The 72,089-nt window shown below is 42.2% G+C and overlaps 3 protein-coding genes, 2 long non-coding RNA genes and 1 pseudogene across 9 annotated transcripts in view; all 6 read left to right on the top strand.

Moving 5' to 3' along the window:
• LOC311369859 (uncharacterized protein) overlaps positions 1 to 8,706 on the top strand; it is a 15,098-nt gene extending 6,392 nt beyond the window's left edge. For all 4 annotated transcript variants that reach the window (XM_084488079.1, XM_084488077.1, XM_084488080.1 and 1 more), the window contains exons 8-13: positions 119 to 289; positions 1,153 to 1,326; positions 3,780 to 3,953; positions 6,684 to 6,857; positions 7,018 to 7,064; positions 7,249 to 8,706. In XM_084488079.1, the coding sequence (XP_084344205.1) occupies positions 119 to 289; positions 1,153 to 1,326; positions 3,780 to 3,953; positions 6,684 to 6,857; positions 7,018 to 7,064; positions 7,249 to 7,802 (1,294 nt within the window). In that variant the 3' untranslated portion in view covers positions 7,803 to 8,706. The remainder of the gene's footprint in view (positions 1 to 118; positions 290 to 1,152; positions 1,327 to 3,779; positions 3,954 to 6,683; positions 6,858 to 7,017; positions 7,065 to 7,248) is intronic.
• A 6,269-nt stretch (positions 8,707 to 14,975) lies between these two features.
• On the top strand, positions 14,976 to 33,841 carry LOC311369868 (uncharacterized protein). Its single transcript, XM_084488088.1, has 10 exons — positions 14,976 to 15,037; positions 15,228 to 15,491; positions 19,093 to 19,179; positions 19,461 to 19,502; positions 20,061 to 20,289; positions 20,610 to 20,681; positions 22,934 to 22,969; positions 23,121 to 23,144; positions 23,694 to 24,037; positions 32,991 to 33,841. Exons 1-6 carry the CDS (start codon positions 14,983 to 14,985, stop codon positions 20,671 to 20,673), a joined length of 741 nt encoding a protein of 246 aa, XP_084344214.1. The 5' UTR covers positions 14,976 to 14,982; the 3' UTR covers positions 20,674 to 20,681; positions 22,934 to 22,969; positions 23,121 to 23,144; positions 23,694 to 24,037; positions 32,991 to 33,841.
• Positions 33,842 to 39,516: 5,675 nt separating this feature from the next.
• Positions 39,517 to 44,248, top strand: LOC311369723 (annotated as a pseudogene). Its single transcript has 6 exons — positions 39,517 to 39,606; positions 40,340 to 40,385; positions 41,038 to 41,358; positions 41,977 to 42,273; positions 43,777 to 43,813; positions 44,087 to 44,248. The product of its transcript is annotated as an uncharacterized misc_RNA (transcript).
• Positions 44,249 to 50,261: 6,013 nt separating this feature from the next.
• On the top strand, positions 50,262 to 50,815 carry LOC311369869. Its single transcript, XR_014640211.1, has 3 exons — positions 50,262 to 50,438; positions 50,524 to 50,597; positions 50,680 to 50,815. It is a non-coding gene; the product is annotated as an uncharacterized lncRNA (long non-coding RNA).
• A 2,493-nt stretch (positions 50,816 to 53,308) lies between these two features.
• LOC311369721 (uncharacterized protein) lies at positions 53,309 to 71,059 on the top strand (the record flags this gene model as incomplete). The annotated part of the gene is made up of 8 exons (XM_084487936.1): positions 53,309 to 53,411; positions 54,653 to 54,964; positions 56,893 to 57,156; positions 63,848 to 64,159; positions 65,657 to 65,920; positions 68,056 to 68,319; positions 70,627 to 70,722; positions 71,055 to 71,059. 8 exons carry the CDS (start codon positions 53,309 to 53,311, stop codon positions 71,057 to 71,059), a joined length of 1,620 nt encoding a protein of 539 aa, XP_084344062.1.
• Positions 71,060 to 71,926: 867 nt separating this feature from the next.
• The window catches only part of LOC311369870, a 1,517-nt gene continuing 1,354 nt past the window's right edge, over positions 71,927 to 72,089 (top strand). Inside the window, exon 1 of the long non-coding RNA XR_014640212.1 lies at positions 71,927 to 72,016. This is a non-coding gene — a long non-coding RNA (uncharacterized lncRNA). The remainder of the gene's footprint in view (positions 72,017 to 72,089) is intronic.

The following is a 72,089-nucleotide window of genomic DNA, read 5'->3' as shown; positions in this document are numbered from 1 at the left end:
TGGCTAATTTGGCCCCCTATGTCCCAATCTGGATAAACTTCGAAGCAGTTAATATTGACCCATGTCCCTCGCACTGGATTAAATCAAATTGAATAATTCCTGTTTATTTTCTGTGAAGGCTGAATGTCTGTAAGCTGTCAGAGAAATGCTGTGAAGCTGTGGCCTCAGTTCTCAGCTCAAACTGTAGACTGAGAGAGCTGGACCTGAGTACCAATGATCTGCAGGATTCAGGAGTGAAGCTGCTCTCTGCTGGACTGGGGAGTCAACACTGTACACTGGAAACTCTCAGGTCAGTGTTACAACACAAGGTTGGGTGCTGCAAGCAGTGCCCAACTATTGTTACACTCTACATTCACACTCTAGATATTATAATCGTTATTATACTTATTCTTATTCCGCCCCTTTTTGGTCTTCTGCTACTTCTGCATACTTTCAGCTACAGAAACAATTACACTATCAAAATGTTCAGCACTGTAACGACACTATGACTTCTATTCAACTTTTTTCAACTCTTTCAACCTTTTAAACTATAAAGCTTTTTCTGCTTTTTTTTTTTCAATGGAACTTATGTGGGCAAATACTGTGCTTCAGAGAAGGGTCTTCTGAGGCTGCTGCCAGTGTTTAAAGACTCCAGAATATCTCTCTAGGTGTACTTATAAAATGTATTACAATACACACAATATAATATACAAAATACTAAAATATAAAAGTTATAATAATATACAAAACATCTCTGTAGATGGGCTAATAACATGTATTACAATGCCCAAAACATACTCTACATAATACTAGAATATAAACGTTATAATAATATACAAAACATCTCTGTAGATGGGCTAATAATATGTATTACAATAAACACAACACAATATACATAATACTTTGATATAAAAGTTATAATAATGTACAAATCATCTCTGTAGGTGCACTAATAACATGAAACGTCCCTTCAATAAATATAAACATAAACACTAAATATAATTATTGTGACCAAAATCTTCAACAAGGCTCGGAAAATCTATTGCTAAAGCTAACAAGCTAGTCACTTGTTTTGGGGGAGTGGCTTGAGAGGACTGAAAGGAGGGGTGATATATTATCCCAGAAAAGATTTTGACATGATTACTTTCATATTCCTGTTTATTTTGTGTGAAGGCTGAATGACTGTAAGCTGTCTGAGAGATGCTGTCAAGCTCTGGCCTCAGTCCTCAGCTCCAACTCCTCTAGTCTGAGAGAGTTGGACCTGAGTACCAATGAACTTCAGGATTCAGGAGTGAAGCTGCTCTCTGCTGGACTGGGGAGTCCACACTGTACACTGGAAACCCTCAGGTCAGTTTTACTAAATTTGCAAAGAGTTACATCACAAGTTTTTATATCAGAAGACATTTAAAACCTCTTAACTATCTCCTCCTTGACGTGATCAATTATGTCAAAATATTTCAGCTTATAATTCTTATTTACTTACTTATAACTTATACCTGTGGTGATCACATTCATGATGGTGGTATCATTGGAAATGTTACACCTTGTTGATAAGTTGGATATATTACTTCAATTTGGTTGCACCTTTTCAATTATTAATATAAACATAAACACTAATATAATAAAAGTGCCCCCCAACCTACCATTCCCCGTACACGGGATGCTGATTGACATATTTATAAATCGATTAAATTTCACAGGTCTAAATAAACTTATTATATCCTCTTCATAGGAATACCTCAACATACTGTATCTATATTCATGTTGCCATGACAGTATAAAGTATATGTTATATTCTTTCAGTTTGTGGAAGATGGGAGGTGTATGTTGGGTAACATTCTTATTAACATTCATAATACGAAAAGTAGTACATTTTCAATGCTCAGAAAATATTTCAACATGGTTACTAACATATTCCTTTATTTTGTGTGAAGGCTGAATGGCTGTCATCTCTCAGAGAGATGCTGTCAAGCTCTGGCCTCAGTCCTCAGCTCCAACTCCTCACATCTGAGAGAGCTGGACCTGAGTACCAATGACCTACAGGATACAGGAGTGATGCTGCTCTCTGCTGGACTGGGGAGTCCACACTGTACATTGGAGACACTCAGGTCAGTTTTACTCATTGTACATACAGTGAGGTTCCATAACACAAGGTTCCATTTCGGACGATATTTAAAACCTCTTAATTACAACCCCCTTGTTTGGGAATGTCCTCCAAAATTACGTCTAAATATATCATCTTATAACTCAGCGGTTCTCAAAGTGTGGGGCGCGCCCCACTGGTGGGGAACAGAGACGTGACAGGTGGGGCGCGACAAACGGGAGGAAATTTCACTGAAAACTCCACATTTCTTATGGTAGGAGTGAAGGCTTGACAGTAGGGCTGGGCGATATGGACCAAAAGTCATATCTCGTATTTTCAAGCAGAATGTCGCTATAAGATATATACATGCTATAAAATAAGTGCTGTCGCCGCGCTCCATCTCGTCATTCTACATCGGGGGCGCCGCGTCGCTGTGCTCGTTAACCTGCCTGTAGGCCAGGGTAGCTAAACATTTAAAAATTAGTCAGTCAAAAACAGTCGGAGCAAGATGTGGCAAATACATGTTTTGCGCTGAAGGGGATTTTAAAAAGTGGCGCGAGCGGAAGAGCGGGGGCCGGAGGGGGAGCGTGTGTGAGCCAGAGGCAGAGCGGGACGGAGAGAGAGGTGAGCAGAGCAGAGTCCTGCACGCCTCTCATGTTGCAAACCCGCACCCGTCCTTATACCCGCACAACTTAAAACCACATCCGACCTGAATATCAGATCCAGCACCGGAGAAGTCTCGGAGCGCTGGACGCACTGAGCAGGGACGGCGAGGATAAATCTGTCAATCTGAGCGATATTGGGGAGACCAGTGCTCTCCCCACCGCGATCACACACCGACAGAGTCGTCTTTAGGTGTTGTAACCGAGCAGCAGCTTCGTCCCGATGCTGAGCCTCGTCACTGGAATCCTCCCCGTCCCATAGTGTGTCCGCTGACACTCCAGCTCTCTTCTCAGCCGGGGGGGGCGCTGCTCGCATATTTTGTAGATGTGTCACTAATAATGATTTTTTTTAAATTTGAAATAGGCCTACATTTGAACATTTTAAGCTTGCAGCTTTGCAGCCACTCATGCAGGTATAGGTCTCATGAGTTCAATTGCTCACCTGTCTTGCCAAATGCATTGCTCGTCTTTTTTTATTTTTTTTTAACAGATTGCAAAGTGGCACTTTTATTTTCTCTTTTTCTGAACTTGATACAAGTCATGACACAGCTGCACTTTTATTTTCTCTTGTTGTTGAACTTGCTGTTATTTGACGTTATTGAGTTAGAATTTAGATACAACATGATGTAACTTGATGTTACTTCAATAAATGTGGAGATGTTAAGCTTGGCGTATTTTGTTAGCGTTGTGTTGGGGCGATGGGGGCAGGTGGGGCTTGAACATCCCCCCTTGTCCAAAGTGGGGGATGACCGAAAAAGTTTGAGAACCACTGTTATAACTCAACTCACTACCTGTGATGACTACATTCATGACACTGGTATGATTGGAAATGTGAGACCTTGTGGTTCATGTGGATATTCTAGTACAATTGTTCTTACTTTCTTCTGTTAGATCTCCCCTTTAACAAAATTATTTTAATGGTGCCCCCGATGTAAAAAAAACCACTCATATCCATAAAAGGTTGTTTATCATGGTGGCACAGGTGCTTCCACCCACTCAAACAACAGTTCACACTGTTACATATTTCTGCATATTTCTGTTTATTTTGTGTGAAGGCTGAATGGCTGTCATCTGTCAGAGAGATGCTGTGAAGCTCTGGCCTCAGTCCTCAGCTCCAACTCCTCTAGTCTGATAGAGCTGGACCTGAGTACCAATGACCTGCATGATTCAGGAGTGATGCTGCTCTCTGCTGGACTGGGGAGTCCACACTGTACATTGGAGACACTCAGGTCAGTTTATAATAATGTCAATGTCTTTGTTTAGCCAACTAAACAACTTAAAAATTTAAAGATGTAATTTATGAACAATAATACTTAGGATTAGGATTTAACATTAGTTTGGGATCCAATCGATTTCTATTAGTATTTTTCCCCCTGTTGACTAATCATTGCCTGGTTTTAAACATTGTTGGAACCAAACAGAATTCACATCTCCTAACACTTACAGAGTCAGTATTTAAGTTGTTATTATTGAGAAAGGAGCATTTGTAAAGCAGAGGATCTGCTCTGATGATGTCATCTGTATTGTACAGTACAGCGTAATGTACCATTATGTAATGTATACTGTACAGCAGACCTGGGCATCATACGGCCAGCTGGCCATATGATTGAATTTATAAATGATATGATGATATAAAAAACTTTTTATATATAAACTTTTATATATCTTTTTGTTTGAACTTGCTGGCCACTCCGAATTAATTCTGTATAATATTATTATTTATTACATAATATAATTGGGGGGGGACACGTCCCCCCCAATTATATTATGGTGGAAAAAAGTCATTTCGACTCCCCCACATTTGCCATCAAAGATATTAGTGCATGACTGGTCCACTAGTCCAGCGTTCTTTCCATCGCTTCACAATCAAATCCGTTCCACTTTATCAGTAGGGGGAATACCCATATAAATACACAAAAAACACACAACGCAGCATCACGCACGCATTCAAAACACACCACAAAGCCGACCGAAGCAAGCTGTTGTTGAGAGTCGGATCAACGACAGCGACACGAGATGGACATAAGGACTTTTTTTTTCGAAGAAGAGGAAAGTAAAGTAAAGTAAATTTGCCCAAGTTTTCCATTGCGTGGCCAAACAGCTAAATTGCGTTCTTCCATGGCCAAACACAGCCAGTTTTTCTGATAAGAATGTTAGCACCCTCATGAGACATTCTCTGGCATTAGCAATATTCAAAGTCACAAAGATCAAATATTCGTGCCTAATAGCCTACTTTGTTGTATAAAAAACCTAGCCTATATATCATCAAGACATGTAAACGTTTTCAATGGCTGTTAAAATATATACATATATAATAATAAAATAAAATTAAAATAAATAAATTAATTAAAAAAAAAATATATATATATATATAAATAACATAATAGTAGTCAGTAATTGCAGACCATGCCAGCTCCAAGGAAAATCAATGAAAGAGGGAGATCATTTTAAATCTAAAAACATGGTAAAATGCACCAGAATGTGGGAAATTGCATCTACTTCTTTCAATTTTTTATATTTTCACCCCCGTGAAAATATGTCCCCCCCACTCTCAAAAAGCTTGCCCAGCGTACTCGGTTGCTAAGCGACGTCAACGTCTTTGGCTGACTATTTCTCTGCTGATCAACACTACGAATGCTGGTAACAAATAAATTGTAAAAAGACACACCGTGTGAAGTTTTTTTTTCATTTTGGCAAGTAGCCGTGTAATAAGTGGGATAATGTATAGAACGTCGCCGGTCATTATTGGGAAATAAGCCCCTTCAGGGCGAAGCAAGACACCTCCGCTTTGTGTCGGTGTCCTGTTCGCCCTGTCGGGGCTTATTTCCTGATAATGAGCTGCATTCTATACATTATCCCTTACATATTATTACATTTTATTTATTTATTTGTAAAACTTTTATTATGAAAACTGCTGGTGCACACGTGAACGTGATGAGGACCATGTAGATGTTTAGCAAGTGTCATTCAACTTTCTCATTGATGAAATATAACAACATAAGTACAGATACAGATCCATTCTCAGTGATGAGCACCTCAGCTGTACCCCCGATTTCAGTGCACCTGTTCGAGCCCTTCAGAGATTTAGCTCCTCGTTGTTCAGTGTTCAGTGCACTTGGTATAGATACAGATAAAAAAATATATATAGTAATTTGTAACCAAACTGTACAATTTGTAATTATGTTGTGCACTTGGTGAATTAAATGATTTTATTCACATTAATTTGGAGTGAATTTTAATTACAAATACAAATGCAGCAAAATATTTTATTTTTTCTACAATCCAATCTAATGGTTAAGACATTACAGAATTTCCTCGGCCCTCTTTGTCCCAGCTTTCATGCACCTCACAGACATTACCGAATGTTTAAAAAAAGGCCCTTGGTAGTGAACTTGTATTGGTCCAAGTTGATCAATGGAGCTTCAAACATTTGTTGTGACACAGGTATTTTGATGCAATTACAATTCCCAAATGTAATACAATTTTATTCCGTTTTGTTTATTAATAATAATAATAATAATAATAATAATAACTTGGATGTTTATAGCGCCTAACTATAGTCGCTTAACAAAAAAGGGGAGAGGGGAAGGGGGGGTTAGGGGTCAAAGGACTAAGTGAAGAGGAATGTTTTGAGGTGTTTTTTAAACATGTGCAGGGATGTGGATGTGGAGTGGTAGGCTGTTCCATAGTGTGGGAGAACTGGCAGAGAATGCCCTGTCTCCAAAGGTCCACAATCTAGTGCGGGGGATGGCCAGCATGGCCTGCGGTCCTTGTCAGAGGACCGCAGAGAGCGTGACTGCGTGTAGGGATGGAGGAGATCTGTGAGGTATTGCGGTGAGATTCCATGGTGAGATTTGTAGGTGAGCCGGAGTATTTGTTTAATACAAACTGTTCTCCAGATATAATAAATAGTGTGTGTGTGTGTGTGCGTGTGCGTGCGTGCGTGCGTGCGTGTCTAGGTTGTCTGGCTGCCTGGTCACACAGGAGGGCTGTGCAGCTCTGGCCTCAGCTCTGATCTCCAACCCCTCCCATCTGAGAGAGCTGGACCTGAGTTACAATCACTCAGGAGACTCAGGAGTTACGCTGCTCTCTGCTGGACTGGAGGATCCACGCTGGAGACTGGACACTCTCAGGTATAGAGAATACAGCTCACCATTCAGGGACAATGGCTCCTTCAAGGATTCAACCCCCTGCTAGATGAAGTGGTTTCAAAAAGAAAGGAATGAGACAGCAGATTATGAATGTTTCCATGTTTAAAAACAACATGCTGCTCTAACTTTGTTTACCCCCCAGTGTGGAGCACGATGGAGTGGGGAGGCTGAAACCAGCTCTAAAAAAGTGTAAGTGTCTGTATAGTTTGTAATCTGTTGATTAATCCTCAAACAACTAGAGATACTACAACTAACTGTTGATAAAAAGTCTATCTGTTGATGAATCCTCCACAAACTAGAGATACTAGTACAGTGCACCAGAACATAATGTGAAAACATACAGCTGCTTAATAATTTCTTGTTCTCCCGTCAGATGCCTGTGTACTCACACTGGACCCAAACACAGCCTACAAACATCTCTTTCTGTCTGAGGACAACAGGAAGGTGACGCTGGTTAGAAAGATGCAGTCATATCCTGATCACCCACTGAGATTTGACTCCCAGAACCATGTGTTGTGTAGAGAGGGTCTGACTGGCCGCTGTTACTGGGAAGCAGAGAGGGAAGGAGATGTTTATATTGGAATGGCATACAAAGGAATCACAAGGAAAGGATGGAATACTGAAGGCTGGCTTGGCGAGGACAACAAGTCTTGGAGTCTTTATTGTTATGATGGTGGTTACACTGCCCGGTACAACGGTAGTACAACAGACATACGTCTCCCCCCCGCTGGCTCTAACAGGGTAGGAGTGTATCTGAACCGGCCTGCTGGCACTCTGTCCTTCTACAGAGTGTCCCCAGATGGAGGAGGGTCCTCAGACACACTGACACACATCCACACCTTCCAGTCCGCATTCACCTATGAGGTCCTCTACCCTGCGTTTGGGTTATGGGGATTTGGTTCCTCAATGTCTCTGTGTCAGATATAGCCACACACACATACACATGTGCGCGCACACACACACACACACACACACACACACACACACACACACACACACACACACACACACACACACACACACACACACACACACACACACACACACACACACACAAACCCTAACCCTGGTGAGATTCAAGGGGGGACTGCCCGGTTGAGTTCGGGGGTGTTTTCGTATTCTGATAAAGCGTTTGTTGTGGAGATGACCAGTTGTTATCTAAATGCAGATCTGGAATATCCGCATCTGGACCCACGGATGTGTCTACATGTTTTGCATTGTGTTGTTCTAATAGCAGTTCTCAGGAGTCAACTTGGAGAGTGTAAATACAGATTTAAATACACACACTCAACGATACTCCAATCGCTTCTGAACAGTCTCGCATGGTGAACCGTGAAAGGAGGTGACTTCTAAGATCTTCCATAGGGTTAACCTAAGCACGTTTCACAGAGACGTATTTTCAAATAAAAATGTATTTTTAATTTTGATATGATTATTTGTATTGTACTTTACTACAATATTTTGGATAGAGTACTCCATTATGACAACATTTTCAAACTTAAGGCCTCTGATAGCCATTTCTATTTTGATAAGCTTGTATAACCTGATTGAAAGCTGATTTAATTATATATTCATAAATGCAAGTACTCTAGTTGCTGATTATGTTTCTGTTGAATGATTTTAAACTGAATATCGATTCCTTGTGTTCTGTTGGGAGCACGGCAACAGAACGTGTTCAGTTATTAAAGATTTGTGTGCACCTGTTTATTTTTTATGATTTGTAATGTCTGCTACTTATATTTTTATCATTCTGTTTTGTGTGTACACGCAAGGTACAATATATTCAGTTGTATTTGTTAATAAAGCATAATGATAATAAACAACTGAGTGGATCCAACAACATTTTCTTGTGTTTTCATCCACTGAATCTTCCCTTTGGTTCAGTTGGAATCCTCCAAGCTGAGCAGATGTCTTCTCCAACCTCACAGGGTGTCCCCTGTGAGGTTGGATGCGTGATCAGTCCCTCAGTCCCTGGTGGCTTTAAACCTTGGGGGACCATGAGCTCAGTCCACTGGAGACATTTCCTCCAACAAACAACAGTGGAGTCTCCATTCACCTCTTTGTCAGTTTGTGGAGGGAGGATTATACTAGTGTCAGGCGGCATCTTTCAACGCGAGGCATGCTGATTAGACCGGATATACTATTTGGTTTAAAACAACCACTATAACGTAATATGGTGATGTTTAATAACGGAGTTGGTGCGACTGTCGCAGCGTTGGCTACTGGTGGTGCGTAATGGTCATTGTTGCGCTGTGTCACGTGATTCAAAAGCTGATGCGAATTCAGTTACATTCAGCGCGGCATGGTTTGACCCGGCGACGCCAAAAGTGTCAATGGTGAAGGGGAGCAGAACAGCACAGTCTCACTTTCAGCGCTCACAGCTCACAGCATTCAATTAGTAGGACGTATGTGTTTGCGTTACCATAACTATCAAAACATTAACATGGACATGGACCATGGAGCACATCTAATGGTGAGCAGATTGCTGATGTTAAAGCTGATTACCAAATGTGTTTCAAAATGTCTCTTTGATATTGGGCACAATTTATTATATTATTATATACTTGACCAAATGTGTTAATCATTTAGATACTTCACTTTTGTAATGTATTTGTCTAAGATCTTCCATAGGGTTAGCCTAGCAGGTTTCACAAAGATTTATTTTCAAAGCAAATGTATTTTACGTATTGATATAATTATTTGTATTGTACTTTACAATATTTTGGATAGAGTACTTCATAACAACAAGATTTTCAAATGTTGACTCTGATATCAGTTTCTAGTTTGATAAGCTTGCATAACCTGATTCAAACCAGGAGTGGGAAAAGCTAATTATGTTCATGTTGTGAATGAATTTAAACGGCCAGTGACGGCTAGCGAATACGGTTTAAAGTAGCTTGAAGTTGATATCATGTTCAGGTATGAAAGCTATGAGGGGCAGAAACCCCCACCTAAACACTCATTGGCCACTTCTTGCTCCTTTTATTTTGACATTTCTGTCATTTAACAGATGCGTTTATCCCGATTTACAATAAGTAACTGAAAGAAGCAAGAAGCAATGTTTAATTTTGACTCAACCAATAAAAAAAACATCACATTATGTCTTTCATTCATACTAGACATTCTTGTGAGTGTGTGAGTTGTTGATTCAAGCAGCCTCATATGAAGCAGCCTCACTCCTGATACTCAATGGATGCTGGGCGCTGCAGGCTGCAGGATGCGGTGAGGCTGCATGCATGTGGTCGGTGCAATCAAAAATGAAGCCAAACAGGTTGAACCAGCTGTCACTTGGGTTTCTGATTCTTTGATTTTTTTTGTCATGGGTCGTAACCATGGGGATGACACAACGTTTGTCAAAGGTTTTGCATTGTGCTGACCCCTCGTTGGTATTTATAAAATGAAGCCAGGCCGACTTTGTCACCAGGAGGCAGCACCTGCTCAGGCAGTAAGCCCGATTCCAACGCTGCAGTAAACCCGTTTCATACACCATCAGCTGGTGTCCTGTGTCTGAGCAGCCCAGTAAAGCCACCTAGGTGTCGGTGGTACGGTCAGCCCGCTATACCATCATCTAGAATACACATGTGCCGTGTGCTGATACAATGTACAGACCACCTACTTGTCTTCCGTCCAGCATTGTGTTTAGATCACATTTGCACGTTTAATATTCAGTGTTGTGACACGGTGGACTTAAGGGATCAAGAAGGAACCATGAAAGGCATGATGAGAGGGACAGCAGAAAAAGGATTAAAAAAGACATGGTTATTAACGAGAGATAATTAAAGAATCGTGCTGCCAAGTCTAAGCAACGACAGCATGAAAGACTTCGATCAGCAGACAACAAGTGCAAATAAAACAAACAGCGTATGAAAGTTTAAAACAGTCCACAAACAAACAGGTAAAAAGTTCTGCAACAAAATTGTGATTGATTATAATTATTTATCTGGATAATGATGTGTCAAAGTACATATTTTCTTCTGAAGATGTTATCACCATTGTTGATCAATTGATAATTGGTGAGGTGAGGAGGAAGAAGAACTATTTCCTGAACATAGGGTAGCCTATAGTTTGTAGCTGGATCTTTATAGGGAACAAGAGTCCCTTTTACTCCTGTGAAGTTAAAATAGGTGGAAATTAAAATGATCATTTGAATGTCCGAGATATCATCTTTCTAACGTAGATCTCTATCTCTATCTCTCTCTCTCTCTCTCTCTCTCTCTCTCTCTCGCTCGCTCGCTCGCTCGCACGCACGCACGCACGCACGCACGCACGCACGCACGCACACACACACACACACACACACACACACACACACACACACACACACACACACACACACACACACACACACACACACACACACACACACACACACACACACACACTATTCAACAACCTTCAGACATTTGTGTACATTGTTTGCATGTGTGTCCTCGTATAACTCATGTATTTGATTTTTTTTAATGAATGAATCAGCTGAGGATGTAACAATGACAAGGCTTGGTTGTTACCCAGACCACATGAGAAGAGCCACCGCACACGCAAGAACAAGGAAGTGTGTCGTCATTCAGTCTTTCGCATCCAGGACTCCATCGAACAGGTACTGTACGTGTGTGAATACTTTGTCTTGATACATCCTCTCCTGGGTGAGTTTATTCCACCATTTCTTTACTTTATAGTCAGGTGTTAAGTGTAAGACTCTCTTTTCATACAGTTCACACTTTCTGCTTTACACACAGTGAGTTTCAAGTTAGAGTTTGTCGCCGACATTGAGCTAGGCTAGGTAGGCGTACTGCCCCATGTGGAGCACCGTGGGGGAACACAATGGGATGTTGGAGCCACGGCGGCCTTCAAGTAATTAGTATAAAAGTTTTTTTGTAATTGAAGTCTGTAAAACAGAAGCAGCTTGATGCTTTGTTTTTTGATCGTTACGAGGCAACCGTCAACAGTCATCATCGGTGGTTCTGGCCCTCTCCATTCATCGGACTGGAGAATGGAAAATAACGCAAACGGTGTCAAGGTCAAAGTCAAAGTCAGCTTTATAGCTTCATTACTTCACATGTAGACATACAAAGCAATCAGGAAGACGTTTCCCACTATCCCACGGTGAACAGCGGTGTGGATACAGTGCGGGCCACTGTATCCACACCGCTGTGCACGCAAAACACACAAAGTGTGTGTGTGTGTGTGCAGTACCATAACTATCAAAACATTGACACTAGACTACGGAGAACATCTAATAGTGAGCAGAATGGCAATGTAGAAGCTATATGGCCAAATGTGTTTCAAAACATGCTTTTGAAAGTTGATTTAGCTACCTGAACAGATTTGTTATTGCTATGTTTAAGAATTAAGATTAACTTTTTTAATGTATGTCTTTCCCAGATGAAGATGCTATTCATACTGCTGGGATTTACCCTCTTTGTCAAAGGTAAGAAAATATTTCAGTTGTAAGAGTTCTAATAACTGTAATAATTTGAGCTGTTACTCTAATGGCCTTACATCATAATTGAATAAGAATTGCCAGAATCGTTGCAAATTCTGGCAAATTTACTCCAAACATAAATTGCCTACTCCACTTTGTATGCAGCCATACCAAAAGGTTTGATGTGTGAAAGCGCGATCGCGTTCGTCAACAATCGCGTTCGAACCCCCCCCACCCCCGTCGACAACCGTGTTCGTACCCCCCCCCCCCGTCGACAATCACGTTCGTCCCCCCCCCCGTCAACAATTCAATATGGACCCCCCTATAAAGCCTCGGCCACCCTCGTGCCACCCCTTGAAAAAAAGTCTGGCTCCGCCACTGGACACATCTAATGCCTTGTACGAGGGCAACATTTACCATACCCTTCAGCCTGTAGGTCCACATTCCGCAGATGCATTAAGATTAACTGAGGTGCAGGTACAAGACATCAGGCAATCCTTCATACCTTCATACCAAAGTTGACACAACATAACATAGCATACCGGTCATACCCTTACAAAGGTTGGCCAAGGTCCATCTCAATGTCTGTGTCAATTTTCTTTTATAGTCGCAGGCAGTGTTGGTTTTCTTGGCAAAAATGAATGACAATATATATAAAAACGCTGACTATAGCAAGCGTTGCCAAATGAGCAGCCAATACACATACTAGTTGTTTGGTAACACATGTTCATGTTGTGGGGTTCTTCTTTTCGTCTACCTAATGAGGAACCACCTGTAGTTCCTCATTCTGCAACAACAAGACATCAGGCAATCTTTCAAACCAAAAGCTGACACCACAATATAAAAGACGTCTGTCTCAAAGTCTGTGTGAATTTTCCAAAATGAACCTCCCCTTTGGTAGAAACTCTTTTATTTATTATATAAAAACGCTGACTATAGCAAGCGTTGCCAAATGAGCAGCCAATACACATACTAGTTGTTTGGTAACACATGTTCATGTTGTGGGGTTCTGTGTTGCAATAATGTGATGCGGAGGCTATAGAGAGATACAGTTTGGATTCATTAGTTTCAGACTTGAGGTTCTCTCTAAATAAGTTGCAACCTTTCTCTTTCAGGTTTTACTGGCCTTACTCTTTATGGAGAGATCGGAGGGACGGTCGTCTTTCAATGCGACTCAACTAAGAATGAAATAAAGTCTATTTACTTTCAAGGAGGCACAGCTTTTGAAAAGCTTATAATTGGATATCGTGCTCAGAAGGAAGACATCAAAAACCGACCTGACACCGACTTGAACCATATGGATAAGACGGTAACCTTTCGGAATCTGAACGTCTCAGACGAAGGGAAATATAAATGCATCATTAGACACGATGGGGTCAGCGGTGGACATACTAAAGACACTGAAACAACTCTCTTCATAATTGGTAGGCCTCCGTTCACTCATTCCCACTCTGAACAAGAACATTGGTAACATAAATATATAATTCCTATTCCATTCTACCACTCTAATCAGTTTATTGGTAAATGGTAGGTATTGTATATTTTATGTCTAAAGCATGTAACTTTCTCAAGTGTTTCTATAAACCATAAAGGTTATTTTCAGGGACTTGGAGGAATTTCAGATTTGACCTCTGTAACTAGGCAGAGGGCAAACACATGCGACATGCCACAGGCTGCCAATTTCAATTTGTTTCACTTTTCTCCAGGCATTCTCTAGGCATATAAATCAATTATGTTCATTTTATTTTTTTATATTTATTTTTATGCTTTTATTACAAATATATCACACAGAACTGCTGTAAACTATTTTTCTAAGTCAAACATGAACAAATAGGGGATGAGGATATCCTTTACGTGCAGGTTGAGTACCTCACACCAGAATAAATAGAATCATGGTACTTTTCTAACTCTCATTCTATTTCATTTTAGTTTTAAGAAAAACATGTTTTAGTCACCATGTCATCGAGAAGTACACTACCGTCAAACCTGAAATGTAACACAAAGCCTCTGATTGGTGGAGCTCGCTGTTCCCATGGAAACGTCTACCGCAACCGCGAAAGTCATGTCGTGGGTAACTGCCGCCACTGAACTCGATCGTTTACCACAGAGAAACCATGATTTCCCTCTGAGACATGATTTGTTTTTTTTTAGAGATGATGAAAAGTCCAAAGGGGTGAAAATCACTACAAGTCACTAGTCACTCAGGGCCAGTATGAAGGAGAAGACATACAGGGTTGAGGTGAATTTTGCAGGCTGGCTGCAGCCCCCCCCCCCCCCCCCCCCGCTACTGCTAGTCATGCTACTGCAGAGGTTTGGTGCTATTCTGAGCAATATTAGTGGTTAAAAAATACTGATTTGTAGGCGTTTGGTGCACGGCCCCTAGCCAATGCACTATTAGCCATTTGGGCTGTAAAGATACAGGTTCAACAAAAAAAATGTCTCGATGGCTTATTTTATCTGTTGTCATGCAGAAATAGACCCTGGGTTAAATTTTCGCTGGACTTACACTTTAAGGAAACATGAAATAGCCGAAAGAAATTGGCAAAACGAATGGCCTGGGGCATTAGGGTAATAAAACAAATCAGCCCATATCTTACGGCGGGATTGCATTGGCAGTGTTGGGATATTCGGACGAAAGCTAACCTAATATTTACCATCAGTTTGCATATATACATAGGCAACTATATGAAAAGTGACAGGGCTCTAGACTGCAGACAGACAGACACAGATTTACGCACTGGCAAGAAAACGACCACCTACGCAATACATTATTTTTTAGAATTGAAATGAAAATGTTGGGGGCACAAATGCTACTAGTGGGAAATGTTGTAGTGAGCCCTGAAAGTTTTTTTTAAAGGTCTGGGGGGTGTAGAGATAAACAGCAAAGGGAAGACCTAATTTCTGTTCTTGTGTTCTTTTCACCTGACCAGGGCCCCCTCCGACGCCCAGTATAACGACCCAGCCGCCGCTGTGTGACGTCAGTTGTGCTCTGAAGTGTACCGCTGAAACCAAGGATCTGGGACCGGTCTCCTACGAATGGAAGAAAGACGAAGGAGAGTGGACCGTGGGTGATCAGCTGAAGAATATGAACAGTTCTGATACCCCTGAGAAGTTCTTCTGCAGGCTGATCACCCGTGTGAGGACCAGCAACACCAGCATGCCCATGGACAATCCACTCTATAAACCAGTACCAGGTATGTCAACACTGAAGGGTGGTATAAAGGTAATTGTGTTGCAAAGGCTTTAATTTGTAGAATAGGATTTGGGAAGTGGTAGGTTTACTCTCAATTAGTATTTTGAAATGTAGGATTGCATAAGAAATACACACACACACACACACACACACACACACACACACACACACACACACACACACACACACACACACACACACACACACACACACACACACACACACACACACACACACACACGGTTCTGTCAGGGTCAGTATGAAGGAGAAGACATACAGGGTTGAGGGTTCTGTCAGGGCCAGTATGAAGGAGAAGACATACAGGGTTGAGGGTTCTGTCAGGGCCAGTATGAAGGAGAAGACATACAGGGTTGAGGGTTCTGTCAGGGCCGGTATGAAGGAGAAGACATACAGGGTTGAGGGTTCTGTCAGGGCCAGTATGAAGGAGAAGACATACAGGGTTGAGGTGAATTTTGCAGGCTGGCTGCTAATAAGGTAGCTGACATGAGTTGTACTAATCATGTTGTTATCATGCTGCAGTGAGTATTACAGGTAAATAAATACTATAAATAGTATAGCAGTGCTATATAGTAATTTGGATAGCATAAATGGTAGGAATACATAATGGTGAATGAATACATAACTGAATTCACATGTATTATAAACGAGTAACGTTGCTGCCTTAAATAATCATCATAATCATCTTCTGTGTCTTAGTTGTGTTGTTTGTTTTCGAGCTGGTTTTCTAAAGAGGCTAATGTAGCTAACAATAACAATGACTAGCCAATGACATGACACGATCACAAAGACAACGCTATAAATGCTACGAGACAGGAAATGACGTCACAAGTGCAACTTGGAAGGCTGGTGTCCGAGGCATCTGGAACACACCATAACAAAGCACTGTACCATGTTGACTACGACACTATATACACTATATGAAACATTACACACACACACACACACACACACACACACACACACACACACACACACACACACACACACACACACACACACACACACACACACACACACACACACACACACACACACACACACACACACACACACACACCTTTATTAACAATATAAACACTATAATAATCTCACAAATATTGTACAATCTTGTACCTTTGCCTTTTTTTCGGTTTTCTAAATTAATTTTGGCTCCGAATCAAAATGAATGAAAAATTTACTTACTTAACATACAGGACTTATGATGTTAAAGTCATTAGTAACTATGTGCGTGTGCGTGTTCCATTTATTGACCTGAGCCCAAACAAATGGGGGCTTATCTCATTTTTAAATAAACTCTGGGTTCACTAACTACATTGTTGGTGCTTTGTTTCATGTGTAGGGACCCTAGTCATGCTACTGCAGCGGTTTGGTGCTATTCTGAGCAATATTAGTGGTTAAAAAATGCTGATTTGGAGGCGTTTGGTGCACCGCCCCTAGCCAATGCACTATTAGCCATTTGGGCTGTAAAGATACTAGTTGATGAGCTAAAAAAATGTCTTGATGGCTTATTTGAGCTGTTTTCATGCAGAAATAGACCCTGGGTTAAATTTTCACCAGACTTACACTTTAAGGAAACATGAAATAGCCGAAAGAAATTGGCAAAACGAATGGCCTGGGGCATTAGGGTAATAAAACAAATCGGCCCATATCTTACGGCTGGATTGCATTGGCAGTGCCGGAATATTCGGACGAAAGCTAACCTAACCTTTACCATCAGTTCGCAAATATTGTGGTAACCCGCCTCGGGGAGTGAACCCGCCTTGCTTCAATCAGCACACAAATCTTAGATGTTAAAGCCACAACGGCACGTTTAATCAAACTTAAAGTCTTCCTTGTAAAAATAACTAAAAGATGATCGGGTGGCACAGCCACAACGGCTGGACTCTCCTTCCACTCCAGCCAAGAGAGAGCCCTGAATGGGTGTGGAAGCCTGCCTTTTAAGCCTGCTTCATCCCGGCTCCTCAGGTGCTCTGCATCACGTTGATTGGGACTGAGCCGGGTTGCCACAATATGCATAGGAAAATATATGAAAAGTGACAGGGCTCTAGACTGCAGACAGACAGACGCAGATTTACGCACTGGCAAGAAAACGACCACCTACGCAATTCATTATTTTTTTGAATTGAAATAGAAATGTTGGGGGCACAAATGCTACTAGTGGGAAATGTTGTAGTGAGCCCTGAAAGTTTTTTTTTAATGGTCTGGGGGGTGTAGAGATAAACAGCAAAGGGAAGACCTCATTTATGTTCTTGTGTTCTTTTCACCTGACCAGGGCCCCCTCCGACGCCCAGTATAACGACCCAGCCGCCGGTGAGGACCAGCAACACCAGCATGCCCATGGACAATCCACTCTATAAACCAGTACCAGGTATGTCAACACTGAAGGGTGGTATAAAGGTAATTGTGTTGCAAAGGCTTTAATTTGTAGAATAGGATTTGGGAAGTGGTAGGTTTACTCTCAATTAGTATTTTGAAATGTAGAATTGCATAAGAAATACACACACACACACACACACACACACACACGTGTCAGAGTGTGGAATCTGCGCACCTTGACTTTTGCAATCAATAGGATCGGATAGGTTTTGTGCATTTGTTTCTTAATAGCACGTGCAATCTAACCAGAAGGCATTGTTTAGGCAATGTGCAAACATTATCACTTCTCCAATAAGTCAATTAAACAGGCGTTTTTTGTTTCTGTGTTAGGCTGAACCCTAGCCTGTTCATACATCCAAACTCTCAGTATAAAACAAAATGAGGGCCAAACTATAGGCTTGACACTAGTGAACATTCTCATGGGGTATTCTCCTGTCCCCACCAGGGCTAACGTTAGAAGTCTTGTCCATAGTAGCCTTATTCTACCTGGAAATGAACGCAAACCTCCCTCCTTATTTCAATGATCAGTTTGTTTGACAGTTTAGTCGGTTGGGACAGTCGGTTAGGAATCAGTGAAATGAACCATGCTTGATGTATTTTGAATTACAACTGGTAAGCAACAGTGCGATGCAAACACAATCAACAATACAAAGTTAACAATACAAAGTTAACAATTAACAATACCAAGATCTATTTATATACGTTTTTCCACTAAATGAAATGCACAACAGTTTATTTCCATTTAGCTTGTCTTACTTCATGGCCAAAGACATATGAGTGTGCCAATGGGCTATTGGGCACTTTTGACTCTTCATAAGGTTGCTTACTAAGGTGGTCAGCTAACTGCTTTGAACAGAGAGGATCACATTAGCAGCTCGTTCATTGATCACCTCTAGTCCCGTTGCCTTCTAAATGCGTTACGGTTGCTAGGCCGGTCAATATGTTAAGGGACCGCCTAGCATGTTTCCAGTAGTCCTCTTCGTATCTGGCCGCTAGATGGATAAGGTCTGTTACTTTGATTTAGATTGTGCTATTCACATGTAAAGAAACACAAAGAAGCCTGACTTACATGCTGCTGGGTCACGGATCAAAGTGTGTGTTATTGCAAAGGTTGCAGGTTGAGACAAAGGATTAACGTTGTGTGTGTGAGCATGTTGATGCCGTGATGGTACCTTTAATGTTTATTTTAATTTTCACCGTTGCAGGTTTAAATGGTGGGGCGATTTTCGGAATAATTCTTACCATGTTATCCATTGTTGCTCTAATTGCCGTAATTGCTCTGGTGAAGTTCTGTAAGTATCTTTTCAATCAACTTTTTCAAGGTCTCTCGCAAGAAAGATATATAGTCTTGAGATTTATCTATCGATAGCTTTATATATTGCTATATATATATATATATAGAAAAATATATACATACATCTATTTATAGAGTTGCATATATATATTGATTCGAACATAGCAAAATAAAATAACTACATGGAGGGCCAAATATCTGTCAAATGGATAGGCTTAGAATGCTTGAACACAGTGTTAAGTGTCCGCAATATTGACCTAAGTTTTCTTCCTGACCCAGGTCCAGAGCATCCATTTTCCATACGTCTAAAGAAGTGGATACGTGAGTGTTTTTTGGTCAAATGTATATCTACACCCTATGTTTATGATCTAGAGCATGTCCATGAAATGTTATTTTCCAACGTATATTTGTAATGAAAACAAAATGGACTCCACAACATCCAGTCCTGGACAAAAGGCAAGCTTTCCAGACCACCATCCGCAGTAGCGGTTCTACATTGAATTGCGCCCCGTGCGAGACCCCCTCCATGCGCCCCCCCCGGACAGTTGTTGACGGGGGGGGGGGGGGGCGCGCGGTTGCGATCTGGCAGAGTTGTTGACGGGGGGGGGGCTTGCGATTGCGGTCCGGTCTGGCGGAATTGTTGATGGGGGGGGGGGGGGGGGGTATGATCGATAGTAGAAAATGCGCTGATCTTTTTTTTTTTCGTGTGCTCGTGACGCCCCCCCCCCTGTAATGCCGCCCCGGGCGGCTGCCCGCATCACCCGTACCTAAAACCGCCACTGACCGTCCGGCTCAAGTTGATGCCTGTGAGAGGATGGTCATTCTTACCACCGTCACGGTAAAATAATGACGTAAACTTGTTCTTTGGTTTCTCCTCAGCTTTTTACAAGAAACCAGTCCAGCCTGCCGATCCAGTCCTTGTCAATCTAGTCCAACCAGCTGTTCCAGTCCAAACAGCTGTTCCAGTCCAACCAGCTGTTCCAGTCCAACCAGCTGTTCCAGTCCAACCAGCTGTTCCAGTCCAACCAGCTGTTCCAGTCCAACCAGCTGTTCCAGTCCAACCAGCTGTTCCAGTCCAACCAGCCAATGGAGTCGCAGGTCAGTCACCGTAGTTACCAAGAAAAAACAAAATGCTTATAATGCTGATGATTATAAACTGTAGACAAAAGGTACATATTGTTATAATATTATTCTACTGTTGCCAAAATATGATATTTTCACTTTGATGTATTCTTTCATTACATAGCGTATAGCATAGCGGAGGTGACCAGGCCAAAGTTAGCTTAATATTCAACATTCAATTGACGATATGGTAGGGATTAACGATTATTGTGTGATGTGTATTCCCAATACGAAACCAGCTTCACTAGCCCGCTCAGGAAAGTGTAAAGTGCAGCTCTACAAGCATACCCTAAGCCTTTGCCATAGCAACAGTAATCCACTAAAGATGTTATTTCTAATTGTTTCCAGAACTCGAGAGTCTCCTGCCTGAACAACCTGGTGAGTCTCGGGGATCTTCGTGACATTAGAACCAATGAAGAACAGTAAAGAAAGCAATTGAACCGTTTCAAAACAAGCCGTTTCAAAACAAGCCTTTACTGACATCACAAGTGAGGGTGTCCAACTGACTCAGATGTATGATGGACAGATCAACCAAAGAAAAAAACACATTAAGACGAATGAATGAGACGCACACAATAGATAAAAGTAGAATAATTCAATAGGGTCATATGTAAAAATTAAATATTTTGGTCAAAATACCTGGCTGGAGGACAGGGATTCAGTTGAATATTTTCTGTAGTAAATAAAAAGTCTTGATTCAAATAAGGACATAAAATAAATACTTGCTGAATACAATTTATTGAATGAGCTATGGGAGAAATGTACTGCATGTTTAAAGTAAATAATTACTATATACTACATAAAGAAAGTATAATCATTATCTTGCCTGTATGCTATCAGAATGAAAGTGAAGAAAGGTCAAAGGGTGACTCTCACTGACAGTCCTATATATATATATATATATATATAGGATATAGGATATATATATATATATATAGGACGGTCAGTGAGAGTCCTATATATATATATACATATATAATATATATAAACCTTAGCTTTTTTCTAAGTAAGATTCTCAGGGACCAATCTGAGTAAAGCAGGTTCCAAATAGCTGTCTAAACTCAAATGAGAATCACGAGAAAGCCCCTCCGTAATAATAAGAACAAGCAACCTACACATTGATGTCAATTAATCTATTAACTAATTACACCATATTAAAGCTCACATTATTACCTCATTGGACCTGACACAGTATTAGAGCTAACACCAATTCTGACCACTGCTCACACATAGAGTGATCCAAACCACAAACCACCTTTGAACTGTCTGACTTGCTTCTTGAACCGACTCGTGATTGCATGATTTGAATGCCTTCTTTAATAAATACTTTTACTGTTAGACTCATACAACACACTAGATTCTAGAGAACCCCCAATCCCATTTGTTTAATTAGTGCCTGTTGGCGATGTTCAGGTCATCCCAGGGCCTTGGTTTAACCATGTGGTTGTGTAGTATTACACTTTGGGTTCCTGATTTGGACTATTCCTTCATGGAAGTTTGCGACTTCCAGAGCCACACCGGGCTTTCTATGACAGCTGTATGTGTATAAGAGCATGTCCATGAAATGTTATTTTCCAACGTATATTTGTAATGAAAACAAAATGGACTCCATAACATCAAGTCCTGGACAAAAGGCAAACTTTTCAGACCGGCTCATGTTGATACCTGTAGGACAGTGGTCATTCTTTCCACTGTCACGGTAAAATAATGCCATCTTCTTTTTTCTGTGGTTTCTCCTCAGCTTTGGTTCCAAAATGTATTGTTTCCACTTGACCTAGGACCAAATGACAAAACGGACACTGCAGGAGGTCACGTTTAGGAGCGCATAGCAAAGAAAAGGTTACATTTAGCACCACTAGCTTGAAATAACTAACTTAAAATTAACTGAAATTAATCAAATAACTAATACTACAGGTGAGGCAAAAACTAACTTTCTCAAATGACACAACTGGGAAGGTTGACACAACCTTCACCGTGGTTAATAAGTCACCTGGTTGAAAGATATAGAAACATTAGCCAATATTCATGTTATGGCCATTGTGACCCATTTGTAAATGTGCAAGAAGAATTCTGCCGTGTCCACGTAGCCTCTTTTTCTGAGCGCCAGCTCCTTTTGCCAAATGTGAAAGCGTAGGTGGGCGGACTGAACGGTTTGGGGAAAGAATCGTAATTGCGATTATTCTGACCAATATTGCAATTGCGATTTGGTATGTGATTTTTAATTTTAAAGTTCCTTATGTTCTGTGTTATTCACTAAACAAGCAATAAATCATTCTATGGTATGAACAACACAACATTGGAAGCAGTCAACGTATAAACTGATCTTTCCTTTAGGCCAGGTTTATGTGTTGAGATGAATTGATGCATGAATTTATATTATAACATCTTTATTCATCTATTGAAATGTAAAAGAAAAGTAAATACGACTTGACGACTCGTAAATAAGATTTTTTATTATTTGCGTTCTATTACATCGCGATGTCGGTTTGAATTCGGTACATCGGTCAGCCCTAGCGGGCGCTACGCACTTCACGGTGGAGCTAGATGCTAATGAGCTAACAAAAAAAGATATATATATATATAAAATGTTTGTTTTGGTATAATTTTTTTTTAATGTGGTTTCTCCTCAGCTGCTAATGGGAAAAAAGAAGATCAACCCAGTGAAGGTCAGTCGTCCCGGAAACCAAAGAAAAAAAGATGAATGAATGATACATATCTTATGCTTAAACATTCAATTCATATTTTGTCACTTTGTAAGCTGTCATTAACCATAGCAACCGTCATTCACAATGTTATTTCTGCCCCTTCCTGCCGCAGGTGAACCCATGGTGACGCCACCCGGTGAGTCTCAGGGATCTTCGTGACATTAGAAACAGTAAAGAAGGCAATTCAATTATTGTTTGAAATCTTTTTTTTTTAACGTATTACAGAGCATGAACATGTTTGTTATCCACTGTGAAAGAACAAGGTGGTATAACATGAAATTATTAAACAGCTCTGCAGCAGTGTAGAGAAATCTCTAGTTAAATTGGGCACTGGGCTAAGGCGCATACCATATAGGCACAGTCCTAATCGCAGAGACCCAGGATGGAATCCGACCTGGGTCATTTACTGCATGTCTTCCCCTCTGACTTCCACACTTTCCACTCTATCTCTCTCTATAATAAAGCTGAAAAAATGCAAAAACAAATCTTCAAAAAATATATATAATTAGACTGGCGCTAGCTTGAAATAGCTTATCTTCTATTGTAAACAACAACTTGTTTGAATTGGATAATTCAAACAAGTTGTTGAATGATCCAAACATGGAAATTAAGTAATAACGTGATTACGTATTTAATGTCCAGTGGCCTTTAGTGTTAATTGCATGTGTTTGTATGTCTTTCACAGCCCCGGATGTGGAAAAAAGGAATGGGGAAAACGAATGATTGAAAGTAGTCTTCCAAAGTGAGTGTTACTGTCTACTAGGCCTCCTCTGCATGTCAAAGACCTGGAACACGTTGATGGGACTGCAGACCACTCCATGTTTCTCTCAAGAACCATGAGGTCACTGCACTCACGGAATCATCTGTCAACTAGCCAACAAAGATCAGACCCATGGATGTCTGCTGCGACACACGCGTGGTCCTAGCTGAAAGTGGACAATGATTTCCTGTTTTCCACACAGGCAGAGTGAATTGGCCTTTGTTACAAAGTATGTGCGACGCTTTGGATTTTTAAATGTATTTATATATGTAGCCCTGTTACAAAAACCATAAGTTACAGAGCATAAAAAATAATTAACAGTATAATAAAATGCTGTGTTAAATGTTCATAAATAAATAGAGTTCATAATAATAAAATGGGTTAAAATGTGTGCGAGTTAAAAGCATAAATATAATACGTTTAATAAAACTATTTACAGTTAAAAGATAAATTAATATAAAGGTCTTTAAGTTATTCAAGTCTGTAAAATATTTGTGAATTCAGGATATAAAAGAGGAAGAAGCCGTGTTTATGTTTAATTTAACCTGTTACCTGTCACACGTAAATCATTTAATTTCTGTTTTGTCTTTGGTTGTATTAAGATCTCACAAGCCAATCCGAATAAAGTCTCACCGTGTAACGGGCGGGACTAGTGCAGCAGGTTAGTGTGGGGAGTAGTGAGCACATGTAGAAAAAGAAACCTGACCTGAGAGCGGGAGCGAGGAGGCATCGTACTGTGGGAAGCAGTTAAGTTTTATCGTGAGGTCGACTACTCGTGGTCCTGATTTAAACTTCTTTGTGACCTGCAAAAGGTGAATACGATGTGTATGCCTCCATTGTACTATATCTAACTGTTATAGTAACGAAGAGTACTGGATGTGTAACGCGGTTAGCGACGTGCTAGTTAGCGGTAGCATTCTGTGCTAAATGTGCCCGCATATCGTAGTTTTGTATTGTGACTTAAGTTAACGCAAAGCTAATGCTAGTTCGATATGAAATAGTGTTTGATATTGTGGCTCATTGGATAATATGCTTAAAGGAGCTGGACGTTGGAGAGAGAGGGGTTTCCAGCAGATGGCCCTGCTGTTTCTGTGTTTTCTTTCTTTGTGACTTCGCCACCTCCATTGCCCGCGTGTGTGTTTGGATTGCCACCGCCATTGCCATTATCATCGTGAGAATATCATCCCCCAATCCCTTTCTGCCCCTACTAATTACCCCCTGGATTTCGTGAGTACTGACCTACACATGCACATGCTTTTATTTTGAGCTCAACGTTGAGTGAAGCGGCCAGTACAGTTTTTAGGCCCCACCGCACACAAGCATCAAATAACAGGCCTGCAACGGGTTAACCTCATTTAAAGTGTGTTGTTAATTTGATTGTGTGTGGTACATTGAGTTTGCATTGTTGTAAATTGGAGAATCCCGTGCATCTGATTTTATTTGTTTCTTTTCCTAAAATACATTCAACTAGTATTTCATTTTGTGAATAAATACTTGAATGAATACTTTTACCTTTAAAATACAGTTGTGGTGGTCATTTATTAAAATTATCTAACTAACATATGAATCAAAGTTGTAGTTTCCTACAACGAGCCCAGGCCCAGTCCTATTGTATTAACCACTCTAGATTTATTATTTAACTACATGGGACAAGGGTTACATAAAATGGAGGCCCCGCTGGGATTTATTAAACTAAAATAAATGAGACAAGCAAAAGTAACATGACCCCACAACTTTAAGAGCATTTATTTAAAGTAACGTGCTAACAGTAACTAGAAGTAATTAAAGTAAAGTACAACAATGGCAGTCCTAGCAAACAGTCCATCACAACGTGAGCTAATTAACTGGTGCAAAGGAGAATCTGTAGATTTAAAGCATGCCTTCCTGTTACATGGAGTGCCTGAAGGTGTTTCAAGAGAAGACATTGAAGAAACAGCAGGGACCATCAAAGCTTGGGGAAGAGTTAGAGTTAGGGGCAAAATGTTTCACCATCAACAGCAATCTCTGATGGTGTTATGTGAGTGTCGTGAAGAGATCGACCCCTCTAAAATCCCACCTGAGATAATGCCTATAAGTGGAGGAAGTAGTTGGAAAACTGTCTGCTACACAGAGCCTCAGCTTGATAACTTTGAAGAGAAGCTACTTACCTTTTTGCAGAGTGAAGGGAGAACCTTGGAGGACATCCAAAGTCTACGTTCCCCCACCAAAGAAAGTAACAGCAACCCTGAAGACATCATCCGTGCAGTCGGTGATGTTATGAGCAGAACAAACAAACAATCTGACAGTCACCCATACAGACGTCTGCGGACATTCTCCGGGATCAGTCCCACTCCCACTGGAGAAGAGACCTTAGACAACTGGTTGGAGCAAGCAACACTCTTAGTAGAGGAAGGTGAGTGCTCAGACAAAGAGAAACGACGTCGGATACTGGAAAGTCTCAAAGGGCCCGCCTTTGAGATCATTCAAGCTGTGCGCCTGACTCAACCTGATGCTAGCCCACGTGAGTACATAGAGGCTATAGAGAGCATTTTTGGTACAGTAGAGTCCTCAGAAGAACTATATCTGTCGTTCAGAGCCCTCCACCAACAGCCTGGTGAGCGTCTGTCTGAGTTCCTACGAAGAGTAGAGAGATCTCTTGTCAAAGTAGTACAAGGAGGTGGCTTACCTGTTAGCGCTGCCAACAGCACTCGTTTAGAGCAGCTTCTTAGAGGGTCCACCTCTGAACTCATGTTGCTACAGTTGAAAATTAGGGAGCGGAGTAGTAATCCCCCTACATTCTTGAACCTGTTAAGAGAAGTGATGGAAGAGGAAGGTCGCCAGTCAGCCAGACAAAGCCAAGTGTCACACCTGCGTCCTCAGCGTGTACGCACCGTCCAAGCTGAAAAAGAGAAAGAACCTGAATCAGTCTCTAGGAGTGAACTGCAAGCTCGGATTCAAGAATTGAGAGCGCAGTTAGAGCAGAGAACAAACCCACAACCTCAGCCACCATCTGATGAGTCCTTTAACGGTCTTACAGAGAAACAAAAACAGAGAAATGAGTCACAGAGTGAACTGCAATCACTAAGGAAACAAGTGAAAGCACTAGAAAGTAAAATGAGTGTAATGGCAGTGAAATACACATCAGATGTACTGCCCCTGAGAATCTTCAGAAAGTCATTAGAAAGCTCATACGCTTGGCACGTGTTTCCCCTCTTTCCCACAAAGAGAACCCGCAGCCTGCAGCTGAAGAACACTGTGTAGCTAGAACCAATAAGGTTGAAGTCCCAGAGAACACTGACTTACCTGAAGGTCTTGTAGGTCCATCATTTATTCACACCATCAAAGTTAATGATGTAGTCTGCGATGCTCTCATCGACAGTGGGTCTAATGTGACTATCATCTTTGAAAGCTGGTATAACAAACACTTACTTGATGTCCCAATAAAACCCCTCTCTGGCCTTGGACTCTGGGGCCTTGCTGACACTGAGTATCCTTACAAAGGATATGTTGTTGTTGAGATGGAGTTTTCAGAAGAGATCACTGGTGTGACGGGACGAGTAGAAGTGCTTGCCTTGGTTTGTCCTGAGCCAAGAAACCAACAACAAACCCCTGTGCTGGTTGGAACCAACACATCTCTGTTCCGCCGCCTATGGGAACTGGCGAAGACAAAAGGTGACGAGAACACTGTGTACTCCATGAGAATTCAGTCTGTTTATGCCCCTGTTAAAGCACAAGAGCAGTCAACAAAAAATGAAGTCTTGGGACAGATAAAGTGGAAAGGACCCGGTTCACTCTCCATTGCTCCAGGTGCAAAGTACTATGCAACGTGCAAAGTGGAAAGACAGAGTGCCTCGTCCAAAGATCTTGTACTGATTGATGCACCCACTGACCAGTTGCTCCCCACCGGTTTGCTGGTACAGCCTGGTGTGCTCTCAGACGCCGACATAGACAACAACAGTTTCACTGTCCTCATTCAGAATGAGTCCAAAAAGACAACTTCAATCCCAGTTGGGACCGTTGTTGCTGAGATGTATGCTGTGGACACAGTTACCCCAGTCAGGCCTTCCGACCTCACAGCTGAAACCATAGACCCAAGTCTCTTTAATTTCGGAGACTCTCCCATTCCCAAAGAGTGGAAGAGTCAGCTTCAGCTGAAGTTAGCTGAGAGGCGGAATGTTTTCTCACTGCATGAGTGGGAGGTTGGTCGTGCAAAGGGTGTTGAACACCACATACGCCTGAATGACCCCAGACCCTTCAGGGAAAGGTCAAGGAGACTAGCCCCTGCAGACATAGACGATGTGCGGCGGCACATACAACAACTGCTGGCAGCTGGAATTATCACAGAGTCCCGTAGCCCATACGCCTCACCGATCGTTGTAGTTCGCAAAAAGAACGGGAGTATAAGAATCTGTATCGATTACAGAACACTGAACAACCGCACCACACCAGACCAGTACACAATGCCACGCATTGACGACGCCTTGGATTCTCTATCCGGCAGCCAATGGTTCTCAGTCCTAGATCTGCGCAGTGGCTATTACCAGATAGAGATGGCTCCGGAGGACAAAGAGAAGACAGCGTTCATTTGCCCTCTTGGTTTCTATCAATTTGAGCGCATGCCACAAGGAATCACAGGAGCGCCGGCAACGTTTCAGCGCTTAATGGAAAAAGCTGTTGGTGATATGCATCTTCTGGAAGCTCTTGTGTACTTGGATGATATCATCATTTTCGGCAAGACACTTGAAGAGCATGAGCAACGTCTTTTCAAGGTACTGGATCGACTAGAGGAGGTCGGATTGAAGGTTTCTATTGACAAATGTCAATTCTGCCAGCCTGAGGTTAAGTATGTGGGTCACATCGTTTCTGCTAATGGAATAGCTACTGATCCAGACAAAGTGGAAGTAGTCAAGCATTGGAAAGAGCCCACTCACCTGAAACCTTTGAAGTCTTTCCTCGGATTTTGCAGTTACTATCGAAGGTTCATTGCAAATTACTCTGCCATTGTCCGTCCTCTTTCTGAGCTCACCAAGGGTTATGCCCCCACTTGGAAAGACCCCAATTTCAAAAAGAGTGTCGACCCAAGCAAAGTCTATTTCAAGCCATCAGAGCTTTTCGGAGAACGGTGGACTCAGGCCTGCCAGGCCGCTTTTGAGCGTATCCGTGACTGTTTGATCAATGCCCCAGTGTTAGCATTCGCTGACCCCACTAAGACGTACATCTTACATGTGGACGCCAGTATGAATGGCCTAGGCGCTGTCCTGAACCAGGAATATCCTGAGGGCCTCAGACCAGTAGCTTTCGCCAGTCGGAAGCTTAAAGACTCAGAGCACAACTATCCAGTCCATCAATTGGAATTTCTGGCATTAAAATGGGCTGTCGTGGACAAGTTTCACGATTACTTGTATGGAGCTAAGTTTACTGTAAGAACTGACAACAACCCATTAACATATGTGTTGACCTCTGCCAAACTCAGTGCAGTCGGACATCGTTGGCTCGCTGCCCTTGCCACCTACGAGTTCACCATCCAATATCGACCTGGGAGGCAAAATATCGATGCTGACTTGTTGTCTCGACAATACTCTCCAGAGGAGGCTAAAGAGTGGACTAGTGTCCCACCTGCTGGCATCAAAGCCCTCTGCAAGCGAGCCTGCATCAGTGGAGAGGCTGATGTGCCCGACAGATTGGTGGACCAGTTGGGAGCTCCTGCTGCAGCTGTACCAGAAGCTTATGTGTTCCCAGTGAACCTTAGCATGAACGTGCTGGATCAGCTAAGTCTGAAAGATATCCAGGCATCACAAGACATGGACCCAACAATTGGGCCATTAAAGAAGGCACTGGAAATGAATAAAGGGCTGACACGCTCAAAAAATGATTCACCTGAGACTGTGTTGCTCTTACGCGAAAGCCGAAAGTTGGAATTACAGGATGGATTACTCTACAGAGTAAAAGAAAAAACATGCGGAAAACAGATCAAACAACTTGTCTTACCAGCCAGATACCGCCCAATGGTGTTAAGGTCTCTACATGATGAGTGCGGACACATGGGAATGGAACGCACTACCGAACTGATCAGACAGATTTTATTGGCCGCGAATGACAGCTGAGGTCGAGCAGTACATTCGAACCTGTGGTAGATGTATCTCCAGGAAGACACTCCCTCAGCATGCCTCGCCTTTGAATCAAATAACAAGTAATGGCCCTTTAGATTTAGTCTGTATTGACTTTTTGCAGATAGAGCCTGACTCTAGAGGTGTTGCTAATGTGTTGGTAGTGACAGACCATTATACACGTTACGCACAAGCATTTGCTACAAAAGATCAAAAGGCTATCACCGTTGCAAGAGTATTGTGGGAGAAGTATTTTGTGCACTACGGCCTACCTGCACGGATACACTCGGATCAAGGACGAGATTTTGAAAGTCACCTGATCAAAGAACTCTTGTCCATGCTTGGGGTTCGGAAGTCAAGAACATCCCCCTATCACCCACAAGGGGACGCACAACCAGAAAGGTTCAATAGAACACTTTTAGCAATGCTTGGTACCCTGGACACTGTAAAGAAACAAAGTTGGAGTCAACATATCACCCACCTGGTACATGCATACAATTGCACCAAGAATGATTCCACAGGATACTCCCCTTATCATCTCATGTTTGGAAGGGAGGCAAGGTTACCCATTGACATCTGTTTTGGGATCTCGCCAAATGGTGAAAGTGAAACCTCTTACCAACAGTACGTCGCCAGGATCAGGAAAGAGTTACAAAAAGCCTACCAACTGGCATCTGACGCTGCTACAAAGAGTCATCTGAAAAACAAAGCTCGCTATGACCACCGTGTGAGAGATTCACCTTTGGAGAAAGGTGACAGAATTCTCATTCAGAATTTGGGTCTAAAAGGCAAGCATAAACTCCAAGATCGATGGAAATCAACACCATATGTTGTTGTGGAGAAGTTGCCTAATCTGCCTGTTTACAAGGTCAAACCAGAGCATGGTACAGGTGTGGTAAAAACTCTCCATCGAGACCACCTGTTGCCCATCGGGTACATGGTTAGGTTGTCTAACCAATCAGATGATACAAACTCTGCTCGGAGACCTGTAACAAGAGCTCAACTTACCCGGAAACATCTATCAACCAAGTCTGAAGAAAGTGACACAGAGTCATCAGGCTCAGAGTTTGAAACTGTCCACAATCCTCCAGATTTTGATGTGGATGAGGTCAGGAAACAATTAGACATGATAAATCAACCTGTGGAGGATGAACAGAGTCAGAGTTCTGAAGAAAGTGAAAACTCTGAAGAGGATGACAAATTTGAAGAGGAAAACTGTGAAGCTGCAGAAATTCAACAACTTACAGAAACAGAGTATGAGGAACCGCCTGAAGGTGCTGCACCTCCTCTGTCACACTCTTATGTCCAAGAGACATATACTGAATCTGCGGAAGATTTGCAAGATTCAGAAGAGGGAGCAGGCTCACCTCTGTTAAACAGAGCCAGACGTGATAAAGCTGCTAAAAGCGCTAGAAGTGAAAGTGAAAGGTCTTCTACAATCCGGAAATCCCTGAGAAAACCAAAGCCATCTATGAGATTCACTTATGAGAAACCTGGTCATCCAACTCAAGTTAAACCCTCCAAACCAAGACAACGAATCAAGGAAAAAGTCCAAAACATCCAAAAGGTACATGGAGGAGGAGAACAAAAAACACTCCAAGTTGAAGAGAGACAAAAGGTGTGATGAGGACATCTACACGTTCAGAAGAGGGAGGGTGTAGCTCTGTACAAAAATCTTCCAAGTTAAAGAGAGACAAAAGGTGTGATGAGGACATCTACACATTCAGAAGAGGGAGGGTGTAGCCCTGTTACAAAAACCATAAGTTACAGAGCATAAAAAATAATTAACAGTATAATAAAATGCTGTGTTAAATGTTCATAAATAAATAGAGTTCATAATAATAAAATGGGTTAAAATGTGTGCGAGTTAAAAGCATAAATATAATACGTTTAATAAAACTATTTACAGTTAAAAGATAAATTAATATAAAGGTCTTTAAGTTATTCAAGTCTGTAAAATATTTGTGAATTCAGGATATAAAAGAGGAAGAAGCCGTGTTTATGTTTAATTTAACCTGTTACCTGTCACACGTAAATCATTTAATTTCTGTTTTGTCTTTGGTTGTATTAAGATCTCACAAGCCAATCCGAATAAAGTCTCACCGTGTAACGGGCGGGACTAGTGCAGCAGGTTAGTGTGGGGAGTAGTGAGCACATGTAGAAAAAGAAACCTGACCTGAGAGCGGGAGCGAGGAGGCATCGTACTGTGGGAAGCAGTTAAGTTTTATCGTGAGGTCGACTACTCGTGGTCCTGATTTAAACTTCTTTGTGACCTGCAAAAGGTGAATACGATGTGTATGCCTCCATTGTACTATATCTAACTGTTATAGTAACGAAGAGTACTGGATGTGTAACGCGGTTAGCGACGTGCTAGTTAGCGGTAGCATTCTGTGCTAAATGTGCCCGCATATCGTAGTTTTGTATTGTGACTTAAGTTAACGCAAAGCTAATGCTAGTTCGATATGAAATAGTGTTTGATATTGTGGCTCATTGGATAATATGCTTAAAGGAGCTGGACGTTGGAGAGAGAGGGGTTTCCAGCAGATGGCCCTGCTGTTTCTGTGTTTTCTTTCTTTGTGACTTCGCCACCTCCATTGCCCACGTGTGTGTTTGGATTGCCACCGCCATTGCCATTATCATCGTGAGAATATCATCCCCCAATCCCTTTCTGCCCCTACTAATTACCCCCTGGATTTCGTGAGTACTGACCTACACATGCACATGCTTTTATTTTGAGCTCAACGTTGAGTGAAGCGGCCAGTACAGTTTTTAGGCCCCACCGCACACAAGCATCAAATAACAGGCCTGCAACGGGTTAACCTCATTTAAAGTGTGTTGTTAATTTGATTGTGTGTGGTACATTGAGTTTGCATTGTTGTAAATTGGAGAATCCCGTGCATCTGATTTTATTTGTTTCTTTTCCTAAAATACATTCAACTAGTATTTCATTTTGTGAATAAATACTTGAATGAATACTTTTACCTTTAAAATACAGTTGTGGTGGTCATTTATTAAAATTATCTAACTAACATATGAATCAAAGTTGTAGTTTCCTACAACGAGCCCAGGCCCAGTCCTATTGTATTAACCACTCTAGATTTATTATTTAACTACATGGGACAAGGGTTACATATAGCTTGCTGTTTTTATATTGTTTTGTTGTCCTGTCCTCAATCTTCCTCATTCTGTCGAGCTAATGCTACTGTTATAGCCTGTATAGCCTTTGCACTTCAGTTTGCGTCAACAATCAATGAGCAGAATGCCTCACTGCTTGCTCTGTGAAGCTTAGTGTTATTTGAATTACCACACAGTTGTGAAGGACAGTTGGGACACGGTGAAGCAGCCTTTAAGCCAAACAGACGCTTAAATGATTGTGACTCACTGCTAAAACAATGTTTAAGCATGGCATCTTAATGTTAAAACAAGATGTTGCAATTAACTTGAGTCATCCTGTATTTGGGTTCATCTCAGTAAAGCCGCACGCCAGAGATTTCGAGGATAGAGTTGCACATTGTTTCATCATGTTTTTTAATAGATTACATGGCTTAATCTTAAATTCCTATTTTTTCTTTTTTTGTAAATACCATTTAATAACATGAACCATGGTTCATTTTTCATTTTAATCATAAAAGTAGAGAATATTTTGATGTGTGTGAGTGAGAGACGTGATCAGATGTATACATTTTGTGTGTGTGTGTGTGTGTGTGTGTGTGTGAATAAATGGGGCGCCCTGGTGGTTCACCGGGTAGAGTTCGTACCATTAAGGCCCAGTCCTTACCGCTGACACCTGGTTAGATTCCTGCCCGTGGTTTTTTGCTGCATGTTCTCCCCTCTCTCTCCCATACCTTCCTGTCCATCTCACTCGATAAAAAAGGTGTGTAAACAATGAATTCTGTGATTGGTAAGGTGGACCATGCCATACTGCAAAAATTTGAATGTATTGTAAACCAAAAGTTGTACAAAATGTGAAATTACAGATTGCTTCTATAATCTGAACATTCTAGTATGTGTACGGGGAGCATGACTCTCAAACCAATAACTAAAGACTATAAGTCGCTCAGATATGTAGGCCTAAATGTGAGTGACAGTAGAAGAAGCTGAACATTTTGATGTAAACTCTATTAATATTAAACTAGGAGAAGCAGCAGTTTACAAAACAGTGGGTAGTGGGTGGCCTCTGTTTGTCTTCTAATAATAATACATTTTATTTGGAAGCGCTTTTCAATCACTCAAAGACACTTTACAGATGAGGATGAAAAATAAGTAATTAAAATACATTTAAAAACACAGAAACACAAGAAAACGCAGAAAAGTAGATACATTGTAAATAGAACAGCACAGAGTCAGACAGAACAAAAACAGAATTAGGAAAGTAGTGGTTAAGAATTATAGGCAGAATGGAACAGGTGTGTTTTGAGTAGTGATTTGAATAGTATGAGGTCATTGCAGTCACGGATGTGTTTGGGGAGGGAATTCCAGAGGGTAGGGGCAGCAACGGAGAAGGCTCTGTCTCCCCAGGTTCTGTGCTTGGTTTTAGGGACAGTGAGGAGGTTGGCATCAGAGGAGCGGAGGTGACGGGGAGGGGTGTAGTGGTGGAGCAGGTCAGTGAGGTAGGAGGGGGCCTGGTTGTGGAGGGCTTTGTGGGTGAGAAGGAGGAGTTTGAATTGAATACGCTGAGGGACGGGGAGCCAGTGGAGGTTCTGGAGGACAGGGGTGATATGATCGCGTGAACGGGTGTGAGTGAGAAGACGGGCGGCGGAGTTTTGAATGTATTGGAGTTTATGGAGGAGTTTGGAGGTTGTACCATAGAAAATGCTGTTGCAGTAGTCGAGGCGGGATGTAATGAAGGCGTGGATCAGGGTTTCGGCGGCAGTGAAAGATAGTGACGGGCGGAGGCGGGAGATGTTTTTGAGGTGAAAGAAGGCTGTTTTGGTGACTTGTTTGATGTGATGGTTGAAGCTGAGGTTATTGTCGAAGATGATACCAAGGTTGCGGCAGAGGGGGGAGGGGGACAGTGTGGAGTTGTTGACAGTGAGGTGGAAATCTTGAGCTGTTTGGGTGAGGGAATTTGGACCAATGAGGATCATATCAGATTTGTCGTAGTTTAGTTGTAAAAAGTTTTCTTGCATCCAGGTTTTAATTTCCGAAAGGCAGTTTGACAGGATGGAGTGGGTTACAGGGGTGATGGATTTTGTTGAAATGTATAGTTGGATGTCGTCAGCGTAGCAGTGGAAATGGATACCAGGGCGACGGATGATTTGGCCAAGGGGGAGGAGGTAGACGATGAAGAGGAGAGGACCAAGCACAGAACCCTGGGGGACGCCTTGGGACAGGGGAGCAGTTGTGGAGGAGCAGTTGTTGACATAGATGAACTGTTTTCTGTCAGTGAGGTAGGAGTGTAACCAGGTGAGGGCAGTGTCGGTGATGTTGAGAAGGGATTTCAGGCGGGAGAGTAGGATAGAATGGTTGATGGTGTCGAAGGCGGCGGAGAGATCAAGGAGGATGAGAATGGAGAGTAGGCCGGAGTCGGAGGAGAGAAGGAGGTCATTTGTGATTTTGAGGAGGGCGGTTTCGGTGCTGTGTTGGGTGCGGAATCCAGATTGAAATTGTTCAAAGAGGTCATTATTGTTGAGGTGGGATTTGATTTGAGAGGCAACGACGCGTTCCAGTATTTTTGACAGAAATGGGAGGTTGGAAATGGGCCGGAAATTGTTCATGATGTCAGGGTTTAGACCGGGTTTTTTGATGATGGGGGTGACAGCAGCTAGTTTGAGTGAAGGGGGAACGGAGGGAAAGCTGAGGGAGGAGTTGATGATTTTGCAAATAAGTGGGGCGATGGTGGGGAAACAGTACTTAACAAGAGAGGATGGGATGGGATCTAATGTGCAGGTAGAAGTTTTCATGGTTGAGATGATTCTGGATAGGTCGGCCGGGGAGGTAAGTGTGAATTTGGAAAGGGGTATGGAGGTAAGAGGGGTGGATGGGAGTGCGGAGGGTAGAGGGGTGGGGGAGGCGGTTAGCGAACTGTAGATCGTATCAATTTTGGTTTGGAAGAATGAGAGGAAAGAATTGCATTTGTCTATGGTAAAGGAGTTCGAGATGTTGTCAATGGGGTTTAGAAGTTTGTTAACAGTGGAAAAGAGAGCCTTGTGGTTGTTTGAGCCGGTGTGAATGAGGTTTGAGTAGTATGCAGAGCGGGCAGTGTTGAGGGCGGCTTTGTACTGTAGAAGGTGATCTGTGTAGGCTTGGAGATGGACTGTTAAACCGGTTTTTTTATGGAGACGTTCGAGTTGGCGCTTGCGGGTTTTCATGTGGCGGAGATCAGGGCTGTACCAGGGGGCAGAGTGTGTGAATGTGACAGATTTGGATTTGATGGGAGCCAGTTGATCAAGACAGGAGGAGAGAGATTTGTTGTAGTAGTTAACGAGGTCATCGGGGTCAGTGGACAGCGGGGGAGGGTAGGTGGACAGAATGGTGGAAAGAGAGGCTGAGAAGTCTTGGGGGGAGATGGATTTGAGGTTTCTGAAGGATATTGTGCGTTTGATCTTGGGGAGGGGGGTGGGGAGATGGATGTCCATGGTGATAGCCAGGTGATCGGAGATGTGGAGGTTGATGCTGGAGAGTTGTTGAAATGTGAGCCCGGTAGAGCAAACCAAGTCCAGGGTGTGGCCATGATTGTGTGTGGGGAAGTTGACATGTTGAGTGAAATTGAGGCAGTCCAGTAGTTCCAGAAATTCAGAGGCATGTTTGCAGTTTTTATTGTCAATATGGAAGTTGAAGTCTCCGAGGAGAAGAACTGAGGGTGAGGTGGATGTGAGCTGTGTGACAAGGTCAGAGAAGTCAGAGAGAAAGGATGGGTTGTGCTTGGGGGGGCGATAAATGACTGCAATGACCAGGGGGGCGGGACCAGAGAGTTTGAAAGCAATATTTTCGCAAGATAGAACGGGAGGGGTGGGTATGGTGGTGATTTTGTATGTGTTTTTATGGATTGAGGCTACACCACCACCTCTTCCGGTGTGACGGGGGAGATCAATGTATGTGTATCCAGAGGGGGTGGCTTGATTGAGTGTGAAATAGTCCAGATGTTTGTGCCATGTTTCGGTAATGCAGAGAAAGTCCAGGTTATTATCGGTGATGAATTCGTTTAAAATGAGTGCCTTGTTGTTGTTTATCAGTTGAAGCTGCATGTTGGACCGACATTTAAAATAGAGTATTAACTTTCCTAGCAACCGCCTACTCGTCGTATTTGTCTCTCCATTTGTCCTCCTCTTACACTTACACACAAACTAAGCGGTAATGTTTCTTGGTGTATGAAATACGACGAGTAGGCGGTTGCTAGGAAAGTTAATACTCTATTTTAAATGTCGGTCCAACATGCAGCTTCAACTGATAATATCAGCGAGTAGTTCAAGAGGATATTATCCTCTTGAACTACTCTACGTGACTTGGCACATTTTCAAAAAGTAAAGGGCCTACTCAGCTAGATTGCAACTATTAAATAAATATCCAACGATGAGAACATAATTTAACCAAATAAACACGATTCCCAATGTTTACATACACATCAATCTCACCATATCTATTTAGCTGTATGCTAAAGCCTGTCTGTAGCCCATTTTGTTAAAACACACACACACACACACACGGATGTGTTTGCGTTACCATAACTATCAAAACATTAACATGGACATGGACTATGGAGCACATCTAATGGTGAGCAGATTGCTGATGTTAAAGCTGATTACCAAATGTGTTTCAAAATGTCTCTTTGAAATTGGGCACAATTTATTTAGCTACTTGACCAAATGTGTTAATCATTTAGATACTTCACTTTTGTAATGTATTTGTCTAAGATCTTCCATAGGGTTAGCCTAGCAGGTTTCACAAAGATTTATTTTCAAAGCAAATGCATTTTACGTATTGATATAATTATTTGTATTGTACTTTACAATATTTTGGATAGAGTACTTCATAACAACAACATTTTCAAATGTTGACTCTGATATCAGTTTCTAGTTTGATAAGCTTGCATAACCTGATTCAAAGCAGGAGTGGGAAAAGCTAATTATGTTCATGTTGTGAATGAATTTAAACAGCCAGTGACGGCTAGCGAATACGGTTTAAAGTAGCTTGAAGTTCATATCATGTTCAGCTATGAAAGGCTACACATGAGGGGCAGAAACCCCCACCTAAACACTCATTGGCCACTTCTTGCTCCTTTTATTTTGACATTTCTGTCATTTAACAGATGCGTTTATCCCGATTTACAATAAGTAGCCTAACTGAAAGAAGCAAGAAGCAATGTTTAATTTTGACTCAACCAATAAAAAAACCACCATCACATTATGTCTTTCATTCATACTAGACATTCTTGTGAGTGTGTGAGTTGTTGATTCAAGCAGCCTCATATGAAGCAGCCTCACTCCTAATACTCAATGGATGCTGGGCGCTGGGTGAAGCTGCATGCATGTGGTCGGTGCAATCAAAAATGAAGCCAAACAGGTTGAACCAGCTGTCACTTGGGTTTCTGATTCTTTGATTTTTTTTGTCATGGGTCGTAACCATGGGGATGACACAACGTTTGTCAAAGGTTTTGCATTGTGCTGACCCCTCGTTGGTATTTATAAAATGAAGCCAGGCCGACTTTGTCACCAGGAGGCAGCACCTGCTCAGGCAGTAAGCCCGATTCCAACGCTGCAGTAAACCCGTTTCATACACCATCAGCTGGTGTCCTGTGTCTGAGCAGCCCAGTAAAGCCACCTAGGTGTCGGTGGTAGGGTCAGCCCGCTATACCATCATCTAGAATACACATGTGCCGTGTGCTGATACAATGTACAGACCACCTACTTGTCTTCCGTCCAGCATTGTGTTTAGATCACATTTGCACGTTTAATATTCAGTGTTGTGACACGGTGGACTTAAGGGATCAAGAAGGAACCATGAAAGGCATGATGAGAGGGACAGCAGAAAAAGGATTAAAAAAGACATGGTTATTAACGAGAGATAATTAAAGAATCGTGCTGCCAAGTCTAAGCAACGACAGCATGAAAGACTTCGATCAGCAGACAACAAGTGCAAATAAAACAAACAGCGTATGAAAGTTTAAAACAGTCCACAAACAAACAGGTAAAAAGTTCTGCAACAAAATTGTGATTGATTATAATTATTTATCTGGATAATGATGTGTCAAAGTACATATTTTCTTCTGAAGATGTTATCACCATTATTGATCAATTGATAATTGGTGAGGTGAGGAGGAAGAAGAACTATTTCCTGAACATAGGGTAGCCTATAGTTTGTAGCTGGATCTTTATAGGGAACAAGAGTCCCTTTTACTCCTGTGAAGTTAAAATAGGTGGACATTAAAATGATCATTTGAATGTCCGAGATATCATCTTTCTAACGTAGATCTCTATCTCTCTCACACACACACACACACACACACACACACACACACACACACACACACACACACACACACACACACACACACACACACACACACACACACACACACACACACACACTATTCAACAACCTTCAGACATTTGTGTACATTGTTTGCATGTGTGTCCTCGTATAACTCATGTATTTGATTTTTTTTAATGAATGCATCAGCTGAGGATGTAACAATGACAAGGCTTGGTTGTTAACCAGCCCACATGAGAAGTGCCACCGCACTTCGCTTCAGCGAAGAACAAGGAAGTGTGTCGTCATTCAAAGTCTTTCGCATCCAGGACTCCATCGAAAAGGTACGTGTGTGAATACTTTGTCTTGATACATCCTCTCCTGGGTGGGTTTATTCCACCATTTCTTTACTTTATAGTCAGGTGTTAAGTGTAAGACTCCCTTTTCATACAGTTCACTCTTTCTGCTTTACACACAGTGAGTTTCAAGTGTGGGAACACAATAGGATGTTGGAGCCACGGCGGCCTTCAAGTAATTTGTATAAAATGAGGTTTGTCGACAACATTTAGTAGCGAGGTAGGCGGGCAGTAACGACGTCAAAGCTTGAAAATGTACAGGGGTATGGTGGGGCTCTGGCCCTCTCCATTCATCGGACTGGAGAATGGAAAATAACGCAAACGGTCAAAGTCAAAGTCAGCTTTATAGCTTCATTACTTCACATGTTGACATACAAAGCAATCAGGAAGACGTTTCCCACTATCCCACGGTGAACAGATACGTGATAAGACAAGACAACAGATAAGACACATCCTACAAAGCTGAGTCAGTGCGGGCCACTGTAACCACACTGCTGTGCACGCTAACACACAATGTGTGTGCATGCGGTACCATAACTATCAAAACATTGACACTAGACTACGGAGAACATCTAATAGTGAGCAGAATGGCAATGTAGAAGCTATATGGCCAAATGTGTTTCAAAACATGTTTTTGAAAGTTGATTTAGCTACCTGAACAGATTTGTTATTGCTATGTTTAAGAATTAAGATTAACTTTTTTAATGTATGTCTTTTCCAGATGAAGATGCTATTCATACTGCTGGGATTTAACCTCTTTGTCAAAGGTAAGAAAATATTTCAGTTGTAAGAGTTCTAATAACTGTAATAATTTGAGCTGTTACTCTAATGGCCTTACATCATAATTGAATAAGAATTGCCAGAATCGTTGCAAATTCTGGCAAATTTACTCCAAACATAAATAGCCTATTCCACTTTGTATGCAGCCATACCAAAAGGTTTGATGTGGACATCTAATGCATTGTACGAGGGCAACATTTACCACACCCTTTAGCCTTTAGGTCCACATTCTGCAACATTGCAGACGCATTAAGATTAACTGAGGTGCAGGTACAAGACATCAGGCAATCCTTCATACTGTCATACCAAAGTTGACACAACATAACATAGCATACCGGTCATACCCTTACAAAGGTTGGCCAAGGTCCATCTCAATGTCTGTGTCAATTTTCTTTTATAGTCGCAGTGTTGGTTTTCTTGGCAAAAATTAATGAAAATATATATAAAAACGCTGACTATAGCAAGCGTTGCCAAATGAGCAGCCAATACACATACTAGTTGTTTGGTAACACATGTTCATGTTGTGGGGTTCTGTCTGTGTTGCAATAATGTGATGCGGAGGCTATAGAGAGACACAGTTTGGATTCATTAGTTTCAGACTTGAAGTTCTCTAAATAAGTTGCAACCTTTCTCTTTCAGGTTTTACTGACCCTCCTCTTTATGGAGAGATCGGAGGGAGGGTCGTCTTTCGATGCAACTCCTCTATGAAGGAACGCCCAGTAAGGTCTATTAGCTTTCAAGTAGAAGGCAAAGACAAGAAGCAAGAGCTTATAATTTATTATAATGCTCAGACGAAAAAGACAGACTCCAAGCGAAATCACACCGACTTGAACCATACGGATTACACGGTAACCTTTCGGAATCTGAAAGTCTCAGACGAAGGGAAATATAAATGCATTATATACCATGGGGACAGCGGTGGACATACTGAAGACACTGAAACAACTCTCAGCATAACTGGTAGGCCTCCGTTCACTCATTCCCACTCTGAACAAAAACATTGGTAACATAAATATATAATTCCTATCACATTCAACCACTGCAACCAGTTTATTCTGAAATGCATAAATGTTGGCAGATAAACTCTTAAATGGTAGGTATTGTATATTTTATCTAAAGCATGTAACTTTCTCCAGTGTTTCTATAAACCATGTTTTTCACCAATATTTTCAGACCTGGAGGCATTTCAGATTTGACCTCTGAATCTAGGTAGAGGGCGAACACATGCCAGGCTGCCAATTTCAATTTGTTTCACTTTTCTCCGGGCATTAAGGCGGTATACATCAATTATGTTTTATTTTTACGCTTTTGTTACACTTATATACACAGAACTGCTGTAAACTATTTTTTATGAAAGTCAAACATGAACAAGTAGGAGATGAGGATGTCCTTTGCGTGCAGGTTGAGCCCCTCACACAAGAATGAATAGAACCATGGTACATTCTATTTATGTTGAATGACTGAATGACTTACCGTGCGTTCACACCAAAGTGAAGCGAAGATTCGCCCTGCGTGTTTGCGTGAGTTATCTCCTGGTATCTTCTGTAAGGAATTTCTCTTGTTTTCTTTCTTCTCCAGCAACCCCCAGTGAACTCACACTAGAGCACCACGACCCTGAGAGTGCTAATGCCAGCTCCAATGCCTCGCTTACATGCACTGCCACCGCCGTCTATCCAGCCAGCAACATATTATGGAATGTGTCTGGTGTCCTTGAGCAACAATGGAAGAGCACAGTTAAGCAGGATAAGACTTCTCTGCTGTTCAACATCTCTAGTACTGCTTTCTTAAACTGTTCAGAAAAATCAACGCGACTCATCAGATGCTCTTTGAGGAACGTTACGTCTGATGAGAAGATTGTCTGTCAGCAGCCCGAAGGTGAATGTCATTTAAGGACACGGGCAAACAGGGATCACAGTGGTAGACGAGCTTTCTCCAAGTTGGTGGGGGTAAAGAAATGACCTGACTGTTTGTCAGGTCGTTCAGTCATTTGAGAAAATTGAATATAAACGGAAGTGCACGTCATGTCAAACAGAGCATTCCCAAACAACAGATAAAAATTGTTATGATATAGTCTGCTATTTCAGTAACTTACTTTCATTCTGGTGTCAATGTGTTTTTCAAGGTGATACTTCACTACGCAACCACTACCATATCATCGTACTAGTGCTACTCCTGGCAGTCCTTGTTGCAGTGGTGGCACTTTGGCTATGGAAACCCTTTGGAAATCCATGTAAGTGCACACAAGATCATTGAGCAAACAAACTAAAATAAATGAATGTCAGTACAATACAGTGAGCAATAAATAAAGCAGTATGGATCATGAATTTGCGTGATCATTTACACGCGGATGCGCAGAATGAATGTTATGCAGTTCTGTCAGGGAGTGGACAACTGACTCATTGGAATGGATTAGTTCTGATACATGCCAGAGTTTGCCAGAGAAAGGGGCTGGGTTGGGTGGTGAATGTGTCACCTGTATGGCTTGAGCTAGAGACACAACAAAGGTGTTATTCCGGTGCTCTGACTTTCCTGCCCACCTTCTAGAAGAGAGCAGTTCAAAAGTTGACACTTTGACCTTATTTACCGTCATCACCCTAACACCCTAACCCTAACCCTAACACCCCCTACCCACTGTACATGTCCGCCGACGGATCTCATTGACTTTGCATGGGACGCTCCCGAAATGCATTGTGGGTCTGTCCGTCAAGTCGGCTCCGTCTCTTGCGTCAAAAAGTTGAGAAAAGTTTAACTTTTCAGGCAGTGACGGATCCGTCACCCAATCAGATCAAATGCAAATATAACGCAAGTGCACTGTCCAATGAAATCGCCTTGGTTATACAACCCGGGAAAACACATAGATGCGTCAAAAAGCCCCCATCCGTCGACGGACGTGTACAGTGGGCAAGAGGCGTAACCTCTTGCACACTATCTCCATCAACGGACGCATCTCATTGACTTTTCATGGGGCTCCCTCGAAATGCATTGTGGGTCCGTCCGTCAAGTCGGCTCCGTGGCCTGCGTCCAAAGTTGGCCAAGTCGGCCAATCAGATCGCGGTTATGCAAATACACTAGTGCGACGCTATTTGGACTCTGTCCAATGAAATCGTCTTTGTGATACAACCCGCCGTGGAAATGTCAAAAAGCCGGCCGGCAGTGAAGGATTTAAGAATGGATTTAAGAATTGGGCAATTTCTGTGGTACACGTACAGGGGCAACACTGTCCTTGCGACTACGGGATCCATTTAGTAATAACAACAACAAGCAGGAAGACACAGAAAAAAGCCGGCTTTATAACGCCTGGTGCAAGGAGAGCGCAAGGAGAGTGTTGCCCCTGTTGCAGGCTGAGTCCACAAAGACTACGTACTCCCCATACGTCAGACACGCCCTCGCCCCTCCGTCGTCTGACGGAGGTAGTGTGAACGAGGCGTAACCCTATTTTAAATGCAGTCTGTGGATTCAATGTTGGAGACTCCAAATGTTAATACACACTCTTCTCATTTTCAAATTTTCTCACTTATCCTAAGATTCTCCCACTGATCATTACACTATAATCATTACAATGCATGAGGAAGTAGGGTGACGTACAAGAGAATCAAAGAGTGTGGATGAGAAAGAATGAAACTGTGACAAGAGGAACTAGCATTTGATTGTATTCGGGGCTTAACTGAACTTGCCTGTTTTAAAGCAGGACCACACCAACGAAGGAGCAGGAGGATGTGCCACTAAAGGTCACCCAGCCGAGAACTGATGAGACTCCTATCAGTCAGTAGAGTGCAGCAATGGGTGCTGTTGACCACGGCCAAGAAGAAGACGTGATGTGACTGATGTATTGTTGACCACAGGGACTTGAACTCGCCTCTCTTACTGTGTGTGTGTGTGTGTGTGTGTGTGTGTGTAGTAGAGATGCGCCGGATGGGCTATTATTTAATCTGCAACCGCATCACAAAACGTATCATCCGTCCGCCATCCATCCGCACCAACGTTTTTGACCAATTTTCAAAACCCCACCCGCCCGCCATCCGCCGGGTGTTTTTAGGTCTATAGGCGACGCGGTACTGCTGACGCAAGGCTATAAAGCAAGCCTCGATATTAAAGAAACGCCGACTCGAGCCTGTTAATTCCGATATTCGCTGCAAGTCAGCCGCACAACGCAAGTTCACATTTTTAATGGTACATAATTAACAACCCCAAAACTGTTGTTTGCCTCGCAAATCAAAGTTTTCTGACTATTTTTCTTACCTTCTTTCTTGAGCTAGAAGTTTAACTTGTTGTGAACATCTCGCGCTGCCATTGACCAATGTCACTTCTGAGTCAAATCATTCCATAATCTCTTTTAAATTCCTTATTCCACGAGTGGTAGGCTACAATGACTGGCTGGTTTCTAGTTCTCCCTTTTTGAGCTTTTCACGTACTACCTTTGCCTGCGCAGCCATCTCCGACAATAAACAAAGCAGCATACTAGGCCAGATTACTGCCTGATGAAAATTTGACTATTTCAAAGTGTGCTTGTTTTTTCGGATGTAGGTAACAATATATAACAATACTTAACAATGTATATGTATATATATATTTTAATTTGATCGGTAAAACCGCCACCTGCCCGAATTTGGCGGCTGCAACCGCCAACCGCGCATCTCTAGTGTGTGGTGTTGTAGTTACACTAGTGTTTTTTCATTGGTTGCAATCTGCCACCTCATTGCTAGATGCCAGTAAAGCCTACACAATAATGTGGCAATAATGCTGACATAAGTGGCAATAATGCTGACATATAGACAGTTTTAAGAACAATGAACCAACCTTTTAATAAAAGAATATCAACAATAAACAATTGAAGTGGTACAATTAATGAATAAATATATTGCCCACAGCTTACCGTATAAAGAGCAATCATACTGATTTAAAAATACAAATAATCCAACTCATGTTTGCCAAAAGCAATAATGTAAGATATTGAAGACTGGTGTCATTTCAATTCAAGCCTTGAATGGTCAAATAATAATAATGAATCCAATGTAAATAAAAGCAACGCCATATGTGACTATTTGGATGTACTGGTCAGCCTGGTTAATCTTGAACTATGTTTCTTTAAGTACACCAAGTTTGGTGACGATTGCTCTGAGTGAACCCCGCCATTAAGCTACACAAGCTGGCTGAATCCCTTTAGTTGAAAAAGTGTTCAGTTGTTCAAAAATGTTCAGTTCATCCCAGGGCTTCTGTTTAACCCTCTGGTTCTAGCTTAGTATGTGTGTCAGACATTGGTGAGAGGGTGTGGACTGGGTAGCCCCGCCCATTCTGCAGGCGATTTGAGTTCGCCCTACAGAAGGGTCTGGAGAAGACCAATACATTTCTTTCTAGTTTCGATACGTTTTTGCGGGAGCCAATCACCAAGCTGGCTTTTCCCCTTGGCGCGCTATTGGCTGGTTAACACAATGACGACAGGGAAGCGACAGCAAGCAGCCAATTGCGTACAGAGTCAATTGAACTCGGCCCATTGATCACGTCTCTTGTGCTGAAGAAAATGACAGCAGCTTCCCCAGACCAAGCCCAATCATAGATTGAGCTTGGTCTGGCGATAGCCAGGATAGAGAGGGGGGTCATTCTTTTCCCTACAGGGTAAAATAAAGACTTCTTGTTCTGTTGTTTCTCCTCAGTTTGTAACCAGCCACCAGCCTCACAAGTTGATTCAGAAGAACTAGCAGGTCAGTCACAATAGTTAATAATTATACACCAATAATTAAGTAGAATGCTTGAAAGATGACAGATTTTAAACTGTAGACAAAAGGTACATATTGTTGAAATATCATTCTGCTGTGTAATACTTTTCACTTTGAATGTATTCTTTCATTAAAGAGGGTATAGCGGAGGTGACCAGGCTAAAGTTAGTTAGTTTCATATTCAACATTCAATTGACGATATGATAGAGAATAACAAAATGTGTGATGTGTATTCCCAATACGAAACCAGCTTCACTAGCCCGCTCAGGACTGGAAAAAGTGCAGCTTTCAGTTTACTCAATTTAATAAAAATATATATATTTTGTTATGCGTGCCGTAAGCTTTTGCCATAGCGACAGTAATCCACTAAAGATGTTATTTCTGCCCTTCCATGCTTGTTTCCATAAGGAGAGCCTTTCATCCCTCAACCACCTGGTGAGTCTCTGGGATCATGACATTAGAAACAATCAAGAACAGTAAACAAAGCAATTAATTGTTGTTTAAATTATTTTTCTCTACGTAATAGGCCATTTATCTTGCTATCCATCTGGGAAAAAAGCCCATGAAAAAAACGTGTAGCGCTAGCTCACATACCACGCTGTAATGGCGAGCCAAAAACAATCGTTACCATGGCAACGGGGTCAAACTAACTGTAGCCACTCAACCCAGGCCGAGGGCTGAGTGGATCTATTGGTAGCCGGCACCAATAGGAGCCAGCTACCAATAGATCCACTAACATGGCTAACATGATCCAAATGGGCCGTCCATACATATAAGATCACTAAACAAATAAGAACATTAGACAAGACATTAAACATTGAACAACGTCCAACCAGCCGATCCAGTCCAACCAGCCGATCCAGTCCAACCAGTCGATCCAGTCCAACCAGCCGATCCAGTCCAACCAGTCGATCCAGTCCAACCAGCCGATCCAGTCCAACCAGTCGATCCAGTCCAACCAGCCGATCCAGTCTGACCAGCCAATGGAGTCGCATGTCAGTTACCAAGAAAAAACAAAATGCTTGAAGGATGATTATGGGGTGATGTGTATTCCCATTCCCAATACGAAACCTAGCCCGCTCAGGAAAGTGGAGTGGAAAGTGGAGCTTTCTGTTTACTTCATTTATTTTAATACTTAAAAATGTGATATATATATATATATATATATATACATGCATACATACATACATACATACATACATACATACATACATACATACATACATATATATACAGATTATTGTTGACATGGCACTAAAGATGTTATTAATTATATACATACATACATACATTCATACATGGACGGATTGTGTATTTTTATTGCATGATTCGATTGCCTTCTTTAATAAATAGTTTTACCATCGTACTTCATTCCTCCTCCCCAGTGTTACCTTAATCGAAGCACACCTCGACTACAACGGCGAGCTAAAACAAACTAGAACAAGATCCAAATTTGGAATATTAAACTAACAACTTTAAAAAGTACTATGTCTTAGTGTTAATTGCATGTGTTTTTGTTTCTTTCACAGTCAAGGAGGATTTGGATATGGAAACATTAGGTAATCCAGATTCAAATGAAGACAAATAAGGAGTCACCCAGAGTGGCCACTGGATTGTTGCCGTCTACGCATCTACTAGGCCGCCTCTGAATGTCCAACACCTGGAACACGTTGCAGACCACTCCATGTTTCTCTCAACAAGAACAATGAGGTCGCTGCACTCACGGAATCATCTGTCAATTAGCCAACAAAGATCGGACACACGGATGTATGGATGCCTTATTTATTTTATTTTTGATTTTATTTTTGATTTGATGATTCATGAGTCATTTTCCCGGGAAATGGTGATGAAATCAAAAACTCATGTTCTGACACCACTTCAAGACGTCGACAAACTAGGTGTATTGTGATTGTCTTGATTGAGGGGCCCCTAGCATCAGAAGTTACATTTACCATTCAGTTCCTAAAAAAACATTCTAATAGAATGCAAGTCATTAAACCTTTACTATGTAACTTAGTGCCTTAACAATATCAATATCAACATACAATATCTGAACAAGTAAATCATCCACTTTTGTGACAGTACGTTATCTTAACCCATCTATCTGAAGTAGCTCGTTCCGTCAATGTAGGAGAAGATGGTCCTCAAAATAGTAGCCATCCTGCCGGCTGGTGGCTCTTAGCACTAGTGCAGCGGTTCCCAAACCTTTTTCCCTGCGCACCCCCTTCTACATCCCAACCGGATTGGCGCACCCCCAATCCCCACTTCGAAAATAAGGAAAAAAAACAAAGCTTTGTTTTATCGCCATATAAAGACTCATGTTTAATCATGCGCAAATAACCAGAACACGCATGACAATAACATCAACAAATATCCAACAAATAGGACAGCCAAGGGACACGACTGACGTTGTGTGCAAGATCTGCTCATGTGTGATACGCGCAATAGACAGGCAGACGACTGATCTACATGACCACTTTATGCGCCTTGCAGAAGTTAATAGAAATGATGATAAACAAAATATCACAGCGCATAGAGCAGGATTGTGAACGTTTCATGTCTCATGACAATTTACAATCTGCAAAATGTGTCTGCGTTGGCCGACTTACTTTTTTTAGTTAGGATATTGATGCTGCGCGCCTCCTATTTGCAACGGAACTATTTGTTTGAGATAAAACCATTTAATTTAACACACACGCTCTAAAACAGATGTTTTCGTTTTTAAATAAATATTTGGAAACGAAAATTGAAAAGTGAGTCGCGGGGGGGCGGGTCCATCGGCACAATCCTAATCATAACACAACGGTTATGGAAATTAGAACAACAGTACATCGAATTAAATTGCAATGAAGCTACAAACGATCCACAACATTAAAGATAATAGGCTTCGAAACAGATAAAATAAATAAAAACAAGGTAATATTACACCAGACCGCCATTACATTTTTCATCTCGCGCACCCCCTGGTAGCAGCTCACGTACCCCTAGGGGTGCGCGTACCACACTTTGGGAATCCCTGCACTAGTGCTCTAACACAAAGACGCATAACAGAACGCCTCGTAGGGTTGCTAATTTCGATCCCCGGCACCTCCTAGCTGAGTGTTGTGGCGTCCCTGAGCGAGACGCCTCACCCTAACTGCTCCCGACCAGCTGGCTGTTGCCCTGCGTGGTTGACTCCGCCGTCGGTGTGTGAATGTGTGCATGAATGGGTGAATGTCTGTCAACACTGCAATGCGCTTTGGATAAAAGCGCTATGTAAATGAGGACCATTTATTTTACCATCGTAGGAACCAAAGTTTCAATCACGAACTGTGATCCTACGCTACGTGTCTTTCCCTCCCCTTCCAACCCGTGATATTTTACACAGTTTGTGATCAGAGGCGCCGGAACCGGTGGTGCAGGTGGTGCAACTGCACCACCACTTAAAAAAAAGAATATATACATTTGTCCACGTCATGACGTCGCAGTGGTTGCAGCATGAACTAGGCCTGGTCACAACGTTGTGGCTTGAAATTAAGTCTGCTCTTGCCTCTTGGTCATGATCTTTCTGTGGTCCTTCTTTTTTAAATTTATTATTATTAATGTTTATTTGATTTGGACATAGCAATTACATTGGACAAACCAGATGCATTGTTTGAGTGTTTTAGCACACGTGCTAATTCGCAACACTTGTCCACAGGCGGCTTGTGAAAAGATAGAACAATTCAAATAGAAAGAAAGGGAAATAGAAAAAACAATAAACAACAAAACAACAAATGCAAGCATTTTTTCATGTTAATCGCATACATACTCTGCAGAGCAAAGGCAACACGATCAAGCAATCAACCAGTTAAGAACTATTCATGTGAGCACTGTTGTTTAGATTTTAGCCATTGTTTTTTTTTATTTTTGCTTGATTGATCCTCTTCGTAGCCTGATACTTATGTCATACACACTGGCAGTTGCCTGCCGCAGGGCTTTGTTCTTCTGCCAGTACGACTCAAACCTTTGAACCCATTGCAGGGAAGAGATACCCTAATTGGTCAGAGATGAGCCGGAAGCAGTTCAAAACGGTCTTCTAAAGAGGAGCAGTCAACAGTCAACTCGGAACAGATATTATCACAGAGGACGCATTTTTTCCATTGTTGATAGTGTGACCGGGTGAGCCATCTCCCTCCTGGTCACTGCATGATGCTGTGCCAGCCGTGCACAGGTTAATTGGGGGGCGGCGCTGCGTGCGTGATTTAAAACAGGTGTGTTGGGCACTACTCTCCCTCTTGACTCCACACTGCAGTGCGTCTGTGTCGGTCGGCGTGCATGCCCATGTCTCCGCGTCACAATATTAAGGTAGGCATCCCGTGTCAACTGCAACTGCCATGTTGTGTTACTTTTATCGGGCCCTGGGGCTTCATCCTCCCGCTCCGTTGTACAGTGCTTGGAGCGACGGTGAGCCGGAGGGGGCGAGCAGTTCGGTGGGCGCGTGCTTGGGTGCAGTAGAGCTCGGAGGTAGGCTGCTCGTAATTGTCTGCTGCTGCAGTTTCCTCCCTCTGCACTAGTTGTGACGCTCTCTCTCTTTCTCGCTGTACAGCGGGACGCTGTAACCAGCGTCTCCCACTCTCCCACTAGTGCTGTACTATCCATTTGGCGTCCTGGTGTGTTCCGGTCATTGGCCACCACGACGAGGTCCGCTGTTGTCCTGGTTCGAGAAGCCTGTCCTGGTTCGAGAAGCCTGTCCTGGTTCGAGAAGCCTGTCCTGGTTCGAGAAGCCTGTCCTGGTTCGAGAAGCCTGTCCTGGTTCGAGAAGCTTGTCCTGGTTCGAGAAGCTTGTCCTGGTTTGAGAAGCTTGTCCTGGTTCGAGAAGCTTGTCCTGGTTCGAGAAGCTTGTCCTGGCTCGAGAAGCTTGTTCTGGCTCGAGAAGCCTGTCCTGGTTCGAGAAGCCTGTCCTGGTTCGAGAAGCTTGTCCTGGTTCGAGAAGCCTGTCCTGGTTCGAGAAGCCTGTCCTGGCTCGACTAATCGGACTGAGAAGCTCGTACTGGCTCGGGTCGCTACACGTGGCCGCAGCTTCGGTCCGGTGTGGACACGATCCAAACGAGTGGCTCGCCTGTCTTTGTTTTGTTTTATGTAATTGCTGCTCCTCACACAGCAATATCAATTTTTAATAGTATATTCTTTTGTTTGACTTTTGATTTGTTTCTGTTCAGCCTAAATTGGGTTAAATTAGGATTTTGTTCTTTTGTTAAGTTGTTTATACATAAATTAGTATTATTTGGTTTTGATATTTCTTTTTGTTAATAATTGCAATTGATTTCCCTTTCTTTTAACTGAGAGGTCCCAGATGTCCCCACACTGTGCCTGATTGTAATGTGTTTTCTTGTTTTTTTTTACCATAGGTGCTGGGTCCCAGTGAGCGGCAGCCCTTCCCTGGTGGTGGTGTTTGACACAGTTTTGTTGCAGTGCACTGGTGGTTTAGTTTGCATTTATCCCCTTTTGAGTTCCCTGCCGCCGTGGTAAGCCCAGCCCTGATTGGTGTCTTTTGGTTTATTTTGCCAGTGTGGTGGTCCCATCTGGGTGCCCTTGTTTCCCCCCTGCATTACTCTTAGTTTTGTTATTTTAATAATCGTTAAATAAAAAATTTTTATTTTTGAAACTACGACCTCTGGACCTTGTGTGATTCCGGACCTGTGTTGGCCTTTAGAGGGCTATTTCCTGGGGTAGAGTCCCAGGTGGCGTTGTTGGCAACCTACATCACACATACACACGCATACACCAAACACACTAATACCCGCTCCCGCCACAATAGGAAACGCTATGTAACGTATAAACCATGACCTATAGTTTTACATTTACAGACTAAATGGCTCCATACAATTTCTAAATCTATGAAGGAACCTCATCGCTTTGCTGCTCGGTTGGTGACGATGAGCCCATTTTGGAAAGTACCTTCTGACTCAGTGTATAATAATTCACACGCTGGTGTGATTGTAGCAGTCTGCAGCACCCTCCTCACCACCACTTCCTTCTTTCCCTCCTCAGTCTTGAGGTCAAACACAGGCACGCGCATCACTTCAGATTCGAAAGGAACAGCAAACAGCTCTAGATGACTTAACAGAAATCAAAGCTGCCAACTACCGCAAAGGCGGCAGGCCCCCCCCCACCCCGTCTGTAAAACAAGGAAGTGTGTTCATTCCACTGAAGGGTGCATCTGAAGACTGAAGGCTGAATCAAACAGGTATGTCCAAGAATTATTTGCCTTTATACATTTACCCTTTATACATTTACGCCTTTATACATTTACTAATTTGCCTTTATACATTGACAAAAGTCAATTTATACATTTAGTCAACCATTTTTTGTAACTTTTTATTCAGGTATTCAAGTATTAAGACTTGTAGTAGTATGACTTGCATTTCATACAGTTCCCACTTTCACCCTGGGAGCGGAAGCTCAAGGCCCCCCCACAAATAACTTCCTTCCAAACAACTTCCTTCCTTTTGTAGATGTTGCGTACATATAGATATTTTTATATTATTACACACTAGAATACGGTACGAATCTAACAATCAAGTCACGTAACAAGCAGCAACGGTTACCATCACTTAGGCGAGTTGAAAATGGGATTTCATGGTTCTGTTTCTTTACATATAAGTCAGTCCGATGTCATCATATATATGATCATATGTATTATTATATTATTGACGCCAAGTGCCGCAACGGATCCTGGGAGGGTTGGCGGCACCGCCACCGAGGCAGTCATGGTTGTGGGTAATATGAGAGAGAGACACACACACACACACACACACACACACACACACACACACACACACACACACACACACACACACACACACACACACACACACACACACACACACACACACAGAAACAGAAGAGAGATAATGAAAGAATAGAGAACACACACACACACACACACACACACACACACACACACAGAAACAGAAGAGAGATAATGAAAGAATAGAGAACACACACAAACACGCACACACACACACACAGAAACAGAAGAGAGATAATGAAAGAATAGAGAACACACACAAACACGCACAGAGAGATAGACAAAAGAGAGGGAGAGAGATACGAGAGAGATACGAGAGAGAGATACGAGAGAGCCGGAGAGCGATGAGAGTGTGAGAGAGAGTGTGAGAGAACAGTGAACAATCCCCCCTTTGGTTTGGACTCCTGGGAAAGTGGACTGAACAATGACGACCACGGTTACCACAGAAGGACCACCATTTAATGAACAGGAGTCCAGGGTGGGCAACAACACCATGGGGGCGGAGTGGGGGAACCGTCCATTCACTGGTGACACACTGGTGCTTATTAGCAACGCCGGGCCCAAACGAGGAAGAGCCCATTAAAGAGAGAGAGAGAGAGGGAAGGAGTGTGTGTGTGTGAATAAAGGCAATTCTCCCCCCCTCCCCCCCACTGTTTCCAAGTCACGTATTGTTTGTGAGAGGATGTAGCGACGTGCTGTCCAAGGCAGGCGACATCCTCGACTTGCAGAAACTTGCAGAAACGTCAGTTTGAGGCAGACGCTACAGTAGCTACACCCCTGATACTGTCTGTACGTATCCTGCACGTACACATACAGTGTAGGCAGATGTGTGTGCGGTACCATAACTTTCAAAACTATGGAGAACAAACTATGGAGAACATCTAATGCCGAGCAGAACGGTGATGTAGAAGCTCATTATGGAATCATAGGGCCAAATGTGTTTGATATTTGCTACACTTGCTGAATTTTGTTATTGCATGTTTAAGAATTAAGATCAACTTTTGTAATGTATATCATGTCTTTCCCAGGTGAAGATGTTATTTATATTGCTGGGATTTACCCTCTTTGTCAAAGGTAAGACATTTTTTTATATTTAAGAGTTCTAGTAACCTTAATAATTTGAATAATTGAAATATCATAATTGAAACAATCTGACAATTGATTACATACGACAAAACTTAAATTGGTGGACGACATACATATACGTCATCCATATATGTGCACATTGTCCATGCTTCCACGAGAGATTCATTACAGGCGACAAAATCGACCGGACCACAGCCTTTTTAAGCAATTTAAATCCCTTAGAAAAGTTAATCTAAGAGCGAGTGAACCCAAAAACGCTTCTTTTCTTGGTGTTCTTTCCGTGACGTCAGACTACTTTTTCTAATCTACCTAATGAGGAACCACCTGTAGTTCCTCATTCTGCAACAACAAGACATCAGGCAATCTTTCAAACCAAAAGCTGACACCACAATATAAACGACGTCTGTCTCAAAGTCTGTGTGAATTTTCCAAAATGAACCTCCCCTTTGGTGGAAACTTTTATTTATTATATAAAAACGCTGACTATAGCAAGCGTTGCCAAATGAGCAGCCAAATATACACATACTACAGCTAGACTAGTTGTTGGTAACACATGGTCATGTTGGGGTTCTGTCTGTGTGTTGCAATAATGTGATGCAGAGGCTATAGAGAGACACAGTTTGGATTCATTAGTTTCAGACTTGACGTTCTCTCTAAATAAGTTGCAACCTTTCTCTTTCAGGTTTTACTGGCCTTACTCTTTATGGAGAGATCGGAGGGAGGGTTGTCTTTCAATGCAATTCAACTAAGAATGAAATAAAGTCTATTAACTTTCAAGGAGGCACAGCTTTTGAAAAGCTTATAATTGGATATCATGCTCAGAAGAAAGAGACCGAAATCCATCGACCTGACACCGACTTGAACCATATGGATAAAACTGTAACCTTTCGGAATCTGAAAGTCTCGGACAAAGGGAAATATAAATGCATCATTAGACACCATGGGGTCAGGGGTGGAATTACTGAAGACACTGAAACAACTCTCAGCATAACTGATAGGCCTCCGTTCACTCATTCCCACTCTGAACAAGAACATTGGTAACATAAATATATAATTCCTATTCCATTCTACCACTCCAACCAGTTTATTCTGAAATGCATATGTAACCGGGTGGTTATTGGCTGTATAAATGTATATATTGTATTTCCCTTCTGTGTCTTTTAGTTATGTTGCAGCAGGTCTGGTGATTGCAGCAGGTGTGTGTCACGCCCCTTACCGGCACCTGTAGTGCAGCCGCGTCATGGGCTGCTAATGCAGACCTGTTCATATAGTCCCGTGGTTGTTCAGTCTCTCTCTCTCCTCTGCCAAGTATGTGCCATGTGTTCGCTCTCCAGGTTGGCGTGTATGCCGTGATGGTGTGTGTGTGTCCCCTTCCGGTTAGCCACCGCTGCCGCCGCTAGCTTCTGACGGCTTCATTATTTATTGGTGCAGGCTACAGCCCGCCATGCAGCCTGCCTGGCGTTAGGTTGCTGTTGTTGCCCTGCCTTGCCTCTTGCCTTTATCTCCACGTTTTGTTTCTTTTTGTTGCCTTGCTCATAGTTGCTCTGCCCTCGTCAGTTAGACGCTCGTTTTAAAGTAGTGTACTGTAGTTCAAGACTGACTGACCGCGACTCCTTAGTGGGGGGGTGGGAAGTAGCACAGCTTTGAGGACCTGCAAAAGTTATGCATGTAGCATTATGGGTTTTGTTTTCTTTTGTGTTGATTTGAGTTTGTTTGATATTTTGTTTGGTTTCTTTTCTCTTTGTTTGCTGTGCAGGACCTCAGCTTAGTTATCTCCTCAGTCTCAACTTAAGCTGAGTCTGTGGTACAGATTAATATTGTGCTCTTTGGAAATAAAAATAACTATAATTGTTTTTACAGAAGATAAGTAACTTAAATAAATTAATGTTCCCATTTGTGACTAAATAAAACTTGTTAAACTTTCTATAGACCGTGCCTGTATTCATTTGTGTACCGACCTGTGCTCTGAGAAAGTAAAGAGTAAATTCTTTAGGTGCAAGTCCTAAGGTGGCGTTGTTGGTGTAACTCCCTAGATCATCCTTTCGTTTATCGCCCCCACCACACATACATGTGGAACAGATAAACTCTTACATGGTAGGTATTGTATAATTTATGTCTAAAGCATAACTTGTAAACCATGAAGGTTATTTTCAGACTTGGAGGCATTTCAGATTTGACCCCCCCCTGCCTATTTGAACTAGGCAGAGGGCAAACACATGCCAGGCTGCCAATTTCAATTTGTTTGGCATTAAGGCTTTTAATATACAATATTACAGAGAACTGCTGTTATGAAAGTCAATCATGAACAAATATGTCATTTATGGACCAGGGATTATAGTGGTAGACTAGCTTTCTCGAAGTTGGTTGGGGTAAAGAAATGACCTGATTGTTTGTCAGGTCGTTCAGTCATTTGAGATAATTGAATATAAACTGAAATGCCCGTCCTGTCAAACAGGCCAAACAACAAATAGTAATTGCAATGATATAGGCTGCTATTTCACTAACAGAGGGCGAACACATGTCAGGCTTCCAATTTCAATTTGTTTCACTTTTCTACAGGCATTAAGGCGGTATACATCAATTATGTTTTATATTTATGCTTTTATTACACTTATATTACACAGAACTGCTTGTTCAGACATGAACAAGTAGGAGATAAGGATGTCCTTTGCGTGCAGGTTGAGTACCTCACACCAGAATTTATAGAACCATAGTACAGTTCTAACTCTGATTCTATTACATTTTAGTAACACCTACACAATACGATATTTTTTTGAATTGAAATGAAAATGTTGGGGGCACAAATGCTACTAGTGGGAAATGTTGTAGTGAGCCCTGAACATTTTTTTAATGGTCTGGGGGGTGTAGAGACAGCAAAGGGAAGACCTATTTTCTGTTCTTGTGTTCTTTTCACCTGACCAGGGCCCCCTCCGACGCCCAGTATAACGACCCAGCCGCCGCTGTGTGACGTCAGTTGTGCTCTGAAGTGTACCGCTGAAACCAAGGATCTGGGACCGGTCTCCTACGTATGGAAGAAAGACGAAGGAGAGTGGACCGTGGGTGATCAGCTGAAGAATATCAGTTCTGATCTGACCACTGAGAAGTTCTTCTGCAGGCTGATCACCCCTGTGAGGACCAGCAACACCAGCATGCCCATGGACAATCCACTCTATAAACCAGTACCAGGTATGTCAACACTGAAGGGTGGTATAAAGGTAATTGTGTTGCAAAGGCTTTAATTTGTAGAATAGGATTTGGGAAGTGGTGGGTTTACTCTCAATTTGTATTTTGAAATGTAGAATTGCATAAGAAACACACACACACACACACACACACACACACACACACACACACACACACACACACACACACACACACACACTCCTCTCGCACCTCGTCTACTGTCCAAACTGCGTGGTCGCAGGCCAGTCCCTCTGTTGTCAAACCACTGGAGAGGTGATAAGATCTCATCACTGCGACGTCCTGGGGGACTTGAACATGCTCAGCCTTGACAATTACATTGCTCTATTTAACATCAACCTCATTCATAAAAGGCCCCGCAGGCTCTATGTGACCTGATCCAACCATGGTGGGCAGCAGAGCGGTCCACTACAGGCGCTGCTGCAGGGAACTGTACGAAACCCCACCGACAAACCTCCTTTGGCCAGTCTTCGTTTTGCATTCTCATGGGGTATTCTCCTGTCCCCACCGGGGCTGACGTTAGAAGTCTTGGGTCTATGGTAGCCTTCTTCTATCTGGAAATGAACGCAAACCTCCGTCTTGATTTTAATGATCCGTTTTCGTTTGCCAGTTGGGTCGGTCAGTTGGGACAGTCGGTTAGGAACCAGTGAAATTATCCATGTGTGTGTGTTGTTGTAAACCCCTCAGGTTGAGACAAATTATTAACATTGTGTGTTAGCATGTTGATGCCATGATGGTACCTTTTATGTTGATTTCCATTTTCTTTCTTTGCAGGATTAACTGTTGGGGAGATTATCGGAATAATTATTGGCATATTATGCTTTGTTGCTGTAATTGCAGTAATTGCTCGGAGGTGCCGTGAGCTCAGTAAGTATCCATTCAATCACCTTTTTCTCTCTCCTTTTACTCTCACTCTCTCTAGCTCTAGGTCTCTCTCAATATATAGAGATATATCTAGATCTAGAGCTATATTGATAGATCGATAGATAGATCTATGATTATATATAGACACCAAACAGGAAAAAATGTAATGCTGAAGGCTGGCTTGGCGAGGACAACAAGTCTTGGAGTCTTTATTGCTATGATGGTGGTTACACCGCCCGGTATAACGGTAGTACAACAGACATACGTCTCCCCCTGCTGGCTCTAACAGGTTGTTATCTGTCCTTCTACAGAGTGTCCCCAGATGTAGGAGGGTCCTCAGACACACTGACACAAATCCACACCTTCCAGTCCGCATTCACCTATGAGGTCCTCTACCCTGTGTTTGGGTTATGGGGATTTGGTTCCTCAGTGTCTCTGTGTCAGATATAGCCACACACACATACACATGTGCGCAGACACACACACACACACACACACACACACACACACACACACACACACACACACACACACACACACACACACACACTAACACTAACTAGTTCGGGGTGTTTTCGTATTCTGATTTTGCGTTTGTTGTGGAGATGACCAGTTGTTATCTAAATGCACATCTGGAATATCCGCATCTGGACCCACGGATGTGTCTACATGTTTTGCATTGTGTTGTTCTAATAGCATCTGTTTAAGCTCTCAGGAGTCAACTTGGAGAGTGTAAATACAGATTTAAATACACACACTCGATGATACTCCAATCGCTTCTGAACAGTGTGGCAACCCTGATCGTCTGCGTTGTAGGGTTTCTTAAAACACACGGGGAAACAGGGTAGCGGTGCAGTGGTTTTATTACTTGCAGCTCATAAAAAAAGGAAAAATCATACAGCAACTCAGGTACTTCCCCAGCGGGGCAAACAAAAAAGGAATGATTATGTTTCTGTTGAATGATTTTAAACTGAATATCGATTCCTTGTGTTCTGTTGGGAGCCACACGGCAACAGAACGTGTTCAGTTATTAAAGATTTGTGTGCACCTGTTTATGATTTGTAATGTCTGCTACTTATATTTTTATCATTCTGTTTTGTGTGTACACGTAAGGTACAATATATTCAGTTGTATTTGTTAATAAAGCATAATGATAATAAACAACTGAGTGGATCCAACAACATTTTCTTGTGTGTTCATCCGCTGAATCTTCCCTTTGGTTCAGTTAGAATCCTCCAAGCTGAGCAGATGTCTTCTCCAACCTCACAGGGTGTCCCCTGTGAGGTTGGATGCGTGATCAGTCCCTCAGTCCCTGGTGGCTTTAAACCTTGGGGGACCATGAGCTCAGTCCACTGGAGACATTTCCTCCAACAAACACAACAGTGGAGTCTCCATTCACCTCTTTGTCAGTTTGTGGAGGGAGGATTATACTAGTGTCAGGCGGCATCTTTCAACGCGAGGCATGCTGATTAGACCGGATATACTATTTGGTTTAAAAACACCACTATAACGTAATATGGTGATGTTTAATAACGGAGTTGGTGCGACGGTCGCAGCGTTGGCTACTGGTGGTGCGTAATGGTCATTGTTGCGCTGTGTCACGTGATTCAAAAGCTGATGCGAATTCAGTTACATTCAGCGCGGCATGGTTTGACCCGGCGACGCCAAAAGTGTCAATGGTGAAGGGGAGCAGAACAGCACAGTCTCACTTTCAGCGCTCACAGCTCACAGCATTCAATTAGTAGGACGTATGTGTTTGCGTTACTATAAATATCAAAACATTAACATGGACATGGACCATGGAGCACATCTAATGGTGAGCAGATTGCTGATGTTAAAGCTGCAAATGTGTTTCAAAATGTCTCTTTGATATTGGGCACAATTTATTATATTATTATATACTTGACCAAATGTGTTAATCATTTAGATACTTCACTTTTGTAATGTATTTGTCTAAGATCTTCCATAGGGTTAGCCTAGCAGGTTTCACAAAGATTTATTTTCAAAGCAAATGTATTTTACGTATTGATATAATTATTTGTATTGTACTTTACAATATTTTGGATAGAGTACTTCATAACAACAAGATTTTCAAATGTTGACTCTGATATCAGTTTCTAGTTTGATAAGCTTGCATAACCTGATTCAAAGCAGGAGTGGGAAAAGCTAATTATGTTCATGTTGTGAATGAATTTAAACGGTCAGTGACGGCTAGCGAATACGGTTTAAAGTAGCTTGAAGTTGATATCATGTTCAGGTATGAAAGCTATGAGGGGCAGAAACCCCCACCTAAACACTCATTGGCCACTTCTTGCTCCTTTTATTTTGACATTTCTGTCATTTAACAGATGCGTTTATCCCGATTTACAATAAGTAACTGAAAGAAGCAAGAAGCAATGTTTAATTTTGACTCAACCAATAAAAAAAACATCACATTATGTCTTTCATTCATACTAGACATTCTTGTGAGTGTGTGAGTTGTTGATTCAAGCAGCCTCATATGAAGCAGCCTCACTCCTGATACTCAATGGATGCTGGGCGCTGCAGGCTGCAGGATGCGGTGAGGCTGCATGCATGTGGTCGGTGCAATCAAAAATGAAGCCAAACAGGTTGAACCAGCTGTCACTTGGGTTTCTGATTCTTTGATTTTTTTTGTCATGGGTCGTAACCATGGGGATGACACAACGTTTGTCAAAGGTTTTGCATTGTGCTGACCCCTCGTTGGTATTTATAAAATGAAGCCAGACCGACTTTGTCACCAGGAGGCAGCACCTGCTCAGGCAGTAAGCCCGATTCCAACGCTGCAGTAAACCCGTTTCATACACCATCAGCTGGTGTCCTGTGTCTGAGCAGCCCAGTAAAGCCACCTAGGTGTCGGTGGTAGGGTCAGCCCGCTATACCATCATCTAGAATACACATGTGCCGTGTGCTGATACAATGTACAGACCACCTACTTGTCTTCCGTCCAGCATTGTGTTTAGATCACATTTGCACGTTTAATATTCAGTGTTGTGACACGGTGGACTTAAGGGATCAAGAAGGAACCATGAAAGGCATGATGAGAGGGACAGCAGAAAAAGGATTAAAAAAGACATGGTTATTAACGAGAGATAATTAAAGAATCGTGCTGCCAAGTCTAAGCAACGACAGCATGAAAGACTTCGATCAGCAGACAACAAGTGCAAATAAAACAAACAGCGTATGAAAGTTTAAAACAGTCCACAAACAAACAGGTAAAAAGTTCTGCAACAAAATTGTGATTGATTATAATTATTTATCTGGATAATGATGTGTCAAAGTACATATTTTCTTCTGAAGATGTTATCACCATTATTGATCAATTGATAATTGGTGAGGTGAGGAGGAAGAAGAACTATTTCCTGAACATAGGGTAGCCTATAGTTTGTAGCTGGATCTTTATAGGGAACAAGAGTCCCTTTTACTCCTGTGAAGTTAAAATAGGTGGACATTAAAATGATCATTTGAATGTCCGAGATATCATCTTTCTAACGTAGATCTCTATCTCTATCTCTCTCGCACGCACGCACACACACACACACACACACACACACACACACACACACACACACACACACACACACACACACACACACACACACACACACACACACACACACACACAATTCAACAACCTTCAGACATTTGTGTACATTGTTTGCATGTGTGTCCTCGTATAACTCATGTATTTGATTTTTTTTAATGAATGAATCAGCTGAGGATGTAACAATGACAAGGCTTGGTTGTTACCCAGACCACATGAGAAGAGCCACAGCACACGCAAGAACAAGGAAGTGTGTCGTCATTCAAAGTCTTTCGCATCCAGGACTCCATCGAACAGGTACGTGTGTGAATACTTTGTCTTGATACATCCTCTCCTGGGTGAGTTTATTCCACCATTTCTTTACTTTATAGTCAGGTGTTAAGTGTAAGACTCCCTTTTCATACAGTTCACACTTTCTGCTTTACACACAGTGAGTTTCAAGTTAGAGTTTGTCGCCGACATTGAGCTAGGCTAGGTAGGCGTACTGCCCCATGTGGAGCACCGTGGGGGAACACAATGGGATGTTGGAGCCACGGCGGCCTTCAAGTAATTAGTATAAAAGTTTTTCTGTAATTGAAGTCTGTAAAACAGAAGCAGCTTGATGCTTTGTTTTTTGATCGTTACGAGGCAACCGTCAACAGTCATCATCGGTGGTTCTGGCCCTCTCCATTCATCGGACTGGAGAATGGAAAATAACGCAAACGGTGTCAAAGTCAAAGTCAAAGTCAGCTTTATAGCTTCATTACTTCACATGTAGACATACAAAGCAATCAGGAAGACGTTTCCCACTATCCCACGGTGAACAGCGGTGTGGATACAGTGCGGGCCACTGTATCCACACCGCTGTGCACGCAAAACACACAAAGTGTGTGTGTGTGTGTGCAGTACCATAACTATCAAAACATTGACACTAGACTACGGAGAACATCTAATAGTGAGCAGAATGGCAATGTAGAAGCTATATGGCCAAATGTGTTTCAAAACATGCTTTTGAAAGTTGATTTAGCTACCTGAACAGATTTGTTATTGCTATGTTTAAGAATTAAGATTAACTTTTTTAATGTATGTCTTTCCCAGATGAAGATGCTATTCATACTGCTGGGATTTACCCTCTTTGTCAAAGGTAAGAAAATATTTCAGTTGTAAGAGTTCTAATAACTGTAATAATTTGAGCTGTTACTCTAATGGCCTTACATCATAATTGAATAAGAATTGCCAGAATCGTTGCAAATTCTGGCAAATTTACTCCAAACATAAATAGCCTACTCCACTTTGTATGCAGCCATACCAAAAGGTTTGATGTGTGAAAGCGCGATCGCGTTCGTCCTCCCCCCCCGTCAACAATCGCGTTCGAACCCCCCCCACCCCCGTCGACAACCGTGTTCGTACCCCCCCCCCCGTCGACAATCACGTTCGTCCCCCCCCCCGTCAACAATTCAATATGGACCCCCCTATAAAGCCTCGGCCACCCTTGTGCCACCCCTTGAAAAAAAGTCTGGCTCCGCCACTGGACACATCTAATGCCTTGTACGAGGGCAACATTTACCATACCCTTCAGCCTGTAGGTCCACATTCCGCAGACGCATTAAGATTAACTGAGGTGCAGGTACAAGACATCAGGCAATCCTTCATACCTTCATACCAAAGTTGACACAACATAACATAGCATACCGGTCATACCCTTACAAAGGTTGGCCAAGGTCCATCTCAATGTCTGTGTCAATTTTCTTTTATAGTCGCAGGCAGTGTTGGTTTTCTTGGCAAAAATGAATGACAATATATATAAAAAAACGCTGACTATAGCAAGCGTTGCCAAATGAGCAGCCAATACACATACGTACTAGTTGTTTGGTAACACATGTTCATGTTGTGGGGTTCTTCTTTTCGTCTACCTAATGAGGAACCACCTGTAGTTCCTCATTCTGCAACAACAAGACATCAGGCAATCTTTCAAACCAAAAGCTGACACCACAATATAAAAGACGTCTGTCTCAAAGTCTGTGTGAATTTTCCAAAATGAACCTCCCCTTTGGTAGAAACTCTTTTATTTATTATATAAAAACGCTGACTATAGCAAGCGTTGCCAAATGAGCAGCCAATACACATACTAGTTGTTTGGTAACACATGTTCATGTTGTGGGGTTCTGTGTTGCAATAATGTGATGTGGAGGCTATAGAGAGATACAGTTTGGATTCATTAGTTTCAGACTTGAGGTTCTCTCTAAATAAGTTGCAACCTTTCTCTTTCAGGTTTTACTGGCCTTACTCTTTATGGAGAGATCGGAGGGACGGTCGTCTTTCAATGTGACTCAACTAAGAATGAAATAAAGTCTATTTACTTTCAAGGAGGCACAGCTTTTGAAAAGCTTATAATTGGATATCATGCTCAGAAGAAAGAGACCGAAATCCATCGACCTGACACCGAATTGAACCATACGGATAAAACGGTAACCTTTCAGAATCTGAAAGTCTCGGACAAAGGGAAATATAAATGCATCATTAGACACCATGGGGTCGTTGGTGGAATTACTGAAGACACTGAAACAACTCTCATCATAATTGGTAGGCCTCCGTTCACTCATTCCCACTCTGAACAAGAACATTGGTAACATAAATATATAATTCCTATTCCATTCTACCACTCTAATCAGTTTATTGGTAAATGGTAGGTATTGTATATTTTATGTCTAAAGCATGTAACTTTCTCAAGTGTTTCTATAAACCATAAAGGTTATTTTCAGGGACTTGGAGGAATTTCAGATTTGACCTCTGGAACTAGGCAGAGGGCAAACACATGCGACATGCCACAGGCTGCCAATTTCAATTTGTTTCACTTTTCTCCAGGCATTCTCTAGGCATATAAATCAATTATGTTCATTTTATTTTTTTATATTTATTTTTATGCTTTTATTACAAATATATCACACAGAACTGCTGTAAACTATTTTTCTAAGTCAAACATGAACAAATAGGGGATGAGGATATCCTTTACGTGCAGGTTGAGTACCTCACACCAGAATAAATAGAATCATGGTACTTTTCTAACTCTCATTCTATTTCATTTTAGTTTTAAGAAAAACATGTTTTAGTCACCATGTCATCGAGAAGTACACTACCGTCAAACCTGAAATGTAACACAAAGCCTCTGATTGGTGGAGCTCGCTGTTCCCATGGAAACGTCTACCGCAACCGCGAAAGTCATGTCGTGGGTAACTGCCGCCACTGAACTCGATCGTTTACCACAAAGAAACCATGATTTCCCTCTGAGATTTGTTTTTTTTTAGAGATGATGAAAAGTCCAAAGGGGTGAAAATCACTACAAGTCACTAGTCACTCAGGGCCAGTATGAAGGAGAAGACATACAGGGTTGAGGTGAATTTTGCAGGCTGGCTGCAGCCCCCCCCCCCCCCCCGCTACTGCTAGTCATGCTACTGCAGAGGTTTGGTGCTATTCTGAGCAATATTAGTGGTTAAAAAATACTGATTTGTAGGCGTTTGGTGCACCGCCCCTAGCCAATGCACTATTAGCCATTTGGGCTGTAAAGATACAGGTTCAACAAAAAAAATGTCTTGATGGCTTATTTGATCTGTTGTCATGCAGAAATAGACCCTGGGTTAAATTTTCGCTGGACTTACACTTTAAGGAAACATGAAATAGCCGAAAGAAATTGGCAAAACGAATGGCCTGGGGCATTAGGGTAATAAAACAAATCAGCCCATATCTTACGGCGGGATTGCATTGGCAGTGTTGGGATATTCGGACGAAAGCTAACCTAATATTTACCATCAGTTTGCATATATACATAGGCAACTATATGAAAAGTGACAGGGCTCTAGACTGCAGACAGACAGACACAGATTTACGCACTGGCAAGAAAACGACCACCTACGCAATACATTATTTTTTAGAATTGAAATGAAAATGTTGGGGGCACAAATGCTACTAGTGGGAAATGTTGTAGTGAGCCCTGAAAGTTTTTTTTAAAGGTCTGGGGGGTGTAGAGATAAACAGCAAAGGGAAGACCTCATTTCTGTTCTTGTGTTCTTTTCACCTGACCAGGGCCCCCTCCAACGCCCAGTATAACGACCCAGCCGCCGCTGTGTAACGTCAGTTGTGCTCTGAAGTGTACCGCTGACACCAAGGATCTGGGACCGGTCTCCTACGAATGGAAGAAAGACGAAGGAGAGTGGACCGTGGGTGATCAGCTGAAGAATATCAACAGTTCTGATACCCCTGAGAAGTTCTTCTGCAGGCTGATCACCCGTGTGAGGACCAGCAACACCAGCATGCCCATGGACAATCCACTCTATAAACCAGTACCAGGTATGTCAACACTGAAGGGTGGTATAAAGGTAATTGTGTTGCAAAGGCTTTAATTTGTAGAATAGGATTTGGGAAGTGGTAGGTTTACGCTCAATTAGTATTTTGAAATGTAGAATTGCATAAGAAATACACACACACACACACACACACACACACACACACACACACACACACACACACACACACACACACACACACACACACACACACACACACACACACACACACACACACACACACACACACACACACGGTTCTGTCAGGGCCAGTATGAAGGAGAAGACATACAGGGTTGAGGGTTCTGTCAGGGCCAGTATGAAGGAGAAGACATACAGGGTTGAGGTGAATTTTGCAGGCTGGCTGCTAATAAGGTAGCTGACATGAGTTGTACTAATCATGTCGTTATCATGCTGCAGTGAGTATTACAGGTAAATAAATACTATAAATAGTATAGCAGTGCTATATAGTAATTTGGATAGCATAAATGGTAGGAATACATAATGGTGAATGAATACATAACTGAATTCACATGTATTATAAACGAGTAACGTTGCTGCCTTAAATAATCATCATAATCATCTTCTGTGTCTTAGTTGTGTTGTTTGTTTTCGAGCTGGTTTGCTAATGAGGCTAATGTAGCTAACAATAACAATGACTAGCCAATGACATGACACGATCACAAAGACAACGCTATAAATGCTACGAGACAGGAAATGACGTCACAAGTGCAACTTGGAAGGCTGGTGTCCGAGGCATCTGGAACACACCATAACAAAGCACTGTACCATGTTGACGACGACACTATATACACTATATGAAACATTACACACACACACACACACACACACACACACACACACACACACACACACACACACACACACACACACACACACACACACACACACACACACACACACACCTTTATTAACAATATAAACACTATAATAATCTCACAAATATTGTACAATCTTGTACCTTTGCCTTTTTTTCGGTTTTCTAAATTAATTTTGGCTCCGAATCAAAATGAATGAAAAATTTACTTACTTAACATACAGGACTTATGATGTTAAAGTCATTAGTAACTATGTGCGTGTGCGTGTTCCATTTATTGACCTGAGCCCAAACAAATGGGGGCTTATCTCATTTTTAAATAAACTCTGGGTTCACTAACTACATTGTTGGTGCTTTGTTTCATGTGTAGGGACCCTAGTCATGCTACTGCAGCGGTTTGGTGCTATTCTGAGCAATATTAGTGGTTAAAAAATGCTGATTTGGAGGCGTTTGGTGCACCGCCCCTAGCCAATGCACTATTAGCCATTTGGGCTGTAAAGATACTAGTTGATCAACTAAAAAAATGTCTTGATGGCTTATTTGAGCTGTTTTCATGCAGAAATAGACCCTGGGTTCAATTTTCACCAGACTTACACTTTAAGGAAACATGAAATAGCCGAAAGAAATTGGCAAAACGAATGGCCTGGGGCATTAGGGTAATAAAACAAATCGGCCCATATCTTACGGCTGGATTGCATTGGCAGTGCCGGGATATTCGGACGAAAGCTAACCTAACCTTTACCATCAGTTCGCAAATATTGTGGTAACCCGCCTCGGGGAGTGAACCCGCCTTGCTTCAATCAGCACACAAATCTTAGATGTTAAAGACACAACTGCACATTTAATCAAACTTAAAGTCTTCCTTGTAAAAATAACTAAAAGATGATCGGGTAGCACAGCCACAACGGCTGGACTCTCCTTCCACTCCAGCCAAGAGAGAGCCCTGAATGGGTGTGGAAGCCTGCCTTTTAAGCCTGCTTCATCCCGGCTCCTCAGGTGCTCTGCATCACGTTGATTGGGACTGAGCCGGGTTGCCACAATATGCATAGGAAAATATATGAAAAGTGACAGGGCTCTAGACTGCAGACAGACACACAGATTTACGCACTGGCAAGAAAACGACCACCTACGCAATACATTATTTTTTAGAATTCAAATGAAAATGTTGGGGGCACAAATGCTACTAGTGGGAAATGTAGTAGTGAGCCCTGAAAGTTTTTTTTTAATGGTCTGGGGGGTGTAGAGATACACAGCATAGGGAAGACCTAATTTCTGTTCTTGTGTTCTTTTCACCTGACCAGAGCCCCCTCCGACGCCCAGTATAACGACCCAGCCGCCGCTGTGTAACGTCAGTTGTGCTCTGAAGTGTACCGCTGACACCAAGGATCTGGGACCGGTCTCGTACGAATGGAAGAAAGACGAAGGAGAGTGGACCAAGGGTGATGAGCTGAAGAATATGAACAGTTCTGATACCCCTGAGAAGTTCTTCTGCAGGCTGATCACCCGTGTGAGGACCAGCAACACCAGCATGCCCATGGACAATCCACTCTATAAACCAGTACCAGGTATGTCAACACTGAAGGGTGGTATAAAGGTAATTGTGTTGCAAAGGCTTTAATTTGTAGTATAGGATTTGGGAAGTTGTAGGTTTACTCTCAATTTGTATTTTGAAATGTAGAATTGCATAAGAAACACACACACACACACACACACACACACACACACACACACACACACACACACACACACACACACACACACACACACACACACACACACACACACACACACACACACGGTTCTGTCAGGGTCAGTATGAAGGAGAAGACATACAGGGTTGAGGGTTCTGTCAGGTCAGGGCCAGTATGAAAGAGAAGACATACAGGGTTGAGTGTTCTGTCAGGGCCAGTATGAAGGAGAAGACATACAGGGTTGAGGGTTCTGTCAGGGCCAGTATGAAGGAGAAGACATACAGGGTTGAGGGTTCTGTCAGGGCCAGTATGAAGGAGAAGACATACAGGGTTGAGGGTTCTGTCAGGGCCAGTATGAAGGAGAAGACATACAGGGTTGAGGTGAATTTTGCAGGCTGGCTGCTAATAAGGTAGCTGACATGAGTTGTACTAATCATGTCGTTATCATGCTGCAGTGAGTATTACAGGTAAATAAATACTATAAATAGTATAGCAGTGCTATATAGTAATTTGGATAGCATAAATGGTAGGAATACATAATGGTGAATGAATACATAACTGAATTCACATGTATTATAAACGAGTAACGTTGCTGCCTTAAATAATCATCATAATCATCTTCTGTGTCTTAGTTGTGTTGTTTGTTTTCGAGCTGGTTTGCTAAAGAGGCTAATGTAGCTAACAATAACAATGACTAGCCAATGACATGACACGATCACAAAGACAACGCTATAAATGCTACAAGACAGGAAATGACGTCACAAGTGCAACTTGGAAGGCTGGTGTCCGAGGCATCTGGAACACACCATAACAAAGCACTGTACCATGTTGACGGTGACACTATATACACTATATGAAACATTACACACACACACACACACACACACACACACACACACACACACACACACACACACACACACACACACACACACACACACACACACACACACACACACACACACACACACACACACACCTTTATTAACAATATAAACACTATAATAATCTCACAAATATTGTACAATCTTGTACCTTTGCCTTTTTTTCGGTTTTCTAAATTAATTTTGGCTCCGAATCAAAATGAATGAAAAATTTACTTACTTAACATACAGGACTTATGATGTTAAAGTCATTAGTAACTATGTGCGTGTGCGTGTTCCATTTATTGACCTGAGCCCAAACAAATGGGGGCTTATCTCATTTTTAAATAAACTCTGGGTTCACTAACTACATTGTTGGTGCTTTGTTTTATGTGTAGGGACCCTAGTCATGCTACTGCAGCGGTTTGGTGCTATTCTGAGCAATATTAGTGGTTAAAAAATGCTGATTTGGAGGCGTTTGGTGCACCGCCCCTAGCCAATGCACTATTAGCCATTTGGGCTGTAAAGATACTAGTTGATGAGCTAAAAAAATGTCTTGATGGCTTATTTGAGCTGTTTTCATGCAGAAATAGACCCTGGGTTAAATTTTCACCAGACTTACACTTTAAGGAAACATGAAATAGCCGAAAGAAATTGGCAAAACGAATGGCCTGGGGCATTAGGGTAATAAAACAAATCGGCCCATATCTTACGGCTGGATTGCATTGGCAGTGCCGGGATATTCGGACGAAAGCTAACCTAACCTTTACCATCAGTTCGCAAATATTGTGGTAACCCGCCTCGGGGAGTGAACCCGCCTTGCTTCAATCAGCACACAAATCTTAGATGTTAAAGCCACAACTGCACATTTAATCAAACTTAAAGTCTTCCTTGTAAAAATAACTAAAAGATGATCGGGTGGCACAGCCACAACGGCTGGACTCTCCTTCCACTCCAGCCAAGAGAGAGCCCTGAATGGGTGTGGAAGCCTGCCTTTTAAGCCTGCTTCATCCCGGCTCCTCAGGTGCTCTGCATCACGTTGATTGGGACTGAGCCGGGTTGCCACAATATGCATAGGAAAATATATGAAAAGTGACAGGGCTCTAGACTGCAGACAGACAGACGCAGATTTACGCACTGGCAAGAAAACGACCACCTACGCAATTCATTATTTTTTTGAATTGAAATAAAAATGTTGGGGGCACAAATGCTACTAGTGGGAAATGTTGTAGTGAGCCCTGAATGGTCTGGGGGGTGTAGAGATAAACAGCAAAGGGAAGACCTCATTTATGTTCTTGTGTTCTTTTCACCTGACCAGGGCCCCCTCCGACGCCCAGTATAACGACCCAGCCGCCGGTGAGGACCAGCAACACCAGCATGCCCATGGACAATCCACTCTATAAACCAGTACCAGGTATGTCAACACTGAAGGGTGGTATAAAGGTAATTGTGTTGCAAAGGCTTTAATTTGTAGAATAGGATTTGGGAAGTGGTAGGTTTACTCTCAATTAGTATTTTGAAATGTAGAATTGCATAAGAAATACACACACACACACACACACACACGTGTCAGAGTGTGGAATCTGCGCACCTTGACTTTTGCAATCAATAGGATCGGATAGGTTTTGTGCATTTGTTTCTTAATAGCACGTGCAATCTAACCAGAAGGCATTGTTTAGGCAATGTGCAAACATTATCACTTCTCCAATAAGTCAATTAAACAGGCGTTTTTTGTTTCTGTGTTAGGCTGAACCCTAGCCTGTTCATACATCCAAACTCTCAGTATAAAACAAAATGAGGGCCAAACTATAGGCTTGACACTAGTGAACATTCTCATGGGGTATTCTCCTGTCCCCACCAGGGCTAACGTTAGAAGTCTTGTCCATAGTAGCCTTATTCTACCTGGAAATGAACGCAAACCTCCCTCCTTATTTCAATGATCAGTTTGTTTGACAGTTTAGTCGGTTGGGACAGTCGGTTAGGAATCAGTGAAATGAACCATGCTTGATGTATTTTGAATTACAACTGGTAAGCAACAGTGCGATGCAAACACAATCAACAATACAAAGTTAACAATACAAAGTTAACAATTAACAATACCAAGATCTATTTATATACGTTTTTCCACTAAATGAAATGCACAACAGTTTATTTCCATTTAGCTTGTCTTACTTCATGGCCAAAGACATATGAGTGTGCCAATGGGCTATTGGGCACTTTTGACTCTTCATAAGGTTGCTTACTAAGGTGGTCAGCTAACTGCTTTGAACAGAGAGGATCACATTAGCAGCTCGTTCATTGATCACCTCTAGTCCCGTTGCCTTCTAAATGCGTTACGGTTGCTAGGCCGGTCAATATGTTAAGGGACCGCCTAGCATGTTTCCAGTAGTCCTCTTCGTATCTGGCCGCTAGATGGATAAGGTCTGTTACTTTGATTTAGATTGTGCTATTCACATGTAAAGAAACACAAAGAAGCCTGACTTACATGCTGCTGGGTCACGGATCAAAGTGTGTGTTATTGCAAAGGTTGCAGGTTGAGACAAAGGATTAACGTTGTGTGTGTGAGCATGTTGATGCCGTGATGGTACCTTTAATGTTTATTTTAATTTTCACCGTTGCAGGTTTAAATGGTGGGGCGATTTTCGGAATAATTCTTACCATGTTATCCATTGTTGCTCTAATTGCCGTAATTGCTCTGGTGAAGTTCTGTAAGTATCTTTTCAATCAACTTTTTCAAGGTCTCTCGCAAGAAAGATATATAGTCTTGAGATTTATCTATCG

This window comes from Micromesistius poutassou (assembly GCF_964030765.1).
Source record: "Micromesistius poutassou genome assembly, chromosome: 24".
Classification (NCBI taxonomy): domain Eukaryota; kingdom Metazoa; phylum Chordata; class Actinopteri; order Gadiformes; family Gadidae; genus Micromesistius; species Micromesistius poutassou.
This window is presented reverse-complemented; position numbering and strand designations above follow the sequence as displayed.

Excerpts from the sequence above, each read along its gene's own strand:
- LOC311369868 (XM_084488088.1), top strand. The coding sequence starts at position 14,983 with ATGAAAAGTGACAGGGCTCTAGACTGCAGACAGACAGACACAGATTTA. Across the intron at positions 15,038-15,227 it reads AGACACAGATTTACGCACTG|GGCCCCCTCCGACGCCCAGT; the intron begins GCAAGAAAACGA and ends TCACCTGACCAG. Across the intron at positions 20,290-20,609 it reads GGAGTCGCAGGTCAGTCACC|CAACAGTAATCCACTAAAGA; the intron begins GTAGTTACCAAG and ends CCTTTGCCATAG.